At 37.9% G+C, this 72089-nt stretch overlaps 1 protein-coding gene and 1 long non-coding RNA gene across 2 annotated transcripts; both read right to left on the bottom strand.

The window, feature by feature from the left end:
* Positions 1 to 40492: 40492 nt before the first annotated feature.
* Positions 40493 to 42165, bottom strand: LOC126810383 (uncharacterized). The gene has a single exon (XM_050535418.2). It carries the CDS (start codon positions 42099 to 42101, stop codon positions 41121 to 41123), a length of 981 nt encoding a protein of 326 aa, XP_050391375.2. The 5' UTR covers positions 42102 to 42165; the 3' UTR covers positions 40493 to 41120.
* Positions 42166 to 57638: 15473 nt separating this feature from the next.
* LOC130010877 (uncharacterized) lies at positions 57639 to 61576 on the bottom strand. Its single transcript, XR_008786172.1, has 4 exons — positions 61422 to 61576; positions 59541 to 59599; positions 58020 to 58179; positions 57639 to 57768 (listed from the first exon to the last, which is right to left on the bottom strand). It is a non-coding gene; the product is annotated as an uncharacterized LOC130010877 (long non-coding RNA).
* Positions 61577 to 72089: the final 10513 nt, after the last annotated feature.

Below are 72089 nucleotides of genomic sequence, written 5' to 3'. Positions count from 1 at the left end.
CACCGGAAAATCCAGATGAACTTTCTCGGCCAACACCGGGATTGAACCGATGGCGTCCTGATTAGTGAGCGACCGCCTTACTCACATCCACCACGGCTAACTGTAACCTTTAAGTCATCTCTGTGTAATATCCACACAGCACGAATTTAAACCTGATGTAAATGAAGTGAGAAATGTATTATCTGAAATGGTCGCTTTTAATCAGGCTAAAAATAGAAAACCTTTTAAAACAGACCCCTTCTCAAAATCTTATCAAAGGATTTAAATGTAAAAAAATCTATCTGTCAAGAAATCTCTGACTTGACAGGGTTTTACACAAAATGATCTAAGTTATCTAAAATCTACTTATCTTCTCTTTTTATCTAACGAAAAGAAAAAGACGGGCTTTATACTAGCTATAGATATTATCGCCCACGTATTCTTCGAATTGAAAGTATGTATGACATACCAGTTTCAGTTGCTTGAGGTTGGATATCAACAGGGGCTGTTTCTCGAAATCTTAACTAAAGATAAAATCCAAATTTTAGTAGATACTTCAATTTTGATTGGTTAAGCACTAAAATCAATCTAATATTATCCAATCAAATTACTAAAATTTGGATTTTATCTTAGTTAAAATTTGGTGAAACGGTCTCCAGGTCTGTATAGTTGACACACTCTGCAGTATTTAAGGGCGTTGCATGGCCAAATGGTTAGCGTGTGCGCACTGTATCATAAGGTCTGTCATTGAGTCAACTGGCGTGGTTTCGATTCCCCGGTAGTACGTGACAAGGAGTTGGTTCGCCTGTCCAACCTCGTGGGTTTTCTCCGGGTCCTCCGGTTTCCTCCCACTGCTACAGACCCCTACGCGCAAGCGACTTACTAAAATAAAATTGAACCACATGTTAGTTCCAAAATGACATAGTTTTTGGTTTGTGTCGAGTGGATGTTAAACCCCATCTCTCTCTCTCTCTCTCTCTCTCTCTCTGCAGTAATTAACATATTATTTTTGAAAATTTAGTGAAATGGGGTTTAACGTTCTACACTAACTTGGCTAATGAAGTGTGCCATGGGGAGAATTGTGCTTAGACATTTGCATGTCCCCTGCTCTTTTTCAAACTATAACTGCCAAGGGTATTTTTACGTACACGCCAATGCGTACACGGGACCTCGGGTTTTCATTTCATCCTAACGTTTTCATTATCCCAGGCAGAGCAGTACAGTAAGACGTTAACCCCCATTTCAATTAAAATACACTTTCAGATGACCTAATTACAAAGTTGTTACTGATTTCCAATATTGTCCGGAAAACCAGACGAAAAGCTTCTTTTTATAGATTTCCGAAATCGATGACATTTCATTTACGATGTTTGCCCGTTAAACGAAAATAATCAAAAACAATTGTCACAATTTATAGCGATTTATAGCCGTTAAATGACAAATCAATTTGTGTAAAAGACTTTCTCCGTTTTCTGATATCGATTCAATACTGCAATAAAATGAAACTAATAGCAGATTAGTCTCACCCAATAAGTAACATTGAAAACAATAAAAGTGTTTTACGTATAGTGGGATGTCTTAAAGTGGTTTTATTTGTGTAGATGTCGTGGGATGTGTTAAAGGGGTTTTATTTGTGTAAATGTCGTGCGATGTCTTAAATGGGTTTTATTTGTGTAGATGTCGTGGGTTGTCTTAAAGTGGTTTTATTTGTGTATATGTCGTGGGATGTCTTAAAGGGGTTTTATTTGTGTAGATGTCGTGCGATGTCTTAAAGTGGTTTTGTGTAGATGTCGTGGGATGTCTTAAAGTGGTTTTGTGTAGATGTCGTGCGATGTCTTAAAGTGGTTTTGTGTAGATGTCTTAAATTGGTTTTATTTGTGTATATGTCGTGGGATGTCTTAAAGGAGTTTTATTTGTGTAGATGTCTTTGGTTGTTTGCACATAGTTTCTTAGTGATGTATTTGATACATTCAAACAACCAAAGTTTAATAAAGGTAAACAGTTTTAAGTAAATTCTAAACTTAAGTCTGAGAATCCTTTGTGAACTCTGGGCCTGATTTGTACAGGCGTCAATGTGCCATGGCAGTCCGTGATCCGACAAATCGCAATTTGACTTGTTTAATGGACTTTAATGGAGGGAGTGGTGATTTGTTTAAAGTCTTTTGAGCGAGTGTTTATTGTATTCTAAAATTCATTTTCATGAAGCCACACGCTCGAATAAGAAAGAAACAGTAATTTGGAGGGGTAAATGAAAATCCTCCAATCGTAGTTTAAAACAAATATAGCCGATAAACTGAAGTTTTTAGCAAACCTTCGCAGCTACTTTTTACTATGGTGCGATTTGACTCAATGCCCGGGTTGACGTTGGCTAACTCATCCGGAGACCACGTTTTCAAACTGTGGGATGAAATTGAAGAACGTGGAGAAACCAATGAGGTTGCATAGGCCAACCCTCGTCCTTTTGTCTCGGGGGGGGGGGGGGGGGAGTCACGGTGGCTAAGTTGGTAAGACGCTGGTTCGCTAGCCTGGAGGTCGGGTGTTCGATCTCTGCATTGGCCGAGAAAGCTCATCCAGATTTTCCGGCGGGGTTCCCCCTTGTCAGTGATGCAGGACGGAGGGCCTGACAAGGACAGCTGTCTAGTCGTTCGGATTTTTTTTCCCTTTTGTCTCAGGCCTCCACGCCACACATGGATTCGCGATAGACGGTATGTTGTCCACGCACACATTAGAGCAGAATATGGTAGCTAGTTTAGTCAATGAGACTGTTTCCGTAAGTATAAATTGTTGTGAAGGGAATATAAAGGCACGACTGTATGCGGATAATTTATTGATTTTGTAAAATTTGATTTATTTATCTATCAACTCTGATTGATTTTCTCACATGTTTGTCAATTGCTTTAGAAATTCCAATCGACCAAACATCCGTTCTGAATCTTGATCTATTGACCATCTTTTTTTGTGTGCCATTCACGCTGTCAACATAATGATGTATAGACCAACGAGTCTCTGATTGTGCATACACACTTAGAGTCCCCGTTCGTCACTTAATACCTTTGAAAAATATCATATTAAAGTGAAACTTAAATCCCTTATTGTACACCACTATATTGTAAAGTGAAACGTGCATCCCTTGTAAACCACCATATCGTAAAGTGAAACTTGAATCCCTTGTAAACCACCATATTGTAAAGTGAAATGTGCATCCCTTGTAAACCACCATATCGTAAAGTGAAACTTGAATCCCTTGTTAACCACGATATCGTAAAGTGAAACTTGAATCCCTTGTAAACCACCATATTGTAAAGTGAAACTTGAATCCCTTGTAAACTGGGGGGTTGGATAGCTGAATGGTTAGCACGTGCGCGCTGTATCATAAAGTCTGTCATTGAGTCAACTGGCGGGGTTTAGATTCCCCGGTTGTACGTGACAAGGAGTAGGGTCGCCTGTCCAACCTCGTGGGTTTTCTCTGGGTCCTCCGGTTTCCTCCCACTGCTAAAGACCCCTACGCGCAAGCGAATTATGGAAATAAAATTGAACCATATGTTAGTCCCAAAATGACCTAGTTTGTGTCGAGTGGTTGTTAAACCCTATTCTCACTCTCTCTCTCCCCTTGTAAACTACCATATCGTAAAGTGAAACTTGAAACCCTTGAAACCTTTGTAAACAAAGCATATTGTAATGTGAAACTTGAATCCTTCGTAAAGTGCCATATTGTAAAGTGGAATTTGAAACCCTTGTTAACAACCATATTGTAAAGTGAAATTTGAATTCCTTATAAACTACCATATTGTAAAGTGAAACTTGCATTCCTTGTTAACTACCATATTGTAAAGTGAAACTGGAATCCCTTGTAAACTAGCATATTGTAAATTGAAACTTGAATCCCTTGTAAACTACCATATTGTAAAGTAAAAGGTGAATCCTTTGTAAACTACCATATTGTAATGAGAAACGTGAATCCCTTATTGTATACTAGCATATTGTAAAGTGAAATTTGAATCCCCTTTAAACTACCATATTGTAATGTGAAAGTTGAATCCTTTGTAAATCTAGCGTTTATATTTTAATTTTGTTTTCTGACTTAAATGTTATATAAATGAGATATTCTCCTAGAAATGGAAAAATAATATTTCGGTGACATTTTGTTTTTGAACGTATATAACCTCAGTAGCGGCTAACAGCAGCGGCGTCAGGGGCGCCAGCGTCCGACTTGAATTTTTTTTTAAAATCTCTAAAAATAAAACTGAATGAAAACTCTGAATCCTGGGAGAACACTTGACATGGGCCCCTTTGACAGGGGCCAAGAGTCCAATGGATGGGCCTAAAGTCCTAGACAAAGGCCCTTGAATCGGAGAAAGGCGCCCCTTTGACTTCAGTGCAAGGTCGCTGAGTCAAAGAAAAGGGCTCCTGAATCGGGGAAAAAGGCCCCTAAGCTGTGCATTTGTCCAGTAGTAAGAGAGATGCGTCACTCCATCATTCACCAGTGCGGTTATGCACAGACCAAGTTCTATTTTGTTTTTTATCTTTGTTTAACGCAACGCATTGGATGCACGTGTGGTGTGCCGAATTCGGCGTCTACATTTTCGTTAGCGTTCATTATGATGGAAGCCTGATGTTATCAACACTCCTCAATATATACTGTGGTACCAGGCCCGGGATCAAGTTAGATATATGTATGTTTGTTGTTTATCTTGTCCGTTGGTTTGTCTTATAGGTGTTTGCTTATGTATGATGCCATCCTCATGCGTTTATCGTTATCTGTCGAGGTGACCAAACTGTAGCGTACGTAACTATCGCTCGAAAACTAAATACAGCTAGTTGTTTTTTTCTCCGCTTACCATGTATGTAGTAGCTATTAGAACACTTTCCGAGGTGTATCGGTGAATATCAGGACAGTTTTGGTCGAGGGACCCAGTGTATCGGTGAATATCAGGACAGTTTTGGTCGAGGGACCCAGCCGAGGCGGCTCCCGACCAAAACTGTCCTGATATTCACCGATACACCGAGGAAAGGTGCTAATAAGTTACTTACATCACATTTCTATCGAGTATTGTGAAGGAAAATGTGAAAAATAGTATTTATTATCGAGTCGCTTCAACCGAAAAGTGACAAATACTTTCTGCTCTTTCATTATTTATCCCTTTCTGAGCCTCACGTTACTTTTCATGGTAGAATGATTTCCCAGTGGAGAGACGACCTGAGTAGTATTTACACGTGCGTCTTGCTATGATACTCTGAGCGTAAAACAATCACGTGTTTGTTTAGACCACATCGTCAAAACAACTTGTCTATGGCGTAGAGGACTGCGATATTATTAAATGTAGTGTAAAGGAAATGCGAAACTTGGGTCGTTCCTGGTGAAAGTATGCATCGGCGGATGGTTCTTCCGTTGAAATTTATTTGTAATAAAGTTTATGACTTTCTAGGCGTTTTTTTCATCCTGCTTATTTTCAATGCTTGTGAAGTGTCCAGCAAGAGAACTGCGCCTTCTATCATCACAATTAATTAAAATAATTATTCAATATTCTAATTTATATATTTTGCATCTTAATATAAATCAAACCAAATTATGAAATAGATACCAATTGATGTGTATAATAATTGATTTTTGTAATATGTTGTTATTATGTTAATTTAATGTCATTGTATATGTTTTTGAACTGCCATGTAGTTCCCCCCCATTTTGTTTTGTTACTATGATTTTGACATTGTATAGAGCCATCCTTATCAATTGCGATCTGGGTCGGACTAAACGTCCGCTACTTATTGCTTGATGGGTATCTTAAACGGTATAAAAGTATCCGTGTATCAGAAATGAACAGTACTCTTTTCTGTACATTTCTGATACACGGATACTTTTATGCATATATTGCAAATAAACAGGACAGTTTTATCAAAGGTTTGCCAGTGGCAACGAGTAGAAGTGGGATGTAAGCGTTTCCACCGGCGCACAGAAAAAAAGTTGATCGCTTGAAGTGTTCGCATGCAGATGGTTAAGTTCTGTCTCACAAACACAGGTTCTCTTCCATTAAGTCAATCAACCGCTCTTGATCCGGCTAATTCAGCTTGCAGATGGCTAATTGTTTGGACATGGTGTTATTATAAAATGGCGGCAACTGAACGTAAACAATGTCGGTCTCCATGCTGGACAGAGAAATCCTCATTTACGATGGATTCCCCAAACTTTTTTAGCGATTTTTCTGTACACATGGAAATGCAAAAACATAAATCCTGCGCGGAAACGCTGTGTGTTTTCGCTGTATAAAACGCGTACATGGAATGCGGGCCTTATGTTTGTTCAGCATGCAAACTAGCGAATCACCTGCGTTCCACTAATAGTCATATTAAGATTGTCTCTACCCAACTGGACTATACAGGTACTGTGATCCCCCACGCCCCCTATCAAGTATTTTGTTTCAAAAATAGTAATTTTTACAAAGTTAAGAACAATTAGAATTCAAACATTTGCTTTGCTTAGTTTCTTTCAAACTCGATTACCCAACAACTTTTCACGTATTTTCTGGAGGCCCTACGACTGATGATGACCCTGCTGCAGCCTCTAAAGCCTGTGGACGATCTAGATCTCGAGGCAGTCAACATTTTGTCCAATCGGGAAGCTTTAAAGAAACTAATTATAAAATAAAACCAAGTACGAACAATCCAAACCATTAGACGAAATTCGAAGTCCTAAAAAATTATGTTGTAAGTCCATTGTCACACTCTGAAATTAGAGCCATTCAGCTTTAGCGGGCAAACTTTCTCACTGTCCAGTTGATGCAGCAGGAGGACGTTAAACCCATGGGTTTCATTTGTTTATCAACAGATTGGACAACGAAATCATCGGTTCCAGTTTGTATCTAAACCAACAGAAATGTGTTCTAAATCTCATCTACGGCGATGTAATATTCATAAATCTGCCCCTGCTTTACCTTCCACTGCGTACCTTGTTAATGACGCTGAAGCCGCTACCCATATTGGAAGAACGGACAGAGGTAAACACTGAATTCCAACTGTTAAGGGTTCTTTTACGTACATGCGGTGATCGCATTTGATAGATTACATTATATTTATATGAAATCGTTTATGCTGACGACGAATGCAAAAGAGATCGAATTATTTTTCGCGTTTAAAATTACTTCCAATGTGAATTTTTGGGAAGTGTTCGCGAGAACGATTTTCATTAGCCAATCAGAGTGCGAGGTAATAAAGCATACATGGTCAAATCGTCAACGTGCCAGTTGCGTCAGCTTTCAGTACGAACAATGATTCGCGCGAAAAGTCGCAGTGGTCATGCTGTCTGTTGGCGTTAAGTATAAATGGATCTTTATCGCTCGATCACCGTTTTACTTGTCTGGCGACATCACAATAAAACTCGACTTCAAGACAAGTAAAGTCTACCATCGTGGTGTTAAGAGAGACTCGGTGGCAAACAACATTAATACCTGTTGATCAGAATCGACATGGGTTCTATAGATACAACAGGAAATAGGTATTCTGATGTGTAACAGGAAATAGGTATTCTGACTGATGTGTAACAGGAAATACGTATTCTGATGTGTAACAGGAAATACGTATTCTGATGTGTAACAGGAAATACGTATTTTGATGTGTGATGTGTAACTGGAAATACGTATTCTGATGTGTAACAGGAATTAAATTATTACAGATGTTGAACTCTGGTGGTTGTTGTTGGATATTGTTGACGTAATACAATCTTGTAAACCTGGTGAATTCTGTTTTGGAAGGTAAGCATCCAGTAATTATATTTGGGAAGGTCAAGGCCGTTTATTTTATTTAAATTTTCCGGTACCACAATAATGATGTTAAAGTATAGTGCGTTAGAATCCCGATGATGACAAGCATGATGTAGATGGTAATCTATAAACTGAAATTGAGTTTACAGTTCGATGTGGACACATCCACGTAATCGTCACCAAATTTCCAATTTTAGGGCTTTTCTACGTGGACACAGAATTCTCACATCATCCGCACTACTGCTCCCCCCCTCTCCTGTACAAATTAAAATTGATAGAATGATGGAGACCTGCCCCTGCTTCGTGAACGGTCGATCTCATTGAAGCATAAACAATTTCAAGTACTTGGTCCCAATCGCGTCACTAGTCGCGTCACTAACATTATTACTAACAGCGTCACTAGTCACGTCACTAACATTGTCACTACCCACGTCAGTAGTCGTTGCACTGCAGGCGGCGTCACTAGTCGCGACATTTCACTAGCACCGGCACTAACAGCGTCACTATAGCCGCGACACTAGCCAATTTGCCCAAGTGATTCATTTAAAGTCCAAAGCGTTGTAAAGATATCGATCGATTTTACCATTAACATTGAGTGGGTGGTGGAGACAGCGGTTGATTCTACCACATGCATAGAACATAAAATTACCATTTGTTTTTAATTAGTTACAACTATTCTAATACATCTACTGTAGTAAACATTATCTGCCTAAGTACAGACAACACGTGGTGGAATATTTTCATGTAAGGAATTAACGTTAATAACCCTTTCTAGTTAATTTACTAAGTGACGTGTAATCTTGACTATAGCTCCACAGATATTAATAAACCCTTTAATCTTCTATTAATATAGTTACTTAGTTTAATATATATATATATATATATATATATATATATATATAGAGAGAGAGAGAGAGAGAGAGAGAGAAAGTTTAACATTCACACAAACTATAGTCATTTCGGGACTAACATAGTTTAATATAGCGAGAGAGCAGAGAGAGACAGAGAGAGTGTTTAACGTCCACACAAACTATAGTCATTTCGGGACTAAAATATAGTTACTTAGTTTAATATAGCGAGAGAGAGAGAGAGAGCAGAGAGAGAGAGAGAGAGAGAGAGAGTTTAACGTCCACACAAACTATAGTCATTTCGGGACTAACATATGGTTCAATTTTATTTTGAATAATCCGTTTGCACGTAGGGGTCTTCAGTAGTGGGAGGAAACCGGATGACCAGGTGAAAGAAAACCCACGAGGTTGGACAGGCGACCCCGCTCCCTGTCACGTACAAACGGAAGAAGCGAAACCACGGCACTTGTCTCAATGACAGACCTTATGATGCAAAGCGCACACCCTAACTATTCGGCCATCCAACCCCTCACTTAGTTTAATAACCTACAAGTCTTAATACACCGGTGTAGTTTTAACAATTATTTTTTGGACAGTGGGGGGGGGGGGGCGATGATCAAAAATCAGACATGCCAAATAACTATCTTGGTAGATAATAAAACGTTTCCAGTAGTGTTCTAATGTAGCCATATACCCTGATGATTACTTTGTCTTTGTCTTGATTTTAGAAGTACAATTGTGAATTTTCGGATGTATTAAGTCTATAAATCCACGTCCCTTGTTCAACTGACACAACCTAACAAAACAAACACAGAGATTAATACCTCGTGGGCTTAACGCGGGCCCGTAGCCACGAGGGGGGGGGGGCGGGGGTAAGCCCCCGCCAACCCCCCCAAATATTTCGCCAACAATAAAGATTTCTTTGGAACGTTCTTAGCCGGCCATATCCTTAGCCCCTACGAAAAATTCCGTAGCCCCACCAAATTTTAAGAGCTGGCTACGGGCCTGGCTTAACGTCCGCGCTCCACGATGGTGATATAGCAGACAAAGGCGAAGACCTTGATGGTCTCTTCATCCACGCCCAGCGATGGTAAATTAGGTGACCTAAAGTTTCTTGTCTATTTATATCGAGTTACCTATAACGTTATTCTTGACAAAGTGTGTTTCAATGAACGTCTGCCAGAACAAAGGATGCTATCGTTACTCTTCGTCAATATCTATTTCTAACTTTGAAGTTTGACCCAAGGTGACGTCAATTTCTCTATATATGGCCAATAAACTAGATGACTTTTACACATCGTAGACTGGTGAAAATTACACATTCCTCTCCCTTGGCTTTAATTATCGAACGTCTCGCGAGCCGTTTGATGAATTTAAAAGTTGCCGGAAAACATAAAACGAAAAGTAGAACTAATGAGCGAGAGTTTCTAATCCCGAGACGTTTGATAATCGTAACTTGTATTTCTCGGACAGTATCTTATCTGTTACTGCTTAAACATACACTATGCAAGAGCTAAATCTGTCATTTGCAGGTTTTTCTCTTGGCCTGAAATGTTATCTAAATTATTCATTAAACATTAATTAACTTATCCGGACCATAATCAACTCTCGATGGCCTCGGAGTTCTCCGATATTAAATAGATTAGAACAGTTCAGCCATATTTTGATTTAAGCTAAAAATGGATGGAGCGAGACTTAGCTTCGAACAACCAGTACGGTGGTTGAAATTATTGTACACGTCTTGTCAAACCTTCAAAGTATAATATCTTCGCTCGCAGTAGGGTTATTTGAATGAAATTTTCAAATTATTCATTTTACATTATCTATTTTCAACTATTATAGCAAGAATGGGTAGCTCTTTATCTAAATCTTACATAATGTATCTTTAATCCTTGATAATATATAGTCGTATCAATTAACACAACAAAATAACGATAGACAAACTCCCGAGTTGAATTCAATCGGATTAAACTTGTCACATCAAACGATCACAGCAAAAAAAGTCCAAAATGTGTTGTCTCCAGAGGATGTTGAATGGTGATAAATTTTTAATTCACCATCTTTGTACAAACTTACACAATATTTGAGTTTACAGGGGACTAGATAGAGAGAGATGGGGTTTAACGTCCACTCGACACAAACTAGGTCATTTCGAGATTAAAATAATATGGTTTAATTTTATTTCAATAATTCGCTTGCGCGTAGGGGTCTTTAGCAGTTGGAGGATACCGGAGAAACCCACGGGGTTGGACAGGCGACCCTACTCCTTGTCACGTACATCCCGGGAATCGAAACCACGCGCACGAGCTAACAGGGCACCCATCCCCGCATAATACATACGACATCTGGCAACATTTTGAAAGTAGTTAGGGACAGTATGTTATGCTGAACGTTAATAGACCAACTTTAACCTGTTAGATCTACACCGATTAAAGGGCCCACGATGACTGGTTCAATAACAGCAGTTCTCGGTGTTAGTCAACAAAGTACCTCAGTTTTTTTTTAGTATCTCCCCCATTTCATTGGTGCAGTGTCTAGTCGTTCAGACAGGACGAAAAGCCCATGTACCGTGAAAACGTTTTCCGGCAAGTAAAACAACCCTTGATAGATGGTATTGTCCAAAGAATAGGTTGAAAGGCTGCTGTCGGGGAAATGTCCATCACAGCACATTGCATGGCGTATGACCGTTTCATTTCACCGACCAAACTATCGCTGCAACTTTGAATGAATCAACGGGGGTGACGACTATAATATACATAAAGTTGAGATTTAATCGATAGGAGAAAATATAATATTCAACAATGTATTTTTTTAAACCTTGCCATCAAACTGTCACAAGAAACTGTAAGGGGATGAAAAGTCAATATATTCTAATGGAACAGCTCGAAGACCATCATAGAGGGTATAGAATTAAAGAAAGGCAATAGCTTGTCACGTGATTGTCTCCAACTCCAGCTGACAATTTGACGTCATTTCTCTCCACACGTATCAGATGATTGTTTGAGTCTAGAGTAATGCAGATTTAACCAGTTTTATTCATTGAAACATATACCTGGGATTTCGCTCACAGATGACCTATAATTACTCATTTTGGACATTATGATATTGGATACGAATTTATATTATATTCTTCTGGGATATTGGGTCTTTAATGAGAGGGAGAGAGGGAGGGGGGGGGGAGTGTTCACTCGACACGAACTAGGTTATTTAGGTTCAGTGTATTTCAATACCCCACCCCTTGTCCAAAAACGGGGAATCGAAACAAAGCCACTTGACTTAATGACAGACCTTATGATAAAACCTGCATGCCCATTCCAACACACAAAAATACTTTCTAAAAAAGCTTTTAGTTCAAATTCCTAGCCTTTTCCCCCCCAAAAAAGGTATAGCAAAGGCAATGGATGCATGTCTAGCATTGAAAGGGTAAAACCATCCAGCTTCCTCTTCCTGTCAATAGAAGATCGAGGATGCTTATTAAATAGTTCCCATTGTGTTACACTGCAATCAGGGCGATTACATTAAGACTCTTCCAATTAAGTGTCCGGTTAATTAACAAGAAGATGGCGAACAATACTATACTGTAATAGAATTGGTGCGGCATTAGACCCCAGGGACAAAGCAGCGACACTTAGATAGGCGACGAAAAATGGCTTGTCCCATGTGATTTGGAGCGCGCCCCAATGTAACATATCTTTTATATTGAATTAAATATAATATGTGGTTGAATTTCGTAATATTGGGTTAGAATTGGGATATATTTGGGTGGTACAAAATTGGGTAGTATTGGGTAAAACGGCTTGTCAGTTTTTAATTAGCTAAAAGGTATAAAATAAATTCACAAAATAAAACCAACAATCCACCAACATCTAAAACATTACGTTATTAAATCACATTACCTGCTGAAAGATACACACACACACACACAACTATTCGCCCGAAAGTGATGGATAATGGATTAAAACAATAAACATGATGAATGGCGGGATTGTATCGTGCCTGTCACGGAAACAGATGAAGAGATGAATGACTTATGGGTGATGATAACTTGTGGTTTAAACGAAGTAGATCAGTTTATCACTTGGTCTATTTACCATTTTCTTTTGTTCGGTGAGGATTATTAATGGAAGGGTACTGTGTTATTGAATTACGCGTGTGTACGGAACGTGCATACATATCAATGATAGACTGTGGTTGGCGATCTGTAGGTCGTAGTGCAGCTGTTCGTGCAAAATTTCTCTCATAGCACACTACATGGTGTATGTGAGTCTTCGGAAGCTCGGATGGAGCGGTCAAGGGGGACATTAAACCCCAATTCATTTTCTTTCTGTAATGAAGAACTTGTAACTATCCGTAATATGTAGTCGGTACGTTATATATTCATAGTAGTCTTCTTCTATTACCAAACCGAATCTATTTCCGTTACAGAACATCTAACTGTGCTCTCGAGGGGTCGAACTGAAGACCTAACTATATTCCCCAGGGTCGAACTGAAGACCGAACTGAGGTCTCGAGGGTCCAACTGAAGACATAACTGTAATCTACAGGGGTCGATCTGAAGACCTAACTGTGCTCTCTAGGGTCGAACTGACGACCAAACTATACTCCCCAGGGCCAAACTGAAAACCTAACATCTGAAAACGCTACATACTATTCCTCTAGTCAGAGGGTTTGGCGTCTAACAACGCTACAATACTATTCCTCTAGTCAGAGCGTTTAACGTCTGACAACGCTACAATACTATTCCTCTGGTCAGAGCAGCTAACCTGTGAAAACGCTACATACTATTCCTCTAGTCAGAGCGGCTATCCTGTGAAAACGCTACATACTATTCCTCTAGCCAGAGCGGCTAACATCTGAAAACGCTACATACTATTCCTCTGGCCAGATCGGCTAACATCTGAAAACGCTACGGGATTATTCCTCTAGTCAGAGCGGCTAACCTGTGAAAACGCTACATACTGTCCCTCTAGATTATTTAGATTCCCATCGCTCATATAGTCGTTAATGTGCTGCATAATGTATGTCGGGCCGTGGTGTAGGACGTAGGGCCTCGCAAGGGACAAGGTATGGTCGTTCGGTTGATACGAACAACCGAGTTCCCGTGTACACACTGGCGTTCACATTTGGAATTCGAAATCACTGTAACAAAAATATCCGTGAAAAAACGTAAAATGTTCTGGAAACAAAAATTACCAGGAAAATTTTATCCGTATTTGTTTTTCCTGTAATTTACTGAAGTTGCTTCAATTAACATAAGTTTCATTTTCAAATACAGAAAAAAAAAATCCTGGTAAATTTTGTTTCCTGAGCATGAAGGTGATAAAAATTTCATTGAATTAACCATTGACTTTATACGCGTGCGTGAAATAGCTTTATTTAACGTTTGCTTCCACCAAAGTGATATCGCAGGCATTCTTTAAACGTAACCTCCTCCTCTTTTGCGCTAATATAAGAGTATCCTAATCGAGAGCAAGGTATCACAAACAACTAATCGTCAGTGATTGGACCTAGGCTGTAAACTCTGCCATAGAGACATATCGGCTTACACTAGCCAATCGGTTATACTATCCGGATTTAAGCGTGCTTGATTACCTGATAATATAACCTATACACACGGAGCATTAAAACATATTTTTACACATTTATGAAAATACTTACAATCTGATTACCGTATGATGAATAACAATACACTTTATAGATCTTATAAATAATGGAAATTAGATATACATGACAATTAATATACCACACTTTACAAAATATGATTCTTCATATTATGGTTAATACATTGAAATGAATACTATAACATGATAGTTATTAAGAATGATTATATATATATACGATTACTTATCGTTGCACTGTTTATCCCGTAAAATAACAGAATTAAGTCCATTATAGAATGGAATAAAACATTTTATCCCTAAACTTCACGGAACTTCCGTAAAATAACATAATTAATTCTAATCTAGAAGGGAATAAAACATTTTATCCCTAAATTTCACGGAAATGTCCTGTTTAATACTGAATATTCCACAGAAATACATAAAACACGTAATTTGAAGAAATAATTCACACTTTTAACACAATTTCTCCCAAAAAGCCATTGATTAACAGGAAAAGGGTGTTAAACTACGGAATTCGGCCACATAAAAAATGGATATTTTTTACAGTGAAGGCCATTGGGCCACGGTCTGGGCAAAATTTCCCCCATAGCACACTGCATATCGTATGCCCGTTATCATTAGCCCTGTTGGAGTAGAACAGTACGTTGTTGAAGCCTATTTTATTTCATTTTATGAAAATCCTAGTTTCGTTTTATCTTGGTATGAAAGAAAACAAACAACAAGTAGCGTTGCACACGTAAATAGAAAGAGACTGGTGGTTTCTTCCGAATAACCAGTAGTAAATGACGAATAACGTGCCAACTTCACGTTGTTTGCATAGTATCCCTAAGATCACACAGAGAAAATTTTATCAACCAGTAGTAAATCCCGAATAACGTGCCAACTTCATGTTGCCTGCATGGATGGTATCCCTAAAATCACACAGAGAAACTTTTATTAAGTACAATTATTATAAAATTTGTCCTGTAAAACATCCACAAGCTTTCAAAGTCGCAACACAATCAGGGTTTACGGTAGAAATATTCTGAATATAAATATTTTTCTAATTTTCGCGTCCATAAACGATACCACCAATTTTAAAAAAGAAAAGAAATTTTCTTGAGTGCATTGATCTGTATCGCCCTGATGTGTTTAAACAATTGATATTTCAGGAATATAGTCCTGTAATTGGTTCTTGGGATTATATTAATTTGAAAGTAACCGAGTAATTTTTGGGTGATTTGAAAGTTTGAGGCACGTCTCTCCGCAAAACAACAACTCAACCAAGTTTTAAACCGCTTTTACAAAACTAACATTTAAACAGAAACACTCGGCTGTCTTGCGTTCTGTGAAAATTTCTGACTTTCGATAAGCTCTGCTGTCAGCATTCAGCATCTTCTGTAGACGATAAACTCTGTAGTCAGCATTCAGCATCATCTGTAGATAAGCTCTACTATCAACATTTAGCATCATCTGTAGACCATAATCTCTCTTGTCAGCATTCAGCATCATCTGTAGACCATAAGCTCTAATGTGAACATTTAGAATCACCTGTAGACGATAATGTCTGTTATCAACACACGGCGTTATCTGTAGACGATAAGCTCTGCTGTCAACCGTAAGCTCGTCTGTCAGCATTCAGCATCATCTGTGGACGATAAGCTATGCTGTGAACATTTAGAATCACCTGTAGACCATTAGCCCTGTTATCAACACACAGCATTATCTGTAGACGATAAGCTCTGCTGTCAACATTTAGCAACATCTGTAGACCAGACCATAAGCTCTGTTATAAACACACAGCATTTTCTGTAGACGATAAGCTCTGCTGTCAACATTTAGCAAAGCTCTGTTGTCACCATTCGGCGTCATCTGTAGACGATAAGCAATGCTGTCAACACTTAGCATCATCTGTAGACGATAAGCTCTGTTACCATCACGCAGTATCATCTGTAGATGATCAAACTTGTAATACTCGCTACAACCTATCGATGGGCCTTTTTTCACCCGAATTAATTCAAGTCAGTGGAGTGTAAACATTTCATATTTAGATTTTTTCTTTTCAATTTTAGTACTATAGAGCGTCGGTGAAACTGTTCGCTAAATAAAAATGTCTTTTAGATACACGTATAAAAGTAAGAAGTAGTCATTAGTCAGAAAATGAGGGCGAAAAGTATATTCCATTCTTTCCATAAATGGTAAATAATAAATTAGACCACATTTTAGCGTGGATTAAACCTTTCAAATTAAATACTTCCCGCTAAATGCAAATGACTTTTAGATATTCTTAGTCGTATAAATGTAAGTAGTCATTAGGTTGTCCATAATACCATTTCGATCCCTGCATTGGTCTAGAAAGTTCATCGGGATTTTCGGTCGTGGTTTCCCCTTGTCAGTGTTGCAGGACGGAGCTAGGGCCTGACAAGGACCGGTGTATACATTGGCGTGCACGTTAAAGTTCCCTTGGTAGTTGGAATTCGATATAAGAGTCAGCCATAGTGCCGCTGCCCGGGCAAAATTTCCCTCATAGGACATTGTATGGCGTATGCCCGTCTTTAATAGCCCAGTCGGGGCAGAATAGTAGAAAGCTAAAACCATTTCATTTCATTTAATTTCATTTCCATAATATCATGCATAATGTATTTGACGTTAAATTGGTAATAAAAAAACAGCAAGAAAACCAACCGTCTGAGACGGAGGACCTGACAAGGACAACTGTCTAGTCATTCGGATGAGAGGAAAAACCGAGGTCCCGTGTACACATTGGCGTGCACGTAAAAGATCCCTTGACAGTTGGAATTCGAAATAAGAGTAGGCCATAGTGCCGCTGTCCGGGCAAAATTTCCCTCATAGCACACTGTATGGCGTATGCCCGTCTTCATTAGCCCAGTTCGGAGCAAAACAGTAGGACGTTAAACCCCATTTCATTTCATTTCCAACCGTCTGAGAATGAGTAGGAAAAGTGCATTCATTTTAGAAACGGATAAACGAATCTGTTTCAAAGAGATTATATGATATGGATTAATGGTGTGCCAATAGAGGAATACATACATGTATAATACATAGTTGCCCGAGGGTGAGAATTGGAAACTCTGTTTGTTGTTGTGCTTATACATAAAGTGGTTTAAGTACCCCGGGCTGTATACAAAATGAACAGCGAGAAGACGGGAAATGGCAGGGTAGAGTGTCAGAACAAATAGACAATTAATGAACCTCGGGGGCTATCGTGTTGGTCACTGACTTAAATTTCAGATAAGGATGAGAAAAACACCGCAGGAAGGTTTTGTTTTGTTGCTGTTGGGGTATATTTTGTTTTTACATAACCGATGAAATCAGCATGTCGCTTTAGGATACCGTGATTTGTCTCGGTATCAGAACGCCTACACGTAAACTTGATTACCCTTGATAATCTTAAAGCGAGAATTTCAAATTTATTTTCTAAGAAAGTCAAAACATAATTATTTCTATGTCTTTTGCTCAATAGGTTATCAAATCACTATTATACGATCATGGGCATTATTTCCCACCCTTAAAAATCTATAACACAGGAAATAACAACACAATTACCTCCCCTGTTTTGCTACTGACAACATGGGGCAGCCATTTTCCAACGTTGGAATTTGAAGTTAAAAATGATATTTTTGCCAATTTTTCAGCTGGCAATAGCGAATTATAGGATTAATAGGATTATTCTTTAACAAGGTAGGACTGTTTATGGATACCATCTATTTTAAGGCTTTATTTTAATACATTTTAAAAATATAACTTGAAAATTTGCAATTGCAACTTTAAACCGTAAAAATGAAATGAGATGGAATCGGATTTAATGTGCTAACGTTCTGTACATACTGGGATAATGAAGACGGCCATATGTCATACAGTGTGTTGTAAGGGCAATTTTGCGCTGATAGCGTCACTGTGCTAGACATGCCAAGGTTAGGGGGCGTTTGGAAGAGTGGACCATGAAAAATGTATGAAACATTTTCTTTTGTGTACCAGGGATCTCGGTTTTAGAACCCCCCCCCCCCCCCCAAAAAAAAAAAAAAAAAAAATACCAACCTGAATATTATGACCACAGAGGACACTACTGGTAGGCTGTGGAGCGACTCTACCAACCGATAAAAAAGTAGCCGCGCTATACGGTTCTTTGATAATTTACATTTTTCCTTGTAATTTAAAACTTATATGATTATAATTTTGCACAACGTACTTGTAAGTTTGTAAAACTGTTGAAATAGGACAACAAATGAAGAAATAAGGAGTAGGATTAATAGCTTAGAATTAAGAACGCTAAATAAATAGCTGTTTGGTCTTCCATAGGGACGGGGTCAGATGATACTCACTCTAGCGCCCCTAATTACCAGCGTCACACAGATATCTGTGAACTATTTGAGGACCGTATACAAGTTATATGTGAGGCATTCTGGTGAGGGAATGGGCTACGAAACATATTGTAAAAAGGGTCATTTTTCAGGGTACTGAGTAGTCTTTATTTACATGTAATAGGTAAGTGCTAAAACGTTAATGATACATTATGGGAGATTAGATAAATAGCTGACAGTTCTCGCTGTAATAGTTAAAAACTAGATAATGTAAAGGAAATTTGCTAAAAATTTCAGTCAAATTGATCCACTTTTAGCGATTGAATTTTCGGCCTAGCCTCGATCATTATTACTAAATTCGGTACGATAAAAAACATAGTCTCGATTATCCTTTTCAGGATTAAATCATAAATGGAAGCCGAACAACAAATCGGAATCTATTCCAATAAATATCGCAGGCTAGCGATGACGTCTGGATAAGTTAATTAATATCTAATTAATAATTTAGATAACATTTCAGGCCTAAAGACCTGCAATAGGCAGATTTAGCTCTTGCATAATGTATGTTTAAATGATTCATCTTTGTTTAATAACTTAATGGTGTGCTTCCTCCATAATTAACGACCAATATCTGATAAATTTACTTATTTTCATACCGGAGTACTATAAAATAATCGTTGACAAACTCATATTAATATATCAGGGATTCATGCAATCGACGAATGGGAGTACTCGAAGTAATGGGGGAACTATGTCTCGTTCCGATCAAGATAGATTTGTCGCCTTCCGTGGCCAATTTGATGCAGACAACAGGCATTGAACTTTAAGAGTAGTCATTAATCAACAAAGTGCAGTAATACTATTCGATCTTTCAGCTTCACGTCGTCTACGCTTCCGTGATGTAAATTATAACTACAGTTCAGGTTTTATTTCTTATATTTATATAAAAAAAACTTCTAGCATTAGTCACAAATCTCCTTCGCTCTCAAATCAGTAGATGGCTAATATGTCAGGCAGTGTGGGATCTGCCAAATATATTGCCCCACTCTATTTTAAAGTGCCAACACCTTAATTGGTTTACGTCAGTGGTTCTCAACCTTTTTCTGCCAAAGGCACACCTTGGAACACATGAAAAAATATGACAAATATTTGAATTTTGTACATGGCAAGTCATATACGGCATAGATCCGTAGACAGAGACTAGTCAGACACACAGAATGACTCAAACTAAATAAAGAAAAACACAGCTATGAACTTACCAGTAGACACCAGTGAATACTCAATTGGAATCACACGGTTTTTCGCAATTTCTTTGTGTGTCGTTCAAATTTTCGCGGCACACTTAAAAAGATCTCGTGGCACACCTGTGTGTCGCGACACACTGCTGGTTGAGAATCACTGGTTTACGTCATAGACTGACCACGGGTCCAGTTTACAAATATGGAATAGGCATATCCCTACACTGCACATAGGAGGGGCTTATTACTAAATTTGGTCAACAGACACATTCCATTCCTGACCATGAAGATGACATATGACAAATGTGTTTATTAAACATGCATTATGCAAAATCTGCTTATTACAAGTCTTTCTTTAGGCCTGAAATGTTATCTAAATTATCAATTAGACATTAATTAACTTATCCCGACCATAATAAACCCTCGATGTCAAGGCTAACGGCAATTGATAATTAAATCAAAACAGTGGATAATCGAGACTATGCTGTTTATATTAATGATTTTAGTAATGATGACCGAGACTATGCAAAAATTTCACCCGCTTCTTTCTAGGCTCATAGTGGATCAATTTGACTGAAATTTTCAGCAAATTACCTTTACACTATCTAGTTTTTAACTATTATAGCGAGAACTGCCATCTCTTTATCTTAAATTTTAAATGTTCCTATTATTAATTAGAACAGGTTTCGCTTTAGTTTTTATATTTTACGCCGACATTTATTACTTTAAATCTTCCTAGTACTAAAACGGAAAATGTGATTACTTTCGATCATTTTCAGCTTATTTTCATGATGCAAGAATGACCGCGCATTCACTTTCAGTGCAAATGAACCCATTTGACCCCAAATATCTCGAAAACGCCCCAACGGCGGACTGATTACCACTCGGCATCGTATTCTACGCAAAATTTTACTCTAGAAAAGTTGGGTCTGGTTTTGTGCCCATTTGATGGACACCCCCCCCCCCCGCGCTGAGCTTCCGGTCTACAAGAGAATCTATAGATAACTGTCAGTCATTGCCATAATATTATTACAAAAGACGGGATTGGAACCGAGCGATAAAATAATGCTGGCGGCGAATCAAGTATTGTCACAAAATCTTCGCCAGTTGTTGTTGAATGTCAAGGACAAAAAATAATACACGTATACAGAGAAGAGAAAATGGAGAAATCATGATCCTAACATCTTATTTTACTCCTAAAAATAAAATAATTATAAGATCATATCATTATTAATGTTGACATGAAAATAAATCAAGTGGTACTAATACGAATTTGTTAAATAAAAAGGGGAAATAACTCTGAAAGTTATAAAAAAATTGTGGTTCTTCCTTTAAATAAGATAGACAATAAATACATACTGAAAACACTGATGAAAGACGGGTTCTAAGAGCCTAGCAATCATACTATTTAAAACAGTAAAAATTCTACCGGTTTATTTGTTTTCTTCGTTAGCCCGGACAGAACATAAAAGGCGGACGAAAAACACCACTTCATATTATGGTCTCTGTTTCAATGGGATACACAACCCAAACAATTTCATGGTATCTGTTTCAATCGGATACACATCCCATTGTAGCCTCTAGTTTACTAACGAGAAAAATGAAATGAAATGGGATTTAACGTCCTTTTCTGCTCCGACTGGGCTAATGAAAAGAAGACGGGCCTACGCCATGCAGTGTGCTATGAGAGAAATTCTGACCGGACAGTGGCCCTACGGAATTTCGAATTCCAACTGCCAAAGGCTCTTTTACATGCACATCAACGTGTATTTCGTGCCATGCATAACTTTGGCAGTCATTATCGACAAAAAAATTTCCTAACTGCATTAAGACATATCCTATATATTCTAGCCTCTATTGTGCCGCTGTCCGGGCAAAATTTCCCTCATAGCACACTGTATGGCGTATGCCCGTCTTCATTAGCCCAGTATAGGAGCAGAACAGTAGGACGTTAAACCCCATTTCATTTCATTGTGCAAACAAGAAATGTGGACGATGTACGGACGGACATGACAATATTTGACCGTACAGAAATGAATTGACGGAAATTTACTTTAGAAACACGTAGACAATTAGACTATTTGTACAATGAAGCGGATTGAATTTGGTTGCGATCATTAGAGATTTGGGTTAATTAGTTGGTTTCTATACACCAGATCCAGACAGTAGTCTTTATGTTCCATAGAGACAGTTAACTTGCCTTAGAATAGAAAGTCAAATTTATAGAACCCATTTCAACCATAGATAACGTTTCCATAAGTTTACAACATTAATCAACACAGACGAGGAATTCTTATTGCTGCCATAAAACATGGAACATAACTAGAATTAGAATTACACATATAGTTAAACGGTCGTCATTCCAGTTTACGTACATCATTGAAGTGTGGGTTGCGGAGTCGAGTGGAGAGTGGTTGGTTGTTGGGTGCCCGTGTCGGGGGTTGTTGGGCGGTCGAGTGGTCTAACGCGTATGCTCTGGAAAATAGGAGGTTGGATGGCTGAATGGTTAGCGTGCGCGCTTTGCATCATACAGTCTGTCATTGAGTCGACTGGCGTGGTCTCGAATCCCCGGTTGTACGTGGCAAGGAGTAGGGTCGCCTGTCCAACCTCGTGGGTTTTCTCCATATGTTAGTCCCGAAATGACCTAGTTTGTGTCGAGTGGACGTTAAACCCCATTTCTCTCTCTCTCTGGAAAATAAGGTTGTTAAGACTTGAAAATGACAAGTGTGTCGATGGGATGTTAAACCGAGGGCGCCTGTCTGTCTTCAGCGAATGATCGCTGGTATTTGATGGATTACAGATTGTTCCTAGCGTTTGGTCGGCTCTAGTGTGGTATCAGCACAGTTGTTCATCGACGACAAATCATCAGGGTTACTAATGACGACCTAATTAATTGGTATATTTAGAGGTTATCTCCCAAAACTTAGATATATCTTGAGACACCAATATCCCAGACAGTGAAGTAATTTGCACAATCCCCATAGCTATAATGGAACAGTCCTAATTAGTGTACTTTAAATTATTTTACTCAAATAAAACCCAAACGCACCGAGAAGTTTCTTTGTTTCGTGTTGGATATATAAAATGCACCAGAAATGGATTAATACGGAAATACCGGTTATCCTCCCCAAACATCGAATCGATGAAATTAAGGGTGTTCCAGATAGCCAACAAGCCAACAGAAACTCCGTGAGATACAGGCGATCTCGTCTATAAAATGCGAAATCCAGCTTTTGCTTTTGAGAGCAGACAGCTAAATGGAGAAGGTATAGTGTTGGTAAAGAGATGTATCACACAGATCTACAGCAAACAACCCCCTTGATCAATGCCAACACAAATGCCTCGCAAACGAGAAGAAATCTGAAGGGCGATGGCCAAAGACGAAACGGTGACTGTTTTTCAATAATCGAGAAAAGAAAAAAAAATTCTTTCCTGAAAGAAAAGAAGACAAAAGCTGAAAGACAACTTTCACTTATTAACTCACCACGAGTCATCCGGAACAAGAAGAATATACCAACGGATGTAACTCAATATCACAGAGTTAATAAGAAACAAAATTAATTATGAACGGCCCAAAAGAAAGGTAACCTCTAAAGGAAAACAGCCGCTGCATAATACAATACCTAAAACACCCAACAAAGCCACGGGTTACAACCTCAATCCTTCGAAAAGCAAGGCCCATGATCGACAGCATTTTTTAGAAATGGGCTTCCAGATGAAAAAAACGGAAGAAGAACCAAAGATCATAAATATTTCGGAAAAAATCATACAGAGAACCAGATCAACATCTTCGTAAAAGGACTGAAATTCACCCCGACCCACTAAATACAGTCTTCAGAGAAATAAAAGGTGACATTGCAGAATTCAAAAGAAAATTGCGAAACAGAGAATTATTCTTTGATAAGTCCAACAATGATAGCTCAATTGTAAGGAATAAGAGTAGTGTTTGTGCTCCAATGGGAAGAGATAAAGCCCTAGATGAATACGTGGAGCTAATTAATAACTTCCCGATGCAACACAAAAATTACACAACCAAAAGTAACATGACACACAACCAATGGTTTGGGATAGAAAAACTATCCAATAGTTCGGTTATCGTTTTAAAGCAGGTCGATAAAGGTGGCAACCAGCTATTACTGAAAACTAGTTATGAACATTATCGGGGACGAGAAATACTATCAAGAGCTAAACAAACAGCCGACCAGTTTAATAATGAGCGGAATTCGAAAACTTATAGACTCTGCTGATTGCAATTTAACTGACAAGGAGAAGGAATACCTATTGAACTTCGAGACAAAATGTGGTAATTTCTACGGCCTTACGGAAATTCACAAGTGCAAGAATATTCCATATGCCTGCTCAGTCCAGAAGATTGTATATTTAAAACTCCCGTCGAATCTAACATTACAACCTGCCATAGCAGGACCTGCATGTGAAACCCACAGTCTAAGCAATCTCTTGGATATTCTCTTACAGCCATTCTTAAAACGTATTAAAAGTTATATTAGAGACAGTGTAGACTTTTTAAACCACCTTCCACAAACCGCACCATCTAATGCCTTACTGATTACATTTGATGTCACTTCATTATACCTCATGATTTGGCTTGATACACATCCAGATGACATACATGGAGCTCGTTTTAGAAAATAACCGTTTCCATCTCAATGGATTTTCTATAAACAACCGATAGGTACGGCGATGTAAACAAAGGTAGCTTCTGTTTATGCAAATCTAGTTCTAGGATATTTAGAGCATCAGAAATCGAACAAAAAGATAAGCTTGGACATGCAAACATTCTTCCAAGACAAATGGGATCATTTCATTGACGACTGCTTCATAGCTTGGACATGAAAACATTCTTCCAAGACAAATGGGATCAATTCATTGACGACTGCTTCATAATTTGGACACACTCTTTACTATACACATTCAAAAACATAATAAACAATATTCATCATAGTACCGGTATTAAATTTAAAATGGAGCAGAGCGATGAACAGATAGCCTTTCTTGATATTCTAGTAGCCTTTCTAGATATCCTAGTAATATTAAACAGATATAAATAAGACAACTGACACCAACAATACCTTTAGTTTAATTCATGTCATCCCAAACATACGAAAGTATCATTGCCATTTAATCTCGCTCGCCATATTTGTACCATCGTTTCATCACTATCCACAAGAGACAAAAGATTAGAGGAATTCAGATCATTTATCATGAAGAGAAAATATCCATGCACTCTCCTTCCTGATGGAATTTCAAAGGTCAAGACTAAAGAGAAAAATCTTAATTCCCTTGTGTTTGTTTCCACATTTAATCCACGAAATCCAGAAATGTCAAACGCTATTGTAAATAACATGGCAATCTTATCAAAACGTGACAGGATGAGATCGGTAATGCAAGGGGTAACATGTATTAAAGGAGCTAAATCTCTGCTGAAGTTGATTTTGAAGCTGCTCCTCCAAGACGACAGAGGATCTATAGAGAAACTAGAAATAGAATTTTGCGACTGAAGGACTAGCTAGGCCTGGGTGATTAGACATCAGTTCAATTCCTTGATGCAGTAAGCAACCTTGTCCACCTAGACTGATGAGTAAAACGAGTAAACTGGAGTCTACTGTGTGTGCTATCGAATTAAGTGTGTTATAATCAACAATAAATTAAATGATTTATCTTGTATTTCTGTTGTCATAAGTGAAAAAGAATGTATAAAGCGTATGTAGTATAATGTGACTGTTTCATAAAAAAATGAAATGAAATGAAATGGGGTTTAACGTCCTACTGTTCTGCTCCTATACTGGGCTAATGAAGACGGGCATATGCCATACAGTGTGCTATGAGGGAAATTTTGCCCGGGCAGCGGCACTATCGCCTACTCTTATATCGAATTCCAACTGCCAAGGGATCTTTTACGTGCATTCTAATGTATACACGGGACCTCGGTTTTCGTCTCATCCGAAGGACTAGACAACTGTCCTTGTCAGGCCCTCCTTTCTGCACCACTGACAAGGGGAAACCACGTCGGAAAATTCAGGATGAACTTTCTCGGCCAATGCAGGGATCGAACACCCGACCTCCAGGCTAGTGAGCCAGCGTCTTAACCACCTAGCCACCGTGGCTCCCTTCATAAAAAAAAGTACAAATTTATATTTATCAACAATAATAAGTTGAATAGTTAATATGTCCACGTGTATGTCAGTGCTTCCATATTATGTGCGCTATTATATGAGATTTAACTTGTATTTCTATTCGACTGTTCTATTATTCAGCAAAGATAACAGCATCTCAATATGCTGTGCACCCAAGCATAAATGTTGTTGATTTAAATTTAAGATGTCTAAGATATGGCTGTCTAAGTTTTGGGAGGATACATATATAGACATTACGTACCCTAATAATGCCAAGGAAGCCATACCAATATAAACCAGACCAGTGTGTTACTCTCGAGTTACATAAATATGTGTGGTTTGAAGGACGTTAGTCCGAGTGTTGTATCAACGTCTAACTCAGACTATTAAATTGCTTAACACACAGAAACTATCCAGCACGTGCAATGCAACGAGATCGTCAGGCGAGTCCAATGTAAGTTGGCAGTACCAATATTTGAAATAATGGTAAGCCGACGTCACATCTGCATTTTGACGATAATAGTGTTGAATTTCAATAAATAAAGTGATTTGATGTAACACGGTTAGCTTGCAAGAGTTGTGATTAGTTTTGCGAGTTCACAGGCATACTAGTCGGGCAGCGAAGCAAGTTGATTTGGATGTTCCGGAGAAAAGTGCCATATTTTTCAAGATGGTCATTGCCTTAGCTTTACAACTTTGATAGGAACCACTTCTGTCAAATATATTATGCCGTGCATCTTGGATCTTCACAAAAGCCGCTTTGTAAAAATGTATATATACCAATAAGTCAGTTTCAAAACTATGAAGGGCCGCAATCTGATTTAAGGTCAAGATCCAAGATGGCCATCCTAATCTATTTGAATAGAAAGGTAAGGTAGCATCTGGGAATAATTTGACGCCTTTGTCCAGAAAGTCCGCACAGTTGGATACAATTTGTATCGCCGTGCGCCAAGCAGAACCGGCTTACTCTTTCTATAACACGACACACAGTCGTGTACATGCCTATTGAATTTGTGTATTTGATTACCGTCCTAGCCTTGTTGGAATCTACCCAATGCTTCTTCTTCTATTACTGTTTAACGTCCGCTTCCACCACGCAACGTGGGGTCGTCTGTCCAAACTCGGGGTTTTCTTCGGGTCCTCCGGTCTCCTTCCACTGCTAAAGCGAATTATTGAAATAAAATTAAATCATATGTTAGTCCTGAAATGACCTAGTTTGTATAGAGTGGCCGTTAAACCGCATTGTAATAAACAACATCTCTTTCTATCTTGGTTGGTGTTGTGTAGAGGAAATCTTGATGCTAACCCAAGAATATGTCCGTAGCGATGAAATATTGTTTAGGTATGGGTGTGTCTATCCCCCATAACAAAGAGATTGATTTGCCAACGTTTAACACGTTTTTAACCTAAGCTCTTACCAGAAATGTAAACATCTGGAAGCAACATTCGTCTCTTTAACTAGCATGGCCTTACTCCAATTTGATCGAAGCGTCGTTTGAAGAGATCTGTAATTTGTGATCGAGATGATCAAACGGTGTAATCTATCTTCTGTAATAAAATACCTTTACAATGACGGCAAATAAATTGCCAAACAATCCTCAACTTTTAGAAATTTATTAAAACAGTTAAAGTTTTCTTCAGTCTGAACGACAGACCCACCCTACCTGCAGAGAAGTGAAGCTAGCTACCATTAAATTTTCGTACGTTAGTTACCAACGGTTTTTCTTATACGTATGCAATGCAGTGTTGGCAAATAAAGGTCCGTTCATACTACATCCGTATCAGTAAATACGTGCGTGAATAAGTACTGGTATATTTTAGTCATTTTTAGAGTAAGGGTTCAAATAGAATCCGGCAGGTATTGCGCACAAAAACAACTGCGTCCGTTAAGCCGGATTGGTTGCTCCCAGAGCGTATTTTTGTAAAGTGCGTCCGGCATTTCGGCTAGTGAACCGAGCTTTAGCCAATCAGCGAGTACTTTCCCCTTATTACATCATCTTCCCAAATAGAAACTCAATCTCTGACAGACAATTCAGCCTTGAAAGCCGGACGTTTTCGCGTTTTCTATTTGAACGGCAAAACGCGGATACGGGTGCGGATACGTTTATGGATACGGATGTAGTATGAACCGAGCTTAACGGTATGTTTTTGATGAAATGTACATTCACTTGTACCTTTGCCCAGAATGACGTCTGACCAAAATAGAACTATTAACATTTCTATATCCCTAAAAATAACCACAGTGAACATCCTGAAAGATGATCTGCTGGCGTCTGATGTGTTGATAGTTACCGTGCTACCATATCTCGTGGCTAATTATTGGCGTTATCAATGGAATGGAATGGCTAGAAATCTCTATTTTAATAATAGTCAATGATTTACAGGTCTGATGACAAATGTGGGGGAGTAACATCGACGGAGAGAGAGAGAGAAATGGGGTTTAACGCCCACTCGACACAAACTAGGTCATTTCGGGACTAACATATAGTTTAATTTTATTTTCAATAATTCGCTTGCGCGTAGGGGTCTTTAGTAGTGGGAGGAAATCGGAGGACCCAGAGGAAACCCACGAGGTTGGGCAGGCGACCCTACTCCTTGTCACGTAAAACCGGGGATTCGAAACATCGACGGAAATCGGAAAGGAGTCATCTTAATTTATTTCCGTAAATAAGGGTGTTTATTTGAATGTGAAAGACACCTAGAGTCAATTTTCCTGGTGCTCAATGTCCTGGTCGGATTAACGACAAGTCCTAAAATGCTACGTACTGTCGGTGATTGACTTCGATGCTAAATTCGCGATATTCATTCCTTTGCTCATAATATTTGAACATTCCGATCATCTCAATGTTTATAACTACAACCCTGGTAAAAAGAATTTCAAGGCTTTGACGCTATTTTCATGGGTCATTTCCATAGTTCCTGTCCCTTTAATTCCTCACTGAATACTCACCAAAACACTCTTAGTCAATTCTGAAATGAAATGAAATGGGGTTTAACGTCCTACTGTTCTGCTACGAACTGGGTTAATGAAGACGGACATACGCCATACAGTGTGTTATGAGGGAAATTTTGCCCGGACACCGGCACTACGGCCTACTTTTATATCGAATTCCAATGTGCATGCCAATGTGTACACGGGACCTCCCTCGGTGACCATCCGAATGACTAGACAGCTGTCCTTGTCCGGCCCTACGTCCTGCACCAGACAAGGGGAATCTACGTTGGAAAATCCCGATGAACTGTCTCGGCCAATGCAGAGATCGAACAAGCGAAAACTCACTGAATATTTTTAAAACTGTCCACTCGTTTTTTTTTAAATCACCAGACAACTATAACACACTCATTGTAAGTATATTTTCACTTGTACATTGTTTGTCTATTTCTAAAATGTAGATCCATTCCAGAGACCGCTATAACACAATCACTGTAATCATATTTTCACATGTACATTGATTATTTATTTCTAAGATGTAAATAAATGTATCTATATCTGACAGGGAGGGGGTTTTAATATAGGCTATACCTGTTCTCCAATCCCTTTTCAGATACAAATCGGAATAAAAAATATTGCTTACTAGCAGGATACCCGGCTTCGCTCGGGGTCATAACTCCGAAACCGGAAGCGGTAGACTAACGCCACCTGGCCTAAAAGACGTTTTTATTCTAATAGAGAAGTCGTGTGAATTTTTAATATGTTATAATATATTTATCTGCAAATTGATTTTTAAATTACACTCAATGTATGGGAAAGGGATGCTGAACCTAGTCCAGCCAGATCATCAAGTGCGGATAATTTGACTATGTGTCTCCCCTCTAAATGGACCAAAGAGTTAGTGGAGCATAACGAAAGGATAACCAAGATGAAGTTCTTTCGACAAGCATCAGTTCAAACAGTCAATTAACTCGTCTACATAGCATAGTTTTACAAACCACAAAAAACGTTTTTATTCTAATAAGGAAGACGTTTGGAGTTTTAATCCAGCCATAAATATATTATAATATGTTATAATATATTTATCTGCAAATTGATTTTTAAATTACACTCAATGTATGGGTAAGGGATGCTGAACCTGGTCAATGAATGTCTAATCGTTCAAATGGGACTGAAAACCATGGTCCCTTGTACAAATTGACATCCCGGTAAAAGAAACCTTTACAGTTGAAATTAGAATGACTAGACAGTCGTAGAGCCGCTGCCCAGGCAAAATTTCCCTCAGAGAACACTGTATGGCGTACGTCCGTCTTCATTAGTCAGGTCGGGTCGGAGAAGAAAAATGGTACGTTAAACCAGATTTCATTTTATCTGAAGCTCTGTGATATACCAATACCAAACTGATAGGATGGGTCAGCCACGCATAAGCAGTAATAATTTCCCGTCATATTTTAATTTTGTTTTTCAGGCTGTAATAGCGTTTTACAGGTCGTTACTGCGGTTTAATTATCTACACGGTATTGAATAGTCTCGTTGACCATGTCAGACATCAATCAGACGATAATTTGAGGCCTGCGATCTGAAACTATAATCTGTATTGGCGATCAATTTCAAACGGCTCCATGATTTGAACTGAAATTATTTCTCCATGTGTAGATGGATATTTGTATACTGAAAACTGGATCTTTTTGTTTGATTGAGAAACGCAGTGAAAACTTTAACTTTTTTCTATTGGGAAATATAGTGAAAACTGAGTCTTTTTTATTCGGAGACGCAGTGAAAACTTGATCTTGTTTATTGGGAAAATTAGTCAAAATTATTGCGTTTCAAAATGCTTGATTTCTCGCTTGTACATGACAAGGCGTTGGCCTGTCCAACCGCTTCGGTTTTGTAGTGGATGCCGAATGTTGATACATTTTCAATTCATCATATCCTTGTAAATATTGAGCATTCCTTTAGAAAGAGAGAGAGAAATGGGGTTTAACGTTCACTCGACACAAACTAGGTCATTTCGGGACTAACATATGGTTCAATTTTATTTCCATAATTCGCTTGCGCGTAGGGGTCATTAGCAGTGGGAGGAAACCGGAGGACCCGGAGAAAACCCACGAGGTTGAACAGGCCACCCTACTCCTTGTCACGTACAACCGGGGAATCGAAACCACGCCAGTTGACTCAATGACAGACGTTTGGTACAGCATTCAGCCACTCCCCCCCCCCCAGCATTCCTTTAGAAATTCTAGTTTCACAATATTGTGCTTTATAAAAGATTAATTATTCATTAAATGGTGATTCGAGACTAGACTTTGATTAAAGATGCATTATATAAATGCTAAATCTGCATATTGCAGGTCTTTATTTTGGCTTCAAATGTTAAGGCCCGGTCCCAGTGGCCGATGGACACAAAACGTATGCAAAAAGGACACAGCGGGCGAGCAAACTTTCGGGGGTGGCTCCATCCGTTTTCACCCGCTCCAGAAATAGACAAAATTGACGAAAATTTGCGAAAACAGAACGGAAAAGATCGAACGTGGGAAGTATGTAGCGGGGGTGTTAAATGAATGTTCATCGGAAGCCTAACGGATGGAAGTGGATGACAGCTCCGACATCCTTCAATATACCAGATACATCCCAGATACAAACGCTTTGTCTGTTTTGAAAACTTTATATACGAGATGCATACGCTTACATCCTTTCTATGCAATGAGTACACAACGGATGCATGGCGTTTTCAAACGGAGGGCACGGTTTTTTCCCCGTTATACATCCTCTTTGCATCCGTAAGTGCAGTGGGACTGGGCCTTAATATAATCAACTCTTTAAGGCATCGGAAAACAGCTGGGTGTTAAACCCGATTTCATGAGTTAATGGAGAAGCGAAGGGAGGTCTGGAATAACAAGTATCGTTGTTACGATAATAAACATCCAATGCATACATCTTTTGTAAACTACAAACAATGATAACTTCGCTCAGATACAGAATACACTATTATGACAAGAACGGCCAGCTCTGTACCTAAATCTTACAAAATATATGTATAAATGTTGGTTTAAGACCCAATAAATGTTTTATGAACATAAAAATTATTGCTTTTGGGGTCATAGTCAGTATAACTTTTTTTATTTAATTATTTCTGTAGTATTGTAATCGGAGTTCAGCTTTAACGAAACTTAGTTGACAACGTTTAAGATTACAAGTAGAGTTCATCGGGTTTTTTTTCCGATTTGATTTCCCATTATCAGTGATGCAGGACGGGCAGGACAAGGACAGAGTTTAGTCGTTCGGATGGTACGAAAACCCGAGGTCCCGCGTACACATTGGCGTTCCCCTTAAATATCCCTTGGCAGTTGGAAATCGAAATGAAATGAAATGGGGTTTAACGTCCTACTGTTCTGCGCCTAAACTGGGCTAATGAAGACGGGCATATGCCAAACAGTGTGCTATGAGGGAATTTTGCCCGGGCAGCGGCGCTGCGGCCTACTCTTATATCGAATTCCAACAGCCAAGGGATCTTTTACGTGCACGTCAATATGTGTACGGGACCTCGGTTTTTCGTCCCATCCGAACGACTAGACAGTTGTCCTTGTCAGGCCCTCGTCCTGCATCACTGACAAGGGGAAACCACGCCGGAAAATCTGGATGAACTTTCTCGGCCAATGCAGGGATCGAACACCCGACCTCTGGGCTAGCGAGCCAGCGTCCTATCCACTTAGCCACGTGATCCCCGGAAATCGATTTTTTTTAGGATAGCGGCACTACAATCTACTCTGAAATCGATATAAAAGTAGATTGTAGTGCCGCTGTCCTAAAAAATTACCCCCATAGAACATTGTATGGCGTATGCCCCTCTGTATTAGCCCAGTCGGAGTAGAACGTTAAACGCCATTTTATTTCATTTATTTACATTTTAAATTATGACGTCAAGTGGCAAACTACTACCTTTGCGTAACGTCATTCAGCAGACGACCACCGTCCAGGCTAGTCGCATGTTTCCGGTAGCTTCTCTGTATCCAGTTTTAATTTTTGCTCTGTAGAAAAACTCCTAACTTTATACTTAATACATTTTAATCCTTTCGCAGGCTTATAATGTTTTGATCCCTTTTGATTGACTACTACATAGGCCATTTAGTTTTTACTTTTTTTTACTAGATAGCCGATCATGACTCGCACAAGTATGATAAAACATTTGGGAAATATTCCCTTACTGTTAGTTCGTTTAACATGTTGAGTGAAGTCTGTATCGCTACAGGCCCGAGCCTGTCCAACACTGTGGACGCATGCGGTTGGCCCCCCTGATCCATTCACTTGTTTGTAATGTCTGTATTTTGTTTAACATGTTGAGTGAAGTCTGTATCGCTACAGGTCCGAGCCTGTCCAACACTGTGGACGCATACGGTTGACCCCCCGGATCCATTCACTTGTTTGTGATGTCTGTATTTTGTGTCTTGTCCGTAGATTTGTCTTGTGTAATTTTTTGTTTGTGGTGCAGTCAACCTGCACTTACTATTAACGAACTCTCGTGACAATGTTTTTGACCGAAATTCTCGTGGCAACGTTCTTTTATGTCATTGACAACCGCGACAGAACCTGTATTTCAGAACAATTTGAATTATCGCATGATTATTTCATAGTGTCAAATTGACGCCATTTTAATTAAGTACATTACACAACCGAGTTTTAATTAAGCCGGGGGTCGCGCAGGTGATTTTGATAAACGTGTGTGTTTGTCTCGTGTTTTCCCCGTTTATTTATATAATATTGGTGTCAGTCATTATCCCATTTGTGATAGAACTAATTAAACACGTTCCAAATATAATTTTAACACGGAGATCATTGCTACGATAGCTGAGTAATACAGGTTTCCTGAATCGGATGTGACGAACGCCAAAGGAAAACACGAGTCATCCCTCTATATAACTGACTGAAGTTACGAGTGATAACAGATACACGGCCGAATTTCTGCTCACTAATAATTCCTTCCAAGACCAAAAGTTGTTCTGTGAGACTGAGCGGATATCTGACAATTCATAAAAAGAATTGACTGCCACTAGATAAGAGAACACGAAAGAAAAACAGAAAAAGTCCGTGCATTACCATGTTTTTATAAGGTATAGAATGAATATAAACAAGGGAATGTACGGACTATTTGTATTTTTCTCGTGTTCTCTTATCTAATGACATCTAATTACTTTATTGAATTGTCAGGATTCCTCTTAGAGTCCCAATACAACAACTTTTGGTCTTGGAAGGAATTATAAGTGAGCAGAAATTCGGCCGTGTATCTGTTATCACTCGTCACATCAGTCAGTTATATAGAGGGATGACTCGTGTTTTCCTTTGGCGTTCGTCACTTCCGATTCATGACACCTGTATTACTCATCTATCGTAGCAATGATCTCTGTGTTAAAATTATATTTGGAATGTGTTTAACCAGCTCTATCACAAATGGGATAATGACTGGCACCAATATTGTCCTTTAACACAGATACACTCAGATGTACTTTCGAACAACCAGTAATAATCGTTGTACATCGGCAAGAAATAGCGCCTATTATCCAGTTAACTGCTGAATGGCGCTGAGTTGTCTGTCACAGAAACTGCTGTTATATTGAAGTAAAGAGGTTGCTGAGTTCAATTACCTGTTGCCAACGTTTACAAACGCTATTTAATAGTCTCGTTTATAATGTCAGACATCACTAAAACGGTATTGAATAGTCTCGTTTATCACATCAATGATCTCTGTGTTAAAATTATATTTGGAATGTGTTTAACCAGCTATCACAAAAGGGATAATGACTGGCACCAATATTGTCCTTTAACACAGATACACTCAGATGTACCTTCGAACAACCAGTAATAATCGTTGTACATCGGCAAGAAATAGCGCCTATTATCCAGTTAACTGCTGAATGGCGCTGAGTTGTCTGTCACAGAAACTGCTGTTATATTGAAGTAAAGAGGTTGCTGAGTTCAATTACCTGTTGCCAAAGTTTACAAACGCTATTTAATGGTCTCGTTTATAATGTCAGACATCACTAAAACGGTATTGAATAGTCTCGTTTATCACATCAGACATTACTTAGTGCGATCGGAAACTGGATCGTATTTATTCGGAGATGAAGTGTAAACTGGATATTTTATATGTATATTAGCACACTTTCCGAGGTGTATCGGTGAGGATCAGGACAGTTTGTTCGAGGACCGATACACCGAGGAAAGGTGCTAATAAGTCACTTACACCACATTTCTATCGAGTATTGTGAAGCAAAATGTGAAAAATTGTATTTATTATCGAGTCGTGTCAAGCGAAATGTGACAAATACTTTCTGCTCTTTCATTTATCCCTTTCTGTGCCTCACGTTACATTTCGTGGTAGACTGATCTCGCAGTGGAGAAACGACCTGAGTAGTATTTACACGTGCGTCTTGCTGCGTTACCCTGAGCGTAAAACAGTCACGTGTTTTTTTTAGACTGCACTCCGTATTGAAAGACGAAGTTGTTTTGACGAAGTCGGTGAACATAGAGCCAACCTCATCGTCAAAACAACTTGTCCCTGGCGTAGAGGACTGCAATTAAATTAAACGTTATGTAAAGAACACTGCACCACGTGGGGCAATCCTGGTGAAGTGTGCATCGGCGGATGGTTCGTCCATAAATTTATGACTTTCTAGGCACAGTTTTATCAAAGGTTGCCACTGGCAACGAGGTAGAAGTGGGATGTAACAACTCATAAACTATTGCGTTTCAAAATTCTCGATTCACCCACTTGTGCGTGAAAAGGAGTAGGATCGCCTGTCCAGCATCATGAGTTTTCTCCAGGTCCTCATGGTTTCCTCCCACAGGCTAAAGACCCCGACTAGGAAGTGAATTATTGAGATAAAATTGAACCATCTCCCCCCCACCCTTCACATTCCAGGGATAAATCTAATATTAGAATTATTTTTTCTAAATTTCATTTGTCAATGCTAGATATTTGGTCTGCGTCAATTTCCAATTAAACGTAGTTTGGAATTAGGGTTTTATTTGATGTGTAAAGTTGACCAGTAGTTTGGGGAAGTCATGTTTTGTCGAAATGTGAAGCAGAGGGCAACACAAACTAAGTCATTTTGGGACTAACACATGGTTCAATTTTATTTCATTCATTCGCTTGCGCGTAGGGGTCTTTAGCAGAGAGAGGAAACCGGAGGACCCGTAGAAAACCCACGAGGTTGGACAGGCGACCCTACTCCTTGTCACGTACAACCGGGGAATCGAAAATATGCAACGAAGGCAGGTTGTAAACCCACGAATCAATTGGCGATTTCCTTATTGACTCAAATGTTATGCAGATCTGTGAAATTGTAGTTTTCTTAGTCGATGTGAGAGATAGAGAAATGGAGTTTAACATCTGCTCGACACAAATTAGGTCGTTTCGGGACTAACAAACGGTTCAATTAATTCAGTGGAAAAAAACCCACGACGTTAAACAGATGACCCTAACCTTCATCACGTTCAAGCGAGGAGGCGAAACCACGCAACTTGACACAAGGACAGACTTTGTGAGTGATTAAATACACAGGCATTTAACCATTCGGCCACTGTGTCTAAAGGATATTCATAATAACCGCTCATCCAATTTGGCACGCTGAAATCGACTCATATTGATTATTTAACATTTAATTAAAGATATATTATGTAAGATTTAGATAAAGAGCTAGCCATTCTTGCTATAATAGTTCAAAAGTAGATGATGTAAAATGAATAATTTGAAAATTTCATTCAAATTACTCTATTGCAAGCGAAGATATTAGCCATTGAAGGTTTGACAGACGTGTGCAATAATTTTAACCACCGTACTGGTTGATCAAAGCTAAGTCTCGGTCCTCCATATTTGATTAAATCAAAGTATCGCTGAACCGTTCTAATCTTTTTAATATCGGAGAAATCTGATGCCATCGAGAGTTGATTAAGGCCTGGATCAGTTAACTAATGTCTAATTAATACTTTAGAAAACATTTCAGGCCTAAAGAAAGACCTGCAATAGGCAGATTTAGCTCTTGCATAATGCATATTTAAAAATTAATAACATTAAAATATGAATGGTGTAGGGTCTCTCAGGGGATTTACGATCTAAATTGCACGCATTAGACAACCAATCCAAGCAACCGGTACAACGTTATTCCCATTTATTTTAACATAAATGAATCTTACTATATAAGATAAATTAAACATACATTATGCAAGCGCTAAATCTGCCTATTGCGGGTCTTTCTTTATGCTAGAAATGTTTTACAAAATTGTTAATTAGACATTAATTAACTTCTCCAGGTCATAATCGTCCATCGATGGCATCGGATTTCTCCGATATTAAACAGTTCAGCCATGTTTTGATTTAAGCTAAAAAATGAAGTGGAACCTAGCTTCGAACAACCAGTACGGTGGTTGAAATTACTGCACACGTCTTGTCAAACCTTCAAAAGCTAATATCTTCGCTCGCAATAGAGTAATTTGAATGAAATTTTGAAATTATTCATTTTACATTATCTATTTTCGAACTATTATAGCTAGAATGGCTAGCTCTTTATCTAAATCTAACATAATGTATCTTTAGTCAGGCTAATATTTTAAATTTTACTTTCCTGCAAACTGGTCTAATGGAGATGACAACATGCAGGGAGATTTAGCCAAGGGCTCATTGAACCTTTGTGTTGCGTCCCATCTGACCGATTAGACGTCTGTTACTTCAATCTGTTTCATAGGGTTAATGCAAAAGCCTTCTAACTCTGTTTATGATGACTGACCTTTATAAGGTAGCGCTTGTAGGGGTGGGGGAGGGAGGGGCTATTGGGCTAGTAGTCTAGGGTGTCACGCGTCGAACTCTAGCTGGCCGGTGACCTCTGGCGCACTGTCGTAGTTTCAATCCCTGGTGTTAAAGTATGGGGCTTGGAGATAGGGGTGCCTTCCCAATAAACTACGATATTAAACAATGTCTCGATTATCCATATATTGAAATGTTAAATTATTAAATGGCGCAGGTTTCTAATGCATTCAATGTCTCGGTCATCCTATTTTCTAGAGAGCTGATAATGGGCTTGCGTGAATAGATGCCTAATTAATATAAGCATATCATATTTCAAGCCAGACAAAAGATATGAAATAGACAGATTTAGCTCTTACATAATGTATCCTTAAGGCAAATTGTTCATGTGGTTAATAAAAATTGTTTTGATAGCTGTGGAATAGACAAGAAACATGAGCTGTAAGAAATAAATTAATTTTATATACTTCGAGATGTTAACCGTTTATACATACACTATATATATATATTTATGTCATATAATTTGACTTTAAAAACAGGGCATTAAAAATAAATGTAATTTTATATAATATCGTGACAACGTTCAAGATTAGAGTTATCTCTTAACGAAACTTTCGTGACAACGTTCCACATTAGAGTTGTCGCTCTCGTGACATCTAGGGTACCTCACAATAAATAAATATCTCCAAATATTTCGACAATTATTGTACCACAATATTTATATATATATATATATATATATATATATATATATATATATATATAACAAACCTTCACTTAGTTTCTCCCACTTATAATTCTACATTATGCTATAGGTTCCCACTGTCTTGCGATACGTTACGATGTGATGTGATTGTCCCTATTGAGTCCACGATCTGGTATGTCCCGATATGTTCGGATACATTTCGTTCCGATCAAAACGATTGCTACGACTGACCACAATATATGATAGGATCATCCTGATTACCCCACGATTAAAACCACGATTTCAATCGTAGTGCGAATCGTGATAGTGGGAACCTGGTATTAGAGTTATTGTTCTTATCTTCTCGAAATTCGAAATTCTCGTAACAAAGTGCATGCAACATTAGAGTTACCTTCTTAACGAAACCCTCGTGGTAAAATTTAAGATCAAAACTGTCCTAACAACGTTCGTTATGCCATTAACAACCGCGACGGAACCTATACAATTTGAATTTATAACATGATTTTCTCACAATGTCAAATTAGCCAGTTGTTTATTTGACCAGTTACGATGATGGCGTCATTTTAATTAAGTGCATCACAGGACAGAATTTTAATTAAGCCGAAGGTCGCCCACGTGATTTTGAAGAACGTGTATTTTTGTCTCGTGTTTTCCCTGTTTATTTATATGTCAAATTAGCCAGTTGTTTATTCGACCAGTTACGATGATGGCGTCATTTTAATTAAGTACATCACAGGACAGAATTTTAATTAAGCCGAAGGTCGCCCACGTGATTTTGAAGAACGTGTGTGTTTGTCTCGTGTTTTCCCTGTTTATTTATATAATATTCTTAACGCACTTTATGTGAACTTAACACTGATACACTTGGGTGATACCTTCGAACAACCAGTAGTAATCGTTAAATAACATTAGACCATTACGCGGTGAATATCCTGGTTGATCATGTTACTGAAGAGATAAAGCCAACACCAACGATGTTTTGATATTCAAACAAGCAAACTAAATATTTTCATTTATTTGGATTTCTTGTTATAATTTCCTCAGCCTAGACAACAATAATGTTTAAATAGTAAAGGATTATATGATAACCAAACCAAAAAAAAAAAAAAAAAAAAAAATCGAAAATATAAATTCGTTTAATTAAAATGATACTAACACGTGTTTATTAGAAACATTTTGGCCTGTGTTTTGATGTTCCTCTTATTGCAACATTTTGGTTAGAAAATGTCGTATCCATAGTTCGATCAGGACATGGTGTAACCCAATTTTGATCAGGACAAGATGTAACCTCATTTTGATCAGGACAAGATGTAAGCTCATTTTGATCAGGACAAGATGTAACCTCATTTTGATCAAAACATGATGTAACCTAAGGTTTGATCAGGACACGGTATAAATTTATTTTGATCAGGACAAAGGTGTAACCTTATTCTGACCAGGAAAAGCTGTAACCTTATTTTGATCAGGACAAGCTGTAACCTTAATTTGATCAGGACAAGATGTAGCCTAATTTTAATTACGACAAAGTGTAACCTCAATTTTATCAGGACAAAGTGTAACCGAATTTTATCAGGACAAAGTGTAACCTAATTTTGATCAGAATAAGTTGTAAGCTTATCTTGATCAGGACAAAGTGTAATTTAATTTTTATCAGGACAAAGTGTAACCTAATTTTGATCAGAATAAGTTGTAAGCTTATCTTGATCAGGACAAAGTGTAACCTAATTTTGACCAGGACAAGTTGTAATCTTATTTTGATCAGGACCTTGTTTAACCCTAATTTGATCCCTAGTCGTAAAACATTTCCTCGATTTTTGTTCCTCATATTTTCTAAACTGTTATATTTTGCAACCAATTACATTCTCTGATGAAGCAGTTATCCTTCAGTTTCTTTCGGACAAAATCATTGCACACAATTATTATTTGAACAATCATGTGGTGACCACAGTTAATTCTTAGTTAGCTTGCGGCTAAATAAATTTTATGCAGAAATCCAACATTGCTTAACCCGACAGTAAATTCATTAACAGATATAACAAATATAACAGACCGGAGGTTACACACGTGGCCGTGGTCCGCACACGACACTCCACAAAATTTGGCAATTGTGACACCATTAAATACAAATTGGCATTAATGTGGCACAATGAAAGAAAAAACGAATTCGATATCAGTGAAAACAACTTCACATAAATTTGGTATCAGAAAACAACCTGACATAAATTAACTATCTGAGAAAACAACCAGCTATGAATTCGATATAATTGAAAACAAGCATGGGGTAAATTTGATACGACATTAATTTGATACCATGCTGAAGTTCTGGTCATTAAATTTACTTAATGCATTATTTAATGGGTTAATAGTTTACCGGACTTTCATTGTTTACAATTTTTATTTGTATTTTTTGTTTATATTTATTGTCTGAAGCAACATTATTTTAAAGAATAGATTGAAAGTTTTTTTTCCTTACCGGTACAAAAGAAATCACTAAGATTTTGTTATATTTGACAGTTAAAGACGGACTATTTGTTCTAGGCCTCATGGATTCGTCTTGGTAGGTCTCCAATAATTCACTAATTGGTCACATTAAATAAAACAGACAACTTTATAGATCACAATAATTAATGAATTTAAAAGGAGTAATATTTGTTCAAAGTCTTGTCGATTCGTCTGTGTAAACCATCAATAATATACACTTCTTGCATGTGGTGACATCTGTAATTTGACTCCTACAACATAATACTTGATTTGTAAGTTTTAAGGCGAGAAATTAAACTTGTATTTGTACACATTTGATCCACTGTGTTTTATAAGGCAACAATAGATGGGTCTGTCGTCCGCTGCCTCTTGCGGCAACAATTGGACCGAAACAAGTTCAAAACAGCTCGCTGAAAGCCTCGTAAGACAAGAATATACAAGAAGAACTTATAAACAAAGTTGATTTTAACGATCTCGTGGAATATTGGTGATAACATGACGTCTAGATCGCTCAATGATCGCCTTGTACCATCAGTAAAAGTTAATTTCATTCTAATTATTAAAGACGGAATTGAGAAAGTTAAATATAACAGACCGGAGGTTACACACGTGGCCGTGGTCCGCACACGACCCTCCACAAAATTTGGCAAATCGTTTAGATTTCTCAATCTGCCGTTTTGAGAAGCCGTAATAGGTCCTTTGTGCAAGTCATTGCCATATCGTCGTCGAAAGCGGGATGTCATGGCTAGCATGAGACATATATCCATACTTATAATCATAGCCATGGGAATTAAAACCGTGAACACGACATCAACTTTTCGTAAGTTTCTCAGATGTATCACACTTTCTGGCATGGGTCGACATCGATTCTTAATCACCATATGTGTCCATAAGATATACAGATTAGCTACCATGGAAAAAATAGCCACCACAATTATAATACACTTGGTTCTAAACAAACTACACCACAGCTTCCTGCGTCCAGATGCGAAATTTATTAAACATCGTTCAATATGTGCGAATACCAGAAACCATGTCGATAAAAAGTTAGCCAGAAACCAGGTGTATGTCGTTAGTTGGCATATTCCCGTGATGTTAAATATATCATACCAGTGATCCGATATCCAGATTATAGCCGTACTTAGTAAATAAGCCAGGTCCGATATCGATATGGCTATTAAATACTGACTGAAAGAAACACGTTTTAATTTGGTAGCTAGCAAGGCAAGTAGAATCAGGATGTTTCCTACAATTCCAGCACTTAATAACACAGGTATTCCAATCTCTGTAAATCGTCGGAATAACTCCATACGTGGTGGTCCACGGAAATGCCGTCTTTGTGGAATAAAAGTAATGTTCGAGGAGGTGTTACCGTCGTAATTCTGAGCGTCTAGAAACACTGTCTCGTTTAATCTTTCCATGTCTCCTCCGCAAAAAAAATTTAGGAAAAAAAAATTTCAACAACAATATATCCGCCGTGTAACATTTCAACTTATATTTGCGCACATGAAATCAATTGTTGTAAAGTTCTTTAAATAGAAAAAAAATCAATCAAAAAAACCCAAACCAATCCAGTTTTATACTTAATCGTTTTTTCTCCTGAAGAACATTTGTAAAAACGCCAGCTGCTGGTTAAATGTTTCCACATAAAAAAAGTCAAATGAATTTCTGATCTTGATATGGTTTAAGTCAATAGCATGTACACAGGTACATACAGTTATATACTGTTGTATAAAGTGGGCAGGAACTTTGTCTCAGATAATTATATATTTGGTTGTCATAGACCAATCACATCCACGTCGCGTGTGTATTTATCATTTATCGCGATAAACACCATGTCAATCATACGCTTATTCGGCTTAACTTTTGATGAGCATTTTTCCCATTTGATGAGAATTTGCCTTCGCGTCCGATATCTGATAAAACTCCGAACACCTAGCTTAAACTGCACGACGTTAATCCACGACTCAAGAGCTCGACTCTATTTTATCTTACTAACTTTGTCAACATTAATGAACTAAAAGCCAGAGAGAGAGAGAGAGTCGCGGTCGTTTTTTCGTCCTGGCAGATTGTTGGTTGAATCTATCGATTCACGATCAGGATAATGGCTTGTCACTCGTCGCGCGTCTTTCTCTCCTGCTCGTGGCGGATTGCTACACACACACACTGCGATGAGGTTGTAGTCAGTGCGTGAAAAGATAACACGCCCAAGAGGAAATAGGGAAAATACCGAATGCACCCTGGCCAGGTGGAAATGAACTGCATGTATAATTTAATCTGTGATATCGGTTTCAACAATATACCATAAAATGAAATGGGGTTTAACGCCCTACTGCTCTGCACCGGACTGGGCTAATGAAGACAGGCATATCGCATACAGTGCTATGAGGTATAATTTTACCCGGACAGCGGCACTACGACCTACTCTTATATCGACTAGACAGCTGTTCTTGTCAGCCCCCCCCCCCCCCCGTCCTGCACCACTGACAAGGGAGAACCACACCCGAAAATCTGGATGAATTTTCTCGGTCAATGCAGGGATCAAACACCCAACCATAAAATAAACTTTTTAGATGTTTTTCTTCTTCTAAAATTATGAATATTGACATCCGATGTTATAATAACAAAATTTGACACAATGTTTCGTCGTTAAATATATCTTTCTGTTATTTGGATTTTCATTAAAGGAAAAAGAATGAGTAAGAAGATAAATTAAATTCTGAACGGTCATCATTGATCACGCTAGTGGAGCCACGGTGTCTCACTGTGTAAAACGCCCGGGAGCCACGGTGTGTCAGTGACCACGCTGGGGAGCCACGGTGTCTCACTGTGTAAAAAGCCCGGGAGCCATGGTGGTTCAGCGAGTAGAGCACTGGCTCACTAGCCAGGAGGTATGGGGTTCGATCCCGGTGTTGGCCGAGAAAGTTCCACGGGAGTTTTCAGCGTGGTACCCCCGCCCCCCTTGCCAGTGGCGCAGGGCTGGGCAAGGAACAGCGTCTAGTCGTTCAGATAAGACGAAAAGACAAGGTCCCGTGTAGAGAGAGAGAGAAATGGGGTTTAACGTCTACTCAACACAAACTAGGTCATTTCGGGACAAACACATTGTTCAATTTTATTTCAATAATTCGCTTGCGCGTAGGCGTCTTTAGCAGTGGGAGGAAACCGGATGAGCCGGAGTAAACCCCCCTAAGGTCCCGTGTACACGTTGGATGAGTAAAAAAAAACCCTGACAGCGGTCCTCATTAGCCTCGTTGGGTTCTTTTACATTATATTTATTCTGGCTCCCTATGTTTTATTTATTCTAGCTCCCCACAGCTGTTTTATTTATTCTAGCTTCCCATAGATGTTTAATTTATTCTGGCTCCCCATAGCAGTTTTATTTATTCAGGTTCCATATAGCTGTTTAAATTAGTCTAGCTCCACATAGCTGTTTTATTTATTCTGGCTCCACATAGCTGTTTTATTTATTCTAGCTCCCCATAGCTGTTTTATTTATTCTGGCTCCCCATAGCTGTTTCATTTATTCTAGCTCCCCATAGCTGTTGTATTTATTCTAGATAATCCACCACACTCAGTGAGTTAGTTGCCCCGTTTAATCTCGGTTTTGGTCTTAGCTGGGTTCCCTGGAGAAATATCCTCATGGCGTCCCCCTTTTGTGTGTGTGTGTGTGTGTGTGTGTGAGAGAGAGAGGGAGAGAGAGAGAGAGAGAGAGAGAGAGAGAGATCTTGGTTTGTTCCTGGCAGATTGTTGGTTGATTCTATCGATGCAGTCGTGCAGAACGAACAGCGTGACAAGAAACACTGTCAACACGAGGAAGAGTAGACATGACCAAGCCAACTAGCGTGTAACCGATAAACCCCATTTCATTTCATTTCTTTATAGCTTTGTGACCAGCTTTTATGTATTAAAATCATCTAGGTTAATTCGTGACTATACAATATGGATGGCGTACGTGTATATTAACTGTACAATATGGATGACCAATTCTATATGTAAAGTAAACAAAGACCACTCTAATTTATTAATACATCGTTCATGTGTTAAAATATTTATAATAGGGAAATATACTGATTATATTAAATATGACAATACCATTAGTAATCAAATAACACGCTAGTTACCGACTACCGACCGCTAGAGATAATATAATTAAAACAAATAATAATGTTTTTATACTAAAATCATCGATGTAGGTTAACGTCCTATGTTCCTGCATCATTCTGGCGTGAAATGTCGTTTAACGTCCTATGTTCCTGCATCATTCTGGCGTGAAATGTCGTTTAACGTCCTATGTTCCTGCATCATTCTGGCGTGAAATGTCGTTTAACGTCCTATTTTCTTACACCATTCTGGCGTGAAATGTCGTTTAACGTCCTATATTCCTGCACCAGTCTAGCGTGAAATGTCGTTTCACGTCCTATATTCCTCCACCATTCTGACGTGAAATGTAGTTTAAGGTCCTATATTCCTGCACTATTCTGGGTTGAATGAGAATTGTCTTTGTGAATGATGGTATGTTAAAATTATGTGATCCGGGCCATTGGCAATATTATCTTTATTCCAAATATATCTATGTATAGCAATAGATCTAACAGCGGTAGCCCTAATCAGCGTTTGTTAATGTATAATTTTAAGTTAGGAGAGGACGACGGCTGTCCTAAGTTAAAATTGTCCCTAAAATAAGTTAACTTTAACTTAAATTATATTTTAGTGGATTTTATCTAAAATGCTTAAAATCGTTTTGTGAAACTTATCTATCTTAGGTTAAGTTGGGATGAAATTTGGGCTTTGATGTGGAGGTGTAGCCTACACTGTAGGTGGGGTGGGGTGGATGGTCGGGTGGTTAGCACGTACGTGCTATATCATTATCTCTGTCAATGAGCCAACTAGCGGGGTTTCAATTCCCCGGTTATACGTAACAAGGAGTAAGGTCGCCTTTCCATCTCGTGAGTTTTCTCCGGGTCCCCCGGATTCCCCCCCCCCGCTGGCTAAAGACACCCTTCGTGCAAGCGAATTATTGAAATAAAATTGAATCATTGAACCATATGTTAGTCCCGAAATGACCTAGTTTGTGTCGAGTGGACGTTAACCCAATTTCTCTCTCCCTCTCTAGAAAGAGCAAGCATACCCTGCCTCATGTACAATATCTATCAATACTATACATCTAGACTAAGTGGTATCACATGTTCTAGAAAGAGTAAGCATATCCGTCGTTCACGCGAAATAACCCTTGACAGTTGGAATTCGAAATAACATTAGGTCGTAGCGCCGGTGTCTGGGCACAATTTGACCTCATAGCACACTCTATGGATGCATGCATTAGGCCACTGGGTGCAGAACAGTAGGACGTTAAACCTCATTTCATTTCTATGTGCAATCTCTGTCACTACCTAACTTTCTATCTTGTCGATATTCAATTTCCGTTTTAAGCGACTCTTTGGCTTTGAAGAAGAAATAAAGAGACGATCTGACCTGCCTGCTATTCAACCCAGACATCACCGACTGTTCTAGATACAGTAGGTTTTCTTAAATTATACAACCGTAATCATCGAGGGAACTATCACGTTTATAACAATATATAGCAAGCAGTAGCCGCGAGGTTGTAACAAGCTGCTATTTCTGTTACGGTATGTAAAAACAGTTGATCAGTTCTACTTATTAATTAATCTTACTAGACACAGTTCCATGAGGAGTTAAGGATTCGTGCCCGGATTCCTCTATTGTTCTCGACCTTTTTAATTATTGATTATTTCTTCAATTTCCTTGTAATAGTTAGAGGCCATGTAAGCTGTAAGATAAGACACTAAACAATTTATCCATGCGTGTTTCATAATTTAAATAATTAAAATCGAAAAAATTGGAAATAGATATAATAAAACTGAAAAAAAGTCAAAGAAATTAATCTGAAGATAAGGATCCAATCCGTGTAATATAGAGGTGATCTCTACATCGTCTGAGTATAAATTGGTCAGTACCGGCCACCCAGTCCACGGAAATATAATAAAATCCAGTCGTACTCTCAAAATGGCTGAAGTATTATGTTGACGAAACATTTAACATTATATCAGTCTATTCTACAAGAAATTTTACCTATCCCCAGATAAAAATCTAAATTACCAAATAAATACATTAATATCCCCTAATACTTCAGCCATCAATATCCCCCAATACTTCAACCATCAATATCCCCCAATCAATATCCCCCAATACTTCACCAATCAATATCCCCCAATACTTCACTCATCAATATCCCCCAATACTTCACCCATCAATACCTCTCAAGTTCACCCATCAATACTCGCTAATACTTCACCCATCAATGCTCCCCAATACGTCCCCTAGTTTATGTCGAGTGGACGTTAAACCCCATTTCTCTCTCTCTCTCTCTCTTTTTAAAACCAGGATATTTGTTGATATCATGTTTTTTTTTAAAAATTAAATTATCAATTTGACTACATGTAGGCTAGAATCCATGAAGAATTAGATATTGGGAATAACGACCAGCGGCTACAGGTTATAGATTAACGCACATCAAATGTCTAGGTTCCGAAAGCGAATCAGACAGAAACAATAATTGTGTGGTAAGTTGATTTTTTTTCAAATTATTTTTTTAATGATTACTGACATTACATATAGTTGGAAGGACAAATAGTAAATTATTCACGTGTGACATTGACCAAATCTCTAGCTGTATACACACAAAAAGAAAATACCAACGTCTGTTAACATCTCCAGAAGAGACAAAAACGGTTGTTCATTGAAGCTAATTGAGTTGAACCATTGAAACTAATCGAGTTGAACCTTTGAAACTAATCGAGTTACTTAGCGGAATTCCATTCAATTATTTATTGAGTTCATTCATGTTATTATGGTAAAGTATTTTTAGTGTCGCCAAGGTAGAATTACGTCGATTCATATTATATTAAACTAGTGTCTCTAAAGTATATTTTTTTTCAGATTGATGTCTTCCCCAATGGCCTGTGTTATGTCATTCATGCAAATATTTCAAATCTCAAATCATGCTATGAGGGAATTATTTTCTTCCTTAAAACGAATGTTATTATGTTACAAAGTTTCATGTAATCCTTAGAGGAAATGTCGATTTCAACGCGTCTAAACCACGTTTATTGGATATTTAAGAGGGATTATCACTATAACCCACAGAATAAATATAATTCATTTTCATTTATTTCTAACTTAACTTTGTTAGAGTCCTTTAAAGTTAAATAAAGTGGTCGTGTAGACCCCCACCCCACCCCCGCCATTATATCAATACACTGCATATCTAATTGATAGTTCTATACCAACCGACTGACAAGCACACCAACTACAGCGTTAATATATCTTTAACACTGTGACATTGTGGTTATTTGCACGTATTGAGTTGTGAATGTACGAAGAGTTCCGACAGATGTGTGATTTACCTATACTATTCTGCACCAATCGGCCTAATCAAGGTAGGCATACGTCATAAAAATCTTGGCCGTTCCCGTCTACTGTTCACACATTATCTTCGTCCCACCGCAGAGATCTGATCGTTTTAAAGAAGTTCCTGGTATACTTTCGTGAATGCTACTCTGTTCTAATACGATGTTCATATGTTCTATTACAATGTTCATATGTTCTATTACAATGTTCATATGTTCTATTACAATGTTCATATGTTCTATTACAATGTTATGATATTCTATTACAATGTTATGATATTCTATTACAATGTTATGATATTCTATTACAATGTTATGATATTCTATTACAATGTTATGATATTCTAGTGCGATTTTACGATTTGCTAGTACAATATTCTTGTACAGTTTTATGATATTCGATGTTCTTGTACAGTTTTACGATATTCGATGTTCTTGTACAGTTTTACGATATTCGATGTTCTTGTACAATGTTACGATATTCGATGTTCTTGTACAATGTTACGATATTCGATGTTCTTGTACAATGTTACGATATTCGATGTTCTTGTACAATGTTACGATATTCGATGTTCTTGTACAATGTTACGATATTCGATGTTCTTGTACAATGTTACGATATTCGATGTTCTTGTACAATGTTACGATATTCGATGTTCTTGTACAATGTTACGATATTCGATGTTCTTGTACAATGTTACGATATTCGATGTTCTTGTACAATGTTACGATATTCGATGTTCTTGTACAATGGTACGATATTCGATGTTCTTGTACAATGGTACGATATTCGATGTTCTTGTACAATGGTACGATATTCGATGTTCTTGTACAATGGTACGATATTCGATGTTCTTGTACAATGGTACGATATTCGATGTTCTTGTACAATGGTACGATATTCGATGTTCTTGTACAATGGTACGATATTCGATGTTCTTGTACAATGGTACGATATTCGATGTTCTTGTACAATGGTACGATATTCGATGTTCTTGTACAATGGTACGATATTCGATGTTCTTGTACAATGGTACGATATTCGATGTTCTTGTACAATGGTACGATATTCGATGTTCTTGTACAATGGTACGATATTCGATGTTCTTGTACAATGGTACGATATTCGATGTTCTTGTACAATGGTACGATATTCGATGTTCTTGTACAATGGTACGATATTCGATGTTCTTGTACAATGGTACGATATTCGATGTTCTTGTACAATGGTACGATATTCGATGTTCTTGTACAATGGTACGATATTCGATGTTCTTGTACAATGTTACGATATTCGATGTTCTTGTACAATGTTACGATATTCGATGTTCTTGTACAATGTTACGATATTCGATGTTCTTGTACAATGTTACGATATTCGATGTTCTTGTACAATGTTACGATATTCGATGTTCTTGTACAATGTTACGATATTCGATGTTCTTGTACAATGTTACGATATTCGATGTTCTTGTACAATGTTACGATATTCGATGTTCTTGTACAATGTTACGATATTCGATGTTCTTGTACAATGTTACGATATTCGATGTTCTTGTACAATGTTACGATATTCGATGTTCTTGTACAATGTTACGATATTCGATGTTCTTGTACAATGTTACGATATTCGATGTTCTTGTACAATGTTACGATATTCGATGTTCTTGTACAATGTTACGATATTCGATGTTCTTGTACAATGTTACGATATTCGATGTTCTTGTACAATGTTACGATATTCGATGTTCTTGTACAATGTTACGATATTCGATGTTCTTGTACAATGTTACGATATTCGATGTTCTTGTACAATGTTACGATATTCGATGTTCTTGTACAATGTTACGATATTCGATGTTCTTGTACAATGTTACGATATTCGATGTTCTTGTACAATGTTACGATATTCGATGTTCTTGTACAATGTTACGATATTCGATGTTCTTGTACAATGTTACAATATTCGATGTTCTTGTACAATGTTACAATATTCGATGTTCTTGTACAATGTTACAATATTCGATGTTCTTGTACAATGTTACAATATTCGATGTTCTTGTACAATGTTACAATATTCGATGTTCTTGTACAATGTTACAATATTCGATGTTCTTGTACAATGTTACAATATTCGATGTTCTTGTACAATGTTACAATATTCGATGTTCTTGTACAATGTTACAATATTCGATGTTCTTGTACAATGTTACAATATTCGATGTTCTTGTACAATGTTACAATATTCGATGTTCTTGTACAATGTTACAATATTCGATGTTCTTGTACAATGTTACAATATTCGATGTTCTTGTACAATGTTACAATATTCGATGTTCTTGTACAATGTTACAATATTCGATGTTCTTGTACAATGTTACAATATTCGATGTTCTTGTACAATGTTACAATATTCGATGTTCTTGTACAATGTTACAATATTCGATGTTCTTGTACAATGTTACAATATTCGATGTTCTTGTACAATGTTACAATATTCGATGTTCTTGTACAATGTTACAATATTCGATGTTCTTGTACAATGTTACAATATTCGATGTTCTTGTACAATGTTACAATATTCGATGTTCTTGTACAATGTTACAATATTCGATGTTCTTGTACAATGTTACAATATTCGATGTTCTTGTACAATGTTACAATATTCGATGTTCTTGTACAATGTTACAATATTCGATGTTCTTGTACAATGTTACAATATTCGATGTTCTTGTACAATGTTACAATATTCGATGTTCTAGTACAATGTTACAATATTCGATGTTCTAGTACAATGTTACAATATTCGATGTTCTAGTACAATGTTACAATATTCGATGTTCTAGTACAATGTTACAATATTCGATGTTCTAGTACAATGTTACAATATTCGATGTTCTAGTACAATGTTACAATATTCGATGTTCTAGTACAATGTTACAATATTCGATGTTCTAGTACAATGTTACAATATTCGATGTTCTAATACAATGTTACAATATTCGATGTTCTAATACAATGTTACAATATTCGATGTTCTAATACAATGTTACAATATTCGATGTTCTAATACAATGTTACAATATTCGATGTTCTAATACAATGTTACAATATTCGATGTTCTAATACAATGTTACAATATTCGATGTTCTAATACAATGTTACAATATTCGATATTATTGTACAATGTTACGATATTCGATATTCTTGTACAATGTTACAATATTCGATGGCCCTGAAGATCTAATGCTGTAATATTTATGCATTTAAAACGAAATGACGACATACTCGATGTTCTAATACAATGTTACAATATTCGATGTTCTAATACAATGTTACAATATTCGATGTTCTAGTACAATGTTACAATATTCGATGTTCTAGTACAATGTTACAATATTCGATGTTCTAGTACAATGTTACAATATTCGATGTTCTAGTACAATGTTACAATATTCGATGTTCTAATACAATGTTACAATATTCGATATTATTGTACAATGTTACGATATTCGATATTCTTGTACAATGTTACGATATTCGATATTCTTGTACAATGTTACAATATTCGATGGCCCTGAAGATCTAATGCTGTAATATTTATGCATTTAAAACGAAATGACGACATACAACATAGAGTTATTCAATTAACTCAGCAAAAATTGTTTTTCAGTGATAAAATCACCAGAACAATCACAATATGTTGACGTATTACCAACTTAATATTGTGGTATCTATCGCGCTATTGACCCCTATACGCTTCCATATAAATGTACGGTAGTTTGGTCATATGTTAACGAAAAGAGAAAATCAGAAAGAAAACGGCATATATTTGACATTGTGTAATACGACATTGGTTGGAAGAAAGATGGGCGTCTATGTAGAAGCGAATAAGGGTCAATACCATGATAAATACCGCGATATTGGGATGCTGCAATGATTTTACCCATTTTTGCCGATTTAATTTTATAAACCCGCTGTGTTGTATGTCGCCATTTCGGTTTATATGCCCACATTTACTTTGCGATATTGCTATTCTGAAGTTTTGTAGACATTCTTTTTATTATGTCTTAATGTCGGCATATACTACGGCGAAATGAAATATTTTGGCAATACTTTAGAATAGAAAATATATCAGCGCATACGAAACAAAACATGGTGCGTTGATTCAATTAACGGAGAAAAAATTGTATTTTCAGCATTCTGCACTGACTGGGATACGAAAACGGACATACTCCATGCAGTGTGCTATGGGGAAAATTTTAACCGGACAGCAGCACTACGGCCTACTCTTATATCCAATTCCAACTGTCAATGGTTCTTTTACGCGCACACCAATGTGTACACGGGACCTCGTTTTTTCGTCTCATCCGAACAACTATAGATTATTGTTTATAGATATTGTAGATCAGATGACAATAGAACGGATTGATTATGTTCCGTTATAAACAATAGATACATTTATCTCTCATTTTATCTCTCATCAATCTGATGAAAATACAGATCTATATTTCGTTTCGTTTTTTTATACGTTCGATGGCCTACACTTGTGTAGTAAGACAAGTAAAACGAAATTTTGAACTATAAAAAACGAAACGAAATAGGATCTGTGTTTTTATCAGATTGATCATAATTTCCATTTTCTGGTTTTCATTGAATTTTTTTTCATTCCCTGATATGTGTTCTATTTAAACCGATGGTGTATTTACTTGGAGTTTTATCACATTACCTGAATGTCAACAAAGTACGTTCTAAAACCGTTAATGGACAATGGATAAGAAGGAATACTTCTAGTACGAATTTACTATGATCTAATAATATGGGATAACAATGATTTACAACTACTAATGGTCCGACGATTATATGGATATTTTACTCGCTTTCCAGGTATTAATTTAATAGCTAGCTATACGGGGGGTTAATATAATAATAATCTTTATTCCAATCTTCACCAGAAGATACATGAATATATAAAATACATAACATACATGAATATATAAAATACATAATAACATACAGTCGAACATGACAATCAATCTTTTAAATATTTACCTACAGCGATTTACATTTAATTTATCGTGAATTAAATCTTATTTACTAAAGTGATTTAATATAACTGATATAAATTTACATAATTTGATTAAACATGCATTATGCAAGAGCAAAATCTGCTTATACAAGTCTTTCTTTAGGCCTGAAATGTTATCTAAATTATCATTTAGACATTAATTAACTTATCCAGACCAAAATAAACTCTCGATGTCAAGGCTAGCCTTCGATGTTGGTTGGATTAGATTCCCATATGTAGCTAACGGCTATTGATAATTAAATAAAAAAAGTGGATAATCGAGACTATGCTGTTTATGTTAATGATTTTAGTAATGATGACCGAGACTATGCAAAAATTTCACCCGCTTCTTTCTCGGCTCATAGTGGATCAATTTGACTGAAATTTTCAGCAAATTACCTTTACACTATCTAGTTTTTAACTATTATAGCGAGAACTACCGTCTCTTTATCTTATCTCCCATAATATGTCTTTAAGTTTGTGCCTTTAACATTAAATAAATCTTTCATTTTATAGGTTGAGGGAGATCTGTTATAGAAACGAGTTAAATATAAAAGCCCTGTCCCTGAGAAAAAAAGAACATTTGAATATATACTATTCAAAAAAAGTAGGGGATATTTGATTTTGGGGGTATAATACTAAAATATGCAAATGACTACGAAAAAAGTCACTATAGAACCTAACGGAAGAAACATTTCCAGTTACATGTGACGCCCAAACGCACCACTAGCTACCGCATGGAATGCAGGTGATGCTTGGGATCATCATGGGGGTCCAACCCAAGATTTGCACGACTCTGACTTTGAATGTTACAGTCATTGTGGCATTGAATTCCAGGGTGGAAACGTCAGTTTAATTGTTTTAGTGACCAGAAAACAAATTTTGATATGCGTCGGCTTACCCAAAATGAAAGGTTACGTGCCCTTGGCATGCTACAGATCGGCACAACACAGGCGGTTGTGGCGCGGACGATGAATGTTTCTCAGTCTGTCATAAGCAGGCTATGGTCCAGATACCGTGATACACAATCTGTACAGGACAGACCACGCTCAGGTCGACCAAGGGCGACAACTCAAGCCCAGGATCGATTTATCCGTACCTTGGCCTTGAGAAATCGTGTCATCACAGCAAATCAGATCAGCGCTCGTCTTCAAACAGACACTGGTGTGAGAGTGAGTGGCCAGACGATTCGGAATCGACTGCATAGGGTTACCTTCGCGCCCGACGTCCTCGCGTGATCCCTTGTTTGAGAGATCATCACATTCAGGCAAGACGTCGTTGGTGTAGGGATCGTCAACACTGGGATAATCGACGCTGGAGCAATGTGATGTTTTCAGATGAGTCAAGGTTCACTGTTGATTTTTTGGACAGACGTAGGAGGGTGTGGCGTCGTCGAAACGAGCGCTTCCAAGACGTTAACGTCATCAGACATGATCGATTTGGGGGTGGTTCTGTTATGGTGTGGGGAGGCATCACTGTTGCTGGAAGAACGGCTTTACATGTTGTTGCAGGGCGTGTTACAGGCCAGTACTACCGGGACAACATCTTGGCAGTCCATGTTGTGCCGTTCGCACGACGTCATGGCCGCCGTTTCATCTTCCAGGATGACAACGCAAGATGTCACAGGGCCAGGATCGTTACAGGTTACCTCCAACAACAGAACATCACCACATTACCTTGGCCAGCACTGAGTCCCGACCTCTCCCCCATCGAGCATGTCTGGGACATGCTTGGACAGAGGTTACGTCAACGTCAACAACGTCCTGCCAATGTCCAAGAACTTGCTGCTGCGTTGCAACAGGAATGGGACAATCTGGACCAAAATGACCTTAGGAGTATGCCACGTCGGATCAATGCTTGTTTGGCAAACAGAGGAGGATTTACCCGTTACTGACTTGGTTGTGATGCTGTGGTAACTTTGCTGTTTGACCCCGGGTATCATTTTACCCTTATAATGGTCAGTCTGTGCCTTACTTAGTCTAACGATCATTTGGAATAAATCGATGAATGTGAACTTCATTTCATTTTGTCATTTGTTTCTTCGTCAGTTTCATTAGGTGACTTTAATAACACTTAAAAATCAAATATCCCCTACTTTTTTTGAATAGTATATGTAGTGAAATTCGTCGCCAACTTCTTTTTATTACATAATGTACAGATTCTATTCTCTTTAGATATGTTTGTAAAAGAGCCAGTTTCTATTGGTAGCAAATGACTCCTGCAACAAAATCGCGTCAAACTAACGCGGTATTTCCTAGGCAGGCTTACTAGGTATTCTTCAAATATAAGACAATCTTTAAATATTCTGTAGTAAAGACATTTGCTACTGTTGTTTACATTAGACCTCCATTCTTGTACATACTGGTCCATTAGTTTTAACTTAATACTTTCCTTAAGCCATTTGGGGTTAATATTGTTTTGAGAGACATATATCGATGAGAAACCAGTTTCGTCCAAAATACATCTAACATAATTTATCCACTTTGTATGTAGTGTTTTCTAATTTACTCATCAACTTATACAACATACATGACAATTTATTTGGATTACCAGAACTAATCTTATGCCAGTAGGATACAATTCTGCTTTTAACAATAAGTTGAAGCGGAGAAACGCCCAACTCCCCATATACCATGGCGTTTGGAGTGGATTTCTTGACACCTAACACTATTTTGCAGAATCGTAGTTGAAGTCGTTCTAACAATTGTATATCCGAGTTTCCCCAGACTTCACAACCATATAGCATAATAGGGATAACTAAAGTATTTAACAGTTGAAGCTGTGTGCCAATGTCTAAATGCAATTTCTTTGCTTTTTTAAGAATTGTAAACATCGCATTACTGGCTTTAACATACAGCATTCTTATTGCTTTAGTAAACGAGCCGTTGTAGTTAAAGACTATTCCTAAATATGTATAACCATCTACTACATCAAGTAATATATCTCCATACATTAGTTTCGGCTTGTTTCTGATTTTACCCCTTGAAAAATAAAACATGACTTTTGTTTTTGAGGTGTTTATGTCAAGTTTCCATATCTTACAATATTCATGCATACCATTTATTGCGGCCTGAAGATCAGCCTCTGTTTCAGCCAAAATAACAGTGTCATCAGCATATAATGTAGCCGCCCTCGGTATGACCTTGGTTTGACTTGGACTTTAAATAAAAACTGTAAGAGGATATTAATAATAATAATAATAATAATAATGGATTTATTATCTTTACGAACGTTGTTCTATATTTACAGTAATAATACAATAATCGTTGGGTGATTTAGATCCTTCCTCGACTTCTACCGGGGAATAATTCGGCTTTTATATATTTAAGGAACGACGTTTAACCTTAAATATTTTCCCGTTGTACGGCGCCCGTTAGTTGACGAAATGGCATTGAGGCTTTACACATAATCTTAATCGTCTATTTTTTAGTTAGGGGGGGGGGGGTAGTTAAAAGGAATACGATAATTTTTACTATATTAAAAATTGCATAAAACGACACAAATTAATATAAGAGCCTTGTCTAACTCCAACCATACAGTTAAACATATCGGATAGTACATTCTCATGTTTAATACAAGATTTTACCGATATGTATATTATAAATAACATTGAAAAGTTTACCTTTAATTTCACAATCAATAACTTTATACCATAGATTTATTCTATCAACAGAATCAAAAGGCCTTTCTGTAATCTATAAAGGATGCATAAATTCGTCTTTTCTTAGATAAATACAAATCAATTAGACATTTGAGTGTGAATATATGATCTAGAGTTGTGTACCCTTTACGAAATCCCGCCTGCTCAGGTCCAATACTACCCACTGTCTCGGTATATTTAGTTAACCTTTCATTAACTACTGCCGTAAAAAGTTTACTAAGACAGCTTACAATTGTGATACCACGGTAATTGTCAATGTCTGTTCTAACCCCTTTGTTTTTGTACACAGGACGTATAATACCACGGTAATTGTCAATGTCTGTTCTAACCCCTTTGTTTTTGTACACAGGACGTATAATACCCGTCAACCATTCTGATGGCATTGTACCAGTTTCTAATATCAAATTAAACAATGCTACATTTACATGGGACCTATATAGCAATGTTAAGAAATGTAATATGGGTACTATATGGGAGTCATGTGGGGTGCAAATAAATGTAATATGGGGCTTGCATGGGACCCATATGACCATGTTAAGAAATGCCATATGGTTACTATATGGGGCTCATGTGGGGTGCAAATAAATGTAATATGGGCATAATATGGGACTCATATGGGATCTTGTACCAAATAAGTACAAAACTATTTATATTTGGTTTCATGTTTTATTATGCTTTCCCAATTAGGACGGTTGAAATTCGTTGAGATCTCCCACCATCCCGTCCCTTGAATTTGTCAGGAAACCAGTTTAAACGACTAACTGCAGCTTTGATTTCCTTGTTTGTGGTGTTTCAAAACATTGGATTTCTTCTGACTGGATCTGTAATTCAAAAGGAAAGCACATTAGGTCTGTTGATGTGCAACCTGACAAAGCAACAAAACTCTTTCCATATGATCTCCCCTTAGACCACAAAACACATACAATTCAAATCTAAATTGCACCTGAAATATGCAGAGGGTTCAAAAAGACTTTTGATGAACGATTGTAAAAACATTAAAATAAACCCCATCGTACCAGAACTATTGATTTGCATTTATTTCTAACAATGACGTATCATCAATATTACTTACTAAAAACAATGGTAGCTGTAGCATGTGCCCCTAATTCACGCTTGCCTTTTTATCCTGTCCAATTGTAAAGGGGTTGTACATAAGTGACACTGAGATTCTTCATGATGTTGTTAACGATGGACAGGACATCTCTGCCACCTAATCGTCCAAGTCGGTTTATCTTAAACAGAACGAAAAAATAAGTAAGTGCACTATATTACCTGCAAAATATCACATATCGAACGAAACTATTCTTCCATAAATTCACATTTAATATAATGCGAGTTGTCACGTGTTAAAACATGCACACCCAAGCAGCTTCATCATCCTGATCATTAATATAAATGGTTACAGTTTTTTTTGTGAATAAAGGGCACCATACAAAAGCATTTATCTGTCAGTGTTGTTCTAACATACCTATATCAACAAATTTGACTCGTAACCTTTCTTGTTTTGGAGGGGGGGGGGCATGATATAGAGTCCATACTAATGACTTATCGTTTGTTTGTCATTCTGTTCAAGGTTGGTAGTTACACCAAGGCTGTCATGAGGCTGAATATTTTGTGTGTAGGGGTGGCACCAAACTAGAGTTTTACCAAATTCAGTTATGTCCTTTGTATGTATTTCGTTGTATATCTGATAAAACTTTCCGACGTTTTGTCCAGCGAGAGCAAGAAACATATTTTGCCATGACACACATTAATAATAATAATAATAAAAACTTTATTTAATGAGGCAACGTATTTAGTTTGCAAAAAAACCAAACTAATCTTCCATAGGTCCCTCCTAAACTACAAAGACATATATACATGTAATATCAGGATAAATTTAAAATCATTAGAAATGCAATAGCATTTTAAAGTGGGAAGTTTGATAAGTCACTCCCAAACTACAAAACATATACATTATACAAGTAGAATATAGGAAGAACACTATAATTACACACAAAATAAAATAGAATGCAGTTGCAAGTTAAAAATAATAAGTATGTCATCAGTTGAATATTATGGTTCCTTCAGTGTGCAAAATAAATGAGTTTTCAGTTTAATCTTAAAATTTTCAACATTTTTACACATCTTTATATCAAAAGGCAGATTGTTCCATAAAAGACATGCAGAATAATGAAAAGTACGTTTCATGGATTCCGTTTTGCATTTTTGAAGAAAAAGAGATTTACTGGTCTGTGAACGGAGCAAGATATCCGTTTTGGAAACAAAAGATTTTTCAATAAAATGGAAATTTAGATAAAGTGGAGTATTAAATGTAATAATTTTGAATGATAAGACAATTTTATTGTAAAGAATCCTCTGTGTAAGGGTAAGCCAACCGAGTTTAGTAAATAAAGAGGTGGACGGAGTTTCAATCGGTGCATCAAGAATAGCTCTTGCTGCCCTCTTGTAATTTTAAAAGAATGTCTAATCTACTTTTGGTAGCATTTCCCCAAATAATAGAGCAATAATCAAATATTGGTAGTATGTAACTGTTATAAAACAAAATTCTTGTCTCGTAAGTGTTATAAGTTGAAAATGTAAATAGTCACACCTTAGTTTCTTGAAATGACATCTTTCTTGTATCAGAGTTTGCCAATATTTACAAAATAACTGAAAAAAAGAAACATCCATTCAAATCCATCCTCATATTATTACAAAACTTTTATATAAGTACTTTGATGCAATATATATATATATATATATATATATACTATTCAAAAAAAGTAGGGGATATTTGATTTTTAAGTGTTATTAAAGTCACCTAATGAAACTGACGAAGAAACAAATGACAAAATGAAATGAAGTTCACATTCATCGATTTATTCCAAATGATCGTTAGACTAAGTAAGGCACAGACTGACCATTATAAGGGTAAAATGATACCCGGGGTCAAACAGCAAAGTTACCACAGCATCACAACCAAGTCAGTAACGGGTAAATCCTCCTCTGTTTGCCAAACAAGCATTGATCCGACGTGGCATACTCCTAAGGTCATTTTGGTCCAGATTGTCCCATTCCTGTTGCAACGCAGCAGCAAGTTCTTGGACATTGGCAGGACGTTGTTGACGTTGACGTAACCTCTGTCCAAGCATGTCCCAGACATGCTCGATGGGGGAGAGGTCGGGACTCAGTGCTGTACAAGGTAATGTGGTGATGTTCTGTTGTTGGAGGTAACCTGTAACGATCCTGACCCTGTGACATCTTGCGTTGTCATCCTGGAAGATGAAACGGCGGCCATGACGTCGTGCGAACGGCACAACATGGACTGCCAAGATGTTGTCCCGGTAGTACTGGCCTGTAACACGCCCTGCAACAACATGTAAAGCCGTTCTTCCAGCAACAGTGATGCCTCCCCACACCATAACAGAACCACCCCCAAATCGATCATGTCTGATGACGTTAACGTCTTGGAAGCGCTCGTTTCGACGACGCCACACCCTCCTACGTCTGTCCAAAAAATCAACAGTGAACCTTGACTCATCTGAAAACATCACATTGCTCCAGCGTCGATTATCCCAGTGTTGACGATCCCTACACCAACGACGTCTTGTCTGAATGTGATGATCTCTCAAACAAGGGATCACGCAAGGACGTCGGGCGCGAAGGTGACCCCTATGCAGTCGATTCCGAATCGTCTGGCCACTCACTCTCACACCAGTGTCTGTTTGAAGACGAGCGCTGATCTGATTTGCTGTGATGACACGATTTCTCAAGGCCAAGGTACGGATAAATCGATCCTGGGCTTGAGTTGTCGCCCTTGGTCGACCCGAGCGTGGTTTGTCCTGTACAGATTGTGTATCACGGTATCTGGACCATAGCCTGCTTATGACAGACTGAGAAACATTCATCGTCCGCGCCACAACCGCCTGTGTTGTGCCGATCTGTAGCATGCCAAGGGCACGTAACCTTTCATTTTGGGTAAGCCGACGCATATCAAAATTTGTTTTCTGGTCACTAAAACAATTAAACTGATGTTTCCACCCTGGAATTCAATGCCACAATGACTGTAACATTCAAAGTCAGGGTCGTGCAAATCTTGGGTTGGACCCCCATGATGATCCCAAGCATCACTTGCATTCCATGCGGTAGCTATTGGTGCGTTTGGGCGTCACATGTAACTGGAAATGTTTCTTCTGTTAGGTTCTATAGTGACTTTTTTCGTAGTCATTTGCATATTTTAGTATTATGCCCCCAAAATCAAATATCCCCTACTTTTTTTGAATAGTATATATATATATATATATATATATATATATATATATATGATCAAGTCAGTTAAGTAACAGATATAGCCTTTATAGGTCAAAGCAAACATTTTCAAAATATAGAAACTTTAAAAACTTTCATTTCAGTTTATTTTGTCGAAAAGTTGAGTGATACTCCAAAAACCATCAAGCATATTACTAGTATAGGAAGGATGGGACAAATTTACCTTTGATTAAATTTTGTGAACCGATTGCAGAGATGTGTAGCACTTTGGCCTGTTTCTTGTTAGTACTAACTTTTAGCTGCTCTTGATGACCTTTTCCTCGCTAGACAAAAGATCTGAGATTTTTTCATTATAGATTTTCATGTAGGTCACTCGTAACAAAAATTCCTTGTTTGGTGCCTAAAAATAAAATATATTTCTTTGTTGGACATGGCTTGACAAGACACCATAGTGGCGACTGTCTAAGTTCGTCTGTTAAAAACACAATCACATATTTAATATGTTGTTTTATTGTTAAATCTATGACCTAGTTATGAATCGCGATATGTATCGTATCGTGGCACAATAATCACAATACGTTTCGTATGTGACTGCAGTCGCAATACCCAGCACTACTTTATATGTTTGTATCAAAGATTTTTCAGTATATTTAATGTATTCATTTAATATGTTATCTATACCACATGCTTTATTAGTTTTCAGTTTGTGTATACATTTTATTATCTCATCTTCTGTAAAAGTCACATTTAGTCCATTTTCGACGTCACAGAAGGATTGTTGTAACAATTCGATCTCTGTATCATGTGTTGATTGGTTCTGCTTCATTAAGCTTCGAGAAGTATTCATAAAAGCGGTCAATGTCCACACTGTCAATATCCTGGCTTTCCCAATATTCTTTCGTGTTATTCCTTTGAACAGATTTTAAGTGATCGTTAAATACTTTATAGTACAGGGAGTATTCGGTTTTTAACTGGCGTTTATATTCTGAGCTCGCTTGTCGTAGCTTTAGCTTGTTTATATCCGTATTATACTATTCAAAAAAAGTAGGGGATATTTGATTTTTAAGTGTTATTAAAGTCACCTAATGAAACTGACGAAGAAACAAATGACAAAATGAAATGAAGTTCACATTCATCGATTTATTCCAAATGATCGTTAGACTAAGTAAGGCATGCAGACTGACCATTATAAGGGTAAAATGATACCCGGGTCAAACAGCAAAGTTACCACAGCATCACAACCAAGTCAGTAACGGGTAAATCCTCCTCTGTTTGCCAAACAAGCATTGATCCGACGTGGCATACTCCTAATGAGACGTCTAAGGTCATTTTGGTCCAGATTGTCCCATTCCTGTTACAACGCAGCAGCAAGTTCTTGGACATTGGCAGGACGTTGTTGACGTTGACGTAACCTCTGTCCAAGCATGTCCCAGACATGCTCGATGGGGGAGAGGTCGGGACTCAGTGCTGGCCAAGGTGATGTTCTGTTGTTGGAGGTAACATGTAACGATCCTGGCCCTGTGACATCTTGCGTTGTCATCCTGGAAGATGAAACGGCGGCCATGACGTCGTGCGAACGGCACAACATGGACTGCCAAGATGTTGTCCCGGTAGTACTGGCCTGTAACACGCCCTGCAACAACATGTAAAGCCGTTCTTCCAGCAACAGTGATGCCTCCCCACACCATAACAGAACCACCCCCAAATCGATCATGTCTGATGACGTTAACGTCTTGGAAGCGCTCGTTTCGACGACGCCACACCCTCCTACGTCTGTCCAAAAAATCAACAGTGAACCTTGACTCATCTGAAAACATCACATTGCTCCAGCGTCGATTATCCCAGTGTTGACGATCCCTACACCAACGACGTCTTGCCTGAATGTGATGATCTCTCAAACAAGGGATCACGCGAGGACGTCGGGCGCGAAGGTGACCCCTATGCAGTCGATTCCGAATCGTCTGGCCACTCACTCTCACACCAGTGTCTGTTTGAAGACGAGCGCTGATCTGATTTGCTGTGATGACACGATTTCTCATGGCCAAGGTACGGATAAATCGATCCTGGGCTTGAGTTGTCGCCCTTGGTCGACCTGAGCGTGGTCTGTCCTGTACAGATTGTGTATCACGGTATCTGGACCATAGCCTGCTTATGACAGACTGAGAAACATTCATCGTCCGCGCCACAACCGCCTGTGTTGTGCCGATCTGTAGCATGCCAAGGGCACGTAACCTTTCATTTTGGGTAAGCCGACGCATATCAAAATTTGTTTTCTGGTCACTAAAACAATTAAACTGATGTTTCCACCCTGGAATTCAAATGCCACAATGACTGTAACATTCAAAGTCAGAGTCGTGCAAATCTTGGGTTGGACCCCCATGATGATCCCAAGCATCACCTGCATTCCATGCGGTAGCTATTGGTGCGTTTGGGCGTCACATGTAACTGGAAATGTTTCTTCTGTTAGGTTCTATAGTGACTTTTTTCGTAGTAATTTGCATATTTTAGTATTATGCCCCCAAAATCAAATATCCCCTACTTTTTTTTGAATAGTATATCTTTACTTGTTCTCTTTATTGGACACCCGTTATTTTTTAAATGGTCAGCTAAGTCCGAGTTATCGATCATGTAAAAATCTAGTTGGTTATATACGGTATGGTTAGATGTCTTGAAGTTGGCACGTTCGTACATTCACATCTCCTAATAGACAAAATTTCAAATCTTGTGTGTGTAATTCCAGATACTTATCTAATATATGAAACATTTCAATTTTGCTGTAATTGGTATTATAGGGTGGTATATACGCCGCACAAAACAGCAATTCATATCCAAGGATGATTTTTATCAAGCGTAAACCACACAGTAAAGTCATCATTTGTGCTATGGATTTTGGCATATTTGTGTAAATCGTTTTTAATCAGAACAGCTACTCCACCGGAACTAACTTTTACGTCTTTTCTATGATTACAGTAAACTTCGAAATTGTCAATTTCTATCGTATCGAGTTTCCCGACTTTAATTTTCATTTAAACACAAAATATCGAAAGGTGCAATATAATCTTCAAAATAAGATGACAGTAATTTTGATTTAATTCCACATACATTCAGCGAACATATTCTCAACTTAGTGTCTCTATTTTGTCGATTCGATGGCTATAAAAGTCACAGTTTGTGTCTCTTCTTTGTCTTGTCGCGTTAAAATACGCCCATTGGAGTTAACTCTAAGTGTGGGTACATTCGGTAAATGACGGAGAATTGTTCTGGCATTCATCTCAATTAGTCTGTTCAAATGATTTGGCTTTTGATAGAAAAACATCCTTGAAGGCACTATTCTTCAGATTAGCTTTATTTCGTAGTACTAGATTTCTCTGCCGTGTTTTCAAAGGTTATTTTCACCAATCCGGGTTTTTCTGGGTTTCTTGACCTTAGTCGACACACTCCTGTAATTTTAACATTTTTAGCGATCTCATCACCAACTGTTTTGATAATGAGGGTAGCCTTCTCTTCAATGTGTTCACCGTCATCATATTTTACTCCAAATACAGCGACTGTGATATCATTGTTAAAGGTTAGGGTTTGGTGAGTAGTAGTACTAAAGTGATTTGCCTAAGTATGGAAGGTTGGATAAACTTACATTTAATCTCTTCGTCTTTATCGCTTACACTTATTAACTAGGTCTGCTTGACTTAATTTGAACTCTGAAGTGTCGTCTGCGACCTCTGATCAAATGCCAGTTTCTTATATACACCTCATGCACGTGCATCTCAAATCGAGTCTGCATTTGGGCGACCCGTAAATGGGGATGAGTTTAGGCGTTCTCTGAATACAGTTGAGTTTGGGCGAGCCAAACCAACTCTAGTAGTAGAATAGTGTTACTGTGGCTGTATAGAATATAGATTAGGTATGTTATGAATCTAAACAGTACCACAAAACACAACAGTATTATGATCAGCCTTTTCCATTTCAGATACCTTTGCTTGTATACCTTGAACCGTTTTAACAACTTGATCAATCCTGTCTCGCTCACAAGCCATGTCTTTTGATATCTCGTCATGTACATTTCTGCTATATTTTCCATCACCACTTCAATCTGCTTAGAAATAAAGTCAATTGATCTGGGTTGTGGAGAATCTGTAATATCGTCTTCCATCTTATTAGTTTTACTTTCTCGTTTTGGTGTTTTACCTTCACTGTCTCTCCCTCTTTTATTTACTGTCGTATTTGACATTCTGTATAAACTTTAATGTCAATGATATGTACTTTTTTGTTTGTTATTGTTCTATAAATCCACTGTGTAGGTGTAACCAGCTTTTATCACGGTTCAGTTGTTCAGAGCTGGTTGGATGGCTAAATGGTTAGCGTGTTCAAGCTGTATCATAAAGTCTGTCATTGAGTCAGCTGACGTGGTTTCGATTTCCCGGCTGTGCATGACAAGGAGCAGGGTCGCCTGTCCAACCTCGTGGGTTTTCTCCGGGTCCTCCGCTTTCCTCCCACTGCTAAAGACCCCTATGCGCAAACGAATTATTGAAATAAAATTAAACCATATGTTGGTCCCGAAATGACCTAGTTTGTGTTGACTCTCTCTCTCTCTCTCTCTCTCTCAAAATAGCTATACCGTGTAGTGCCCTTTTCTTGACCGAGCAAACCAAGAATGCGCATAAGCTATAACTACCTAATATATATCGGTACATTAAAGGGCTATTCGATTGAACGTTCCGGAATTGAATTCTCTCAATCCCCACAATAGTGAAAATGGAGTGAAAACAGTTAATTATGGGATCGTTAACTATAATAAGTTTTTTACATAATATGGTTGAAGAACAATAAAAGTATTATATGGAGTTTAAACCATTGTTGTCGTCACGAACCTGACCTAAAGACCCAATACTGTAACAGTAGTTGACGAAACGCACACACAAAAAACAAAACAAAAAAACAAAAACAAAATTATAATTATAGCGAGTGATATAGAAGAAAGATTTCTCTATTCTTGTGGCAATGAATTTAATTCTATAAATTGCTATTTTATAATTCTTCTAGGAACAAATGATTTAGTTGTTCGTGGAACAAATACATCATGGTGAACTAATTACTTAACCAAGCAAAATGATCCTTCCAATTTGTTTCATAAATGTAGAAATCTCGTGGATTTTCGACCCCCTGCTAGAGATCTGCGTGGTCAAGCCATGCTGTATTAAAGATTTACTATTAAATAGAGAGGTCAGAGACCTGGCTATCACCCGAGGTTCCATCGCACACGAACAGTGTGAGAACAAACAACCTAATGTTAAACGCTAATAACAGATTAAATGTTGCTATTATTAGACACTGGCTTAAAGTTACAATTTCATATTTTATAAGAAAGTCAAAAAAAATTATTTCTATGTATTTTGCTCATTAGGTTGTAAACTCACTATTATACGATCATAGGCGTCATTCTCACACTTAAAACTCATTTACACCGGAAATAATAACACAATTACCTCCCTTGTTTTCTATTCTCCACAGTGGGGTAGTTATTTTCAAACGTTTGAATTGGAAGATAAAAATGATATTTTTGCCAATTTCTCAACTGGCAATAGTGAATTATGGTATTAGTAGGATTATTCTTTAATAAGGTAGGACTGTTTATAGATACCATCTATCTTAAGGCTTTATTTTAATAAATTTTAAAAATATAACTTAAAAATATGAAATTGCAACTTTAATGTAGAGCGGTCCATTTTAAAAATGAGAGAGAGATGGAGTGTAACGTCCACTCGAGACAAACTAGTTCATTTCGGAACTAACATATGGGTTAATTTTATTTCAATCATTCGCTTGGGCGTAGGGGTCTTTAGCAGTGGGGGGAAACGGGAGGACCCGGAGAAAACCCAAGAGGTTGGACAGGCGACCCTACTCCTTGTCACGTACAACCGGGGATTCGAAACCCCGCCAGTTGACTCAATGACAGGCCTTATGATACAGCGCGCACGTGCTAACCATTCGGCCACCCCCCCATTAAAAATGAAAACGGATCTAAATAATATTGTATGGAATATAATGTAGTAATTATCGAAGAGTTAATAACTCATACCTCCAGATATAAAGCTACATAATGCACACAACGCGTCATTCTATAAGACTAGAATATAATTATCACCAGTTTTTTTATCTCTGCCAGTATAATTATCACCATTTATAACTTGACAATTATTTAACTGAAGTTTTTGATCTCTCTCAGTTTAGAGATTTATCCTAACTAAGGAATTTAATTGCCCGAAACTGTAGAAAACAATTTAGATGAGGGAGTATGGAATGGGGGTAAGTTTTTGATCCCTCCCAGTTTTGAAGTTTCTCACCGTCTACTCCTAATGGGGGTAAGTTTTTGATCCCTCCCAGTTTGGAAGTTTCTCACCGTCTACTCCTAACAGACCCCCATCAGACCGGGTGGCGTTCTTACTGCGCTGCTGCAACCGTACAGCGACAAGAAAATGTACAAGGTCGCCACCAAACGTGAACAACACCTTGAGTAATATAAGTTTGATAAACCACCCGGCCATATATCGATTAGCAACTTATTATTCTGTAACTTGTATCGATTATGTCAGTTATCTCATTATTATTCTGTAACTTGTGTCAATTATTATTCTGTAACCTTAAAGTATCTGTGTATGATTTGCATGCATTTTTCGGTGAAAATCAAATTATCCACGACTCAATCCTCCACTCAAATTATCCATGACTCAATCCTTGCTCAAATTATCCATGACTCAATCCTCGCTCAAATTATCCATGACTCAATCCTCGCTCAAATTATTTATGACTCAATCCTCACTGAAATTAGTATTATCTTTGTCAGTTAGATAATTGATCGGCCACTAAACGGGGAGTGCTGCGGGATTTTGATATCTAAATGTTGACATCGTATTTAATCTCGAACATCTCTTGAAGTACTCATGGACAGCCAGTATTAGTCTCGATCCGACCTTAAGGTACACATGGACAGCGAGTACAGATCAAGTAATACGTAAGGGTTATCAAGTTAGAAGAGCCTCCGGTCGGATAGCAAACAGACGATAATTAATCGCTTTACCAATTCGTCTATAACAGGTATATATATATACATTATTATATATATATACGTAAGATTTTATTGGTTACTCAGAAATTGCGACGAGGAAGCGAGGGGGCGGGGGATATAACAAGTTCACACCTGTTTTTTACGATGCATAAAAATCAGAAATTTGGACTGGTATGCGGATTTTATGCCTATTTGCTGATTTAAAGTTGTCGACACTTTCTATACGCTCACATTGAAACACATCCTTTTCCTCAACTGATCACCTGTGTACGTGCTAAAACAACTTGGGGGTACTTCAAAAGATTGTCTGCGATATCACCTCGGTGGAAGCGGACGTTAAATAAAGCTATTTCGCACACACTTCAAAAGAATTTTGATCCTATTTGGGAAAGTTAAGAGAACGCGCACCGTGTTTCAACAGCAGTATTTTAAGCTTAATCGAGACAAGATCTGACGGCTTTTAATGGAATTATATTGACCCTGGCATTTATAACAGATAGATATGTATTGAATAAATGTCATAAAATGCGGCTTCTTGTGTTCCGATCGAGCACCTTATATCGGCCAACTTTAACTATATAAACACTTCAGCTACCATAGTAGCACTCTCGAGAAGTATGTTGAGCTTGTATCGTGAAACATACGTTCAATATCATCAGATAAATGACTAGTCAGAAATGATCATAAGCGATATAATTAAAGGGCTACAGAAGACGATATTTAGAACCGTCAATCAAAAGTGTGGTGGAACCGTGGTATATCTATTAAGTTATATCACAGAGCTGGGAGATATTGGCTTATATACCCCTGTGGTTCGATAAAGACGTCACATTATATGGCGGCATCCTGTGATTACCGTTTAAATCGCTCCACTACGTTTTCCATTTAATACCAGAAAAAGTTCCTTAATGACTTCTTAACGATCAAAACGTATTTTTTCCAATTGCGGAATTTCCGGAAATCGTGTAAAGAGTTATAAAAAGAAGGCAATCTTTTTCTGAGGTCATAAAACATATAGATCCTAACCTAAATAATCGCAAATAAATCCGCAAAGATGAAATACATTATTGATTTAAGAGAGAATTTATGAGAGCGTCCTCTCGACACAAACCAGGTCATTTCGGGACTAACATATGGTTCGATTTTATTTCAATAATTCGCTTACGCGTAGGGGTCTGTAGCAGTGTGTGGTGGTTGGGGGGGGGGGGGGGCTGGAGAAAACCCCACTCCTTGTCACGTACAACCGGGGAGTCTAAACCATTATTGATATAACGATAAACCATATGTTAATCTCTCTCTCTCTTTAGCTAGTTAGATAAAATTTGTCCCGTTTAAGATAAATTTTAATATAACATTTTATGGAATACATAACGCTCTTTTTCGATTATTTTATGATGTTAATATAGGTAACAAAGAAGGGAAAAGTATTACATAATCGATCTAGGCCTACCTATAGACATGTTGGCGTGAAAGTAATCACTTGGATGGAACGACAAATCTAGACCTACCTGTCCGGGCAGAGATCTTCTACCTTGCATATATGACAGTGACACTTTAACCCGTATAATACTCTTTCTGTTAATACATTTCGAGGAACTATGCTGAAAGAAAGGTCGCTATATGTGTAGTTTAATGGTCGAGTGCGAGACATTAAGTAATATATTGATATTGCACGAGTGCGTTTAGCACGCGGGCTATATCTATATATATTACGCAATGTCTTGCACGAGACCATTAAACAACTAAAAATACAGACACTATCCAGCACGTGCATTTCAATAAAATACGTCACGCGGGTCTAATATTTCAACTAGTATAAATAATGTACGCTTGGCATTATGTGAAATAATGGTACGCCAACATCAAAGGACGATGTCACGTCTGTATTTTAAGGGTTAATAATAAACTTAGTTACTATGCGGAGAGTAAGGACGCTGGTTATGAAGAATTGCCAGTAAAAGGTAAATGCTTTAATGGACTACCAAACCATACGCCACATAATCAGTACACAATTTCCATCTTAATGTGAAGCTGGCATCTAAATTGAACAGAACTAATGATATATTGCGAGACGCGACGTCCTGATGATGAGTTTGTGACTATGGTTATACGTGCTGCAATTAACATGCGACTTTCAACTAAGGTTGATTCAATTCTGTCTGTGAAAACTGTCTCACACGAATAAATCATTATTAAGTTAACCCCTTACACAATCCAGCATAGGTATTTGAGTAGATCAATGTGTGCTGTGTTAAACCAAGGTAACGCCATCTTCAATAGAAGGCTTGATCTCGCTTTAACTACGTACATCTTATCAGGGCCTTCACGTAATACCCTGCATATTGCGGCACTAATTTCTATTGGGTACAAGCCCAACTTGTGAGCCTATCAGATTCCTCGATACCAAGTCTCGCGCTTTCAAGCTAAAATGTCTACCTGTGATAATCGAGTTGCAAAGTTCAAGGTTCATTCATTGGGCGCTACTACTCACGTGTCTGTAGATAACATAGCTATAAGTTCGGGAATTGTGAAGTAAACAAGCAACGGCCAGATGTTGTGAAACTCATAATCGTTGCTTCGGGAACATGAGGTAACGCAAGGTGTGTGTTTGTAGTATGGTGACACGAATGTAGCCCAGGGTGTCGCAAAACCGCATTGGTTTTTGAGCTTATTAAAAAAAAATGGCAAACTTGGTTGAATGGTTAAATTTTAACCAAATGGTTACAAATCAACGTCGTTAAATTTAACTATAATTTAACCCGAGGTTATGAGTAACGACAAGTTGAACAATCGGGCCCTGGCGAACATGTTGAGTGGGTACCTGTCGTCGCTGTGGCGTCACAATAGAGTCACCATACCCCCATACACTCACTACCTAACATAGTGTTACGACAGCCAGTGTGAGGCTTGCTATAAACACCCGAACCGGCGAGTTGTATGCCTATCTTCGTTTAGTCTGGTCGCTGCAGAAAAACAAGACGTAAAAGTTCATGCAATCTTTGTATTGGAGGTGCTGCCCAAGATATATGTGAACATAACTGTTTTTAAACTTCTGTAGGAGTCTCTACCATAAGGCCTGTCATTGAGTCAACTGGCCTGGTTTCGAATCACCGGTTGTACGTGACAAGAAGTAGGGTCGCCTGTCCTGTCCTCCCTGTTTCCCCCACTGCTAAAGACCCCTACGCGCAAGCAAATTATTGAAATGAAATTAAAAACCATATGTTAGTCCCGAAATGACCTAGTTTGTGTCGAGTGGACGTTAAACCCCATTTCGCTCCCTCTCTACAAACGTTTATCCGCGCCCATTCTACCATTAAAATTTGTAGCCCGGGTACAAACTTGTAGTTTTACTATACGTAGCCTGGGAAGATACAGATTTGTAGATTTGTAGTTTTACTATTTGTAGCCCGGATATAGATTAGTAGTTTTACTATCTGTAGTCCGGGAAGATACAGATTTGTAGTTTAACTATTTGCATCCCGGGTACAGACTTTTAGTTTAACTGTCTGTAGGCCGGATACAGACTTGTAGTTTTACTGTCTGTGGCCCGGGAACATAAAGACTTGTAGTTTTACTATACGTAGCCCCGGGAAGCTACAGACTGGCAGTTTTTATGTTTTACACGTAGACATATATTCTTTAAACTGATAACCAAAAAACGGTTCTTCTGGACAGACGCTTGACATATCAAACCCAGAACATTCTAGAGATAGTGACAGAAATGGAGTTTAACGTCCACTCGACACAAACTAGGTCATTTCGGAACTCACATACAGAATAGTTACGCGAAGGAGTGTTTTGGTGGGAGAAAACTTGACTTATTGACAG

Source organism: Patella vulgata, chromosome 2 (genome assembly GCF_932274485.2).
Source record: "Patella vulgata chromosome 2, xgPatVulg1.2, whole genome shotgun sequence".
NCBI classification, from domain to species: Eukaryota; Metazoa; Mollusca; class Gastropoda; family Patellidae; genus Patella; species Patella vulgata.
Note: the sequence above shows the minus strand (reverse complement) of the source record. Positions and strands in the feature narration are given on the sequence as shown.

Coding starts and splice junctions, on each gene's coding strand:
- LOC126810383 (XM_050535418.2), bottom strand. CDS start 42,101: ATGGAGTTATTCCGACGATTTACAGAGATTGGAATACCTGTGTTATTA.